Consider the following 72,089-nt stretch of genomic DNA (forward strand, 5'->3'; position numbering starts at 1 on the left):
TCTCAAAGTCTTCAAAAATCTCTTCTGATTGATAACAGTTAACAAATTATGAACAGCTACTCTGCCAAATATTAATAGACATTGAGCGCTATACCCTATTCACATTTCTATTACATAAGAAAAAATGAAATATTAAATATATATGTATGTATATATATGTCATGGGAAGGTTTGGCACCAAGACAAATAAAAATTAATCTAAAAAAATTATCACTTTAAAATGTTGCAGATTATTTTTAGAACAATACAAAGACAAACAATACAAAAAGCTGGACCAAATGAACTTTTTTTTCTCACAGGTTAAAAGGAGCAAGATTACTGTAATGAAATTAAAGTATGAACAAAGCAACACGAAACCACCAGCAGCAAAATATGGCAAAAAAGATGTGCTGCCCAAAAGGCAAAACTTACTAATGTATAAAATTATTATAATTAAACTGTAAAAAATTATGGTACAGTGGACATGTTATGGCAGCAACAGCTATGGCTATGATGTCAGCTTAATAGTTTAGTATAAAATATAGAGTTTTGATTGAATTTAAAAAAAAAACTCACAAATAAATCTGTTTTGAAAAAAAAGCATTAGAATCCCTCATACATGTTGTGACTTTAAAACATGGGGAGCCTAATTGGAAAGTTATGACAGTGAGGTGTTTGTGGCAATGTTGAGACAGGAAAGCTAAAAGCCTCTATTGCGTACAGTGTTCTCTTAACATATGGCACAGCAGGAGAAAAATAGAAGTGTTTAGAATATGACAGGTAACATCAATCAGGTAGAAGCCCATAAGGCAGCACTCATTGGGGGAACAGGCGGCTCCACACCAGGAAAGTTCCACCTCTCTGGCCTGTCAAAGCATTTCGTGTGAATACTGACAGGCTGCTAGTCAAATAGCAGCCATGAGGTGCATAATTACTGCATGCTATGTTTCCGAAGACAATATTTCATGCTGTTCAATTTAAAAGGTTTAGGAATAAATACTATATTATCCTTAACAGCTCACCGAAGTGAGCTAATTTTATTCTGGTTAGATTTTTCAAGCACAGATTTGTTAGAACCACTTTAATGGACAAAATAATAAAGCTTTAGAAGATCAAAAATTAAATTGGACTCGAAAACAAATATCCAGTAACTATGGAAAACCTTCCAATATTTTCATCCTGCACATCCTGACATCCTGTCTTTGCAACTGCACTTACAATGTGCTGAGATTCAGCTCAGGTTTAAATCCTTACAGTATATGCACAGTTAGTATAGTCCCAGGGACCAGGTGTTTGGAGCCCCCTGCTACGCATGTTCAAAAGCTAACATAACAAGACTATGTTCCTGGAGGTCCAATCAGCATGTGACATAAGTCAACACACAGTGCTGCTCTGCAGGGAGGACCATCACTTACTGTCAAATATAGTAGGCCTACCATTGAGCTCAGTTCAGACATAAATGAGTAATTGCCATTTAAAAAGAACCTCATTCAGCTCTTTGTGCATATATTTCCTAAGTAATATGACAGACTATAAAGGTCTTATTTTATCTGCAATCCTTAACCTTGTCTCCTAACCTATATAAAATTAAAATTTTATTTATGCATTTAGCAGACGCTTTTATCCAAAGCGACTTAAAGTGCATTCAAGCTATCAATTTTTACATATCATGTGTTCCCGGGAAATCAAACCCCCAACCTTGCGCTTGATGGCGCAGTGCTCTACCAATTGAGCTACAGGAACACAACACTAACATAACACTATATAAGAATCATATATTTGGCGCTGTAGATATAATCAATAAAGTTAAATGATACAAAAATATACAGTAATACTTTTGGCTTTTGACTTTACAAAAAGGTTCAAATGAATAGTGCTTAATGCAGTAGTATGTAACAATATTTGTATAATCTAGATTAATGTTCATTTCTAATTGCTTAACACTTTAAATTGCACAAATTAACATTAGTCCATAAATTAACAATTAATTAATAACGGCACTTGTAGGTTAATAAATGCTTTAAACATTTTGTTAATGAATCATTTTAAGCTCATTTACTCACCCTCAATAGCCGCGTTTCCACTGGCGAGCTTAAACCGGGCGTGCTAGTGCGTGCCAGGGCCAGTCGCGTTTCCACTGTCACTTCCGAGGCTTGATCGTGCCTCGCCGGGGCTTCCTCGGGGCCAACGGCCAGGGTTTTTTGGCCCGACGATAACCTTGGGCCAAAGCGGGCCAGCTGGGGCTAGAGGAGGGGTTATGAACAAAGGCGGAGTTTCTCCGCGTCTGGAGAGCGTCAGCGCAGATCATTTCAGAAAGATAACAGCTATATAACTTTAGCATTAAAGACTTTTTAAAATCAGTTGAGTTCAAAAATCACTCTTACTCAGCAGCGAGTGTTTGAAATAACTTGATCCGATGTAGATTATAATCACTAAACAAGGCAGAAATCTTTATAAGCGATGTAAAAGATTATGCACGCTAAACATTAATAACGTTACCATAGTAAATGCAACCAGGATAGATCAGACGTCAGCTTCTTATTCTCTATCACAATTGTGTATTTATTTAATATATTTTATCTTTCATAAGTCTCGTCTCGAGAGTTTAGCTCCACGTAGCATATATCATCAAAATATACCCTAATAATGATTTTTGTTCGGGAGCTTTTATAAAAATAGAGAGCGTCTGCACTGCGGATCATTTCAGAAAGTTAACAGCTATAACACCAGCATTAAACACTTTAAAATAAGTTGAGCTCAAAACTCACTTTCAGTCAGCAGCGAGTGTTTGAAATAACTTGATCCGATGTGGATTATAATCACCTAAACAAGGCAGAAATATTTTAAGCGATGTAAAAGACTATATAGCTAAATATGACCACTTGAAGAAATCAGACGTCAGCTTCTTATTCTCTATCACAATCGTGTTATTATTTAGTAACTTATATTATCTGTCACAAGCCTCGTCTCGAGAGTTTAGCTCATGTTGCCTATCATAAAAAATATAATAATGTTTTTGCTCGGGAGATTTTATAAAAATAGAGATATTATCATTCATTCTAAATGTGATGGCTACTGTGGCTACAAATAAACAGAAACAGGCTCGACTGAATAAGCAGGCTATTTTCATACGCGTTAAAAATAAATAAATAAATAAAATAGAAATAAGTGTATTTATGTGTGATTAATTTTGAGTCCTAATAAATTAAATCAATATGATCAATGTATCACTTATTCTATAGTTAAAACATCGATGCTTTTGAAATTGAATATTTAACAAAGCATGCAAACAAACGGCCCCTTTAAACATGTTCCTGTGTGATCGCGCATGTTCCAGCGATTTATTTCTTATTAGTTTTCTGATAACTTCTCTTTGTTGGTGAAATGATGGGGCTGCATGACGTTGTTCTGAGAGGCGTGTAAAGGGCGTGTTTTAGTGACGCACAGCAGAGCTTCAGGCCCTGACTGTGTAAACCCTGCGCTATTCTGGCCTCGGTGCTACTGGCCCGAGGCTATTAGCCCCGCCCGGCCCGCTTTAAGCCCTGGCTCGCACTGGCCCGACAGTGGAAATGCGGCTATTTTTATTGCAAAGCTTTATTACTTTCTTCTGCAGAACACGAAAAGAGGATATTTAACAGAATGTTGGTAAGCGATAGTTTTGGTGCCCATTGTATGGAGTCCAAATTATGACAGAATTTTCATTTCTGGGTGAACTATACCTTTAACCATTATTAACTGCATTAACTGTTAATACATTTGTAAAGAAATATCATTCCTTGTTTATATAACACTGTAGCTGATCTATGTTTATTTAACAATGATTTAACACAAGAACAAAAGAGTGAACATCCACATATTTTGTAGACGCTGTTGCGTTATTTTTCATTGCAGCTGACATTTCGCAAGCTACCTCAACCAAACTGCCAGGATCAGTCATCACACACTGGCCTCACTACAGATTAGATGACAATTAGTTGAAAATGTCATCTTGTCTTCTTGTGTTAGCTTGGTGCGTTTATCTTAAGATGTTCCACGAAGGGCTTAGTTTCAGTGGATTCAGAAAATGGCACTACCCCGTGTCCATATCAATGCTTCCTCATCCTCAGCCTGATCCATAAAGCCAGTCATATATAAACGAGAACACTGATAAGGCAGATCACTTGCATCCATGAAATCCCTGTTCTCTCAAAGATTTATATTATTTCCTACCATTATGGACTGTGAGACATATTAATGCTTAAATTTTTCTATCTCATAAAATGTGGCAATAAATAAAAAAATAAATATATAAAAAATGTGTAATAAATCTACAATAAATGCATCAATGTCGTATTTAAAAAAAAAAAAGACAAAGAAATGTACTCATTATTTATTGAAACATTGATTTTTACATAAAATAATCAAAATTTCCAAGATTCCAAGAGACACAGAACTCTAGTGGATATCATATCTGGGTCCTCTTTCCACATCATTTTCAGGTCCCAGAAAGATATCTTCAGTCTTCAACAAATCAACACTGACACATACTGTGCTACAAAACCAGCAGAGTCATATGGGAAATCATTTGTAGGCACAAGCGTAGCCCATACAGAAGAAGGGTTAGTGCCTTAACCTGAATTGGCTCTTGCATCCTTGTTTGCCTTTAGTTTTATGTTTCTACAGGGACACATGAAAGAGGTCCCTGTGTACTCAATTTTAGATGGTAGAATTCTAAAAACAGTTGTGCTGTATTTCACTATGAAACAATTGAGAATAGAATGTGTGTAGAAAGGATGAAAAACACAGACATGAAACAACAACCTTCATGGTTGACCCAGAAATTTGAATACCCACGACTCACAATCCAGGAAGTAGAATTCTAACGAAAACAATTCAGCAACAAAGGGGGAATATGTAATACCAACAGGAGTCCTCAATGTAAAAAAGTGATGTGCTAGTAAAACCTTCATTGCATTTACATACCATTTAGGCAATGTCTCCCTGCTCCCACACTGACCTTCAAGCATTTACTGAATCCAGTGGTGGGGCGGAGTAATGTATTCTCATATTTTCCGCTCTTTTGGTGAGGGTGAACACACATGAGTGGCTACCTGGCGAAAACACATGCATGCATAACTCTGCTCTTTTGTCAGATGTGATTTTTTTTTAGCAATGCAGTGACTGCTTCACCCTGTTTGCCTTACAGATTAGATGGGCAAACAGCACTGCTTTATGACAGAGAGTCTGTACGCAAGTGCTGAGTGAGGAGACGTGAAGGACTCTCCATCACTCACCCACCCGAAGGCCGTTCGAGTCTCAACATTGAAACCAGCTGGTTTAAATGTAAATACAAGGACGGCCATGTGCTACATGTAAATGTGAAATTCCCATCAGCATACATAGTCTCTGTTCAGCGTGTTTGCAAAAAAATCCCCCATGTGTCCTTTACAACAAATTGGTTATTTTTCTGACAAATTAAATGAGCTGAGTTTGTGAGATACTGTGAACCCACTCCACTTATCCTTGGAATATTGGTAAAAGCATTTTGAGGAAATGCAGAAAAGTGTTCCCTGGAGACAGATTATGGAGTGTTGTCTTCGCCCTCCTCACTATATATCAAGATTTCCACTTAATTTAGAAAAGTTGCATAGGGAATAACTCAATGATAGCACTTCACCTGCTTATTTATAGTGTTGGCAGCATTCTTTAGCATGTCTGTTTTAAACTGTAGTACTAAATATTAGACTCTTTTGCATTGAATTTCTCTGAAAGTTCCCTAATTGCTCTATCATCTTCAATATAATTAATGGCAGAGATTTAAGAATGAGTGACAACATACTGTCGGTTTTATGACAGATTCTATCAATGATGCTCAAAATGGTTTGATTAAATAGCACAGACTTTATTCCAATCTACGCAAGTGCAATGATTATTGCAGAAATTCTGATTCAGCCATCAGTTACAGTTAACATTTTTAATTTGTAGCTCTGCCTTACTCCATCTGATCCCCAGGGGCTTTGAAACAGCAGTCCTACTGATGTCTTCATCTAAATTGACATAGTCCACAATGACATGTTATTAAATTGGATAGAATAGAAAAAAACATTTTAAAAAGAACAAAACATGCTCTGTATAGTTGCTTATTGACAATAATAGTGGATGAATCTTGATACTTTGCATAGTACAAAGCTCATCCTAATGCAATGTTTTATCTAACATCAATTGTCACTTACAGGCAGTATTTCATTGAAAGTGAAAGTCCAATTTCAACTCAAGCACTGTTAAATGAGAGGGCATTATGCAGACATGACACTCTTTTTCAGACACTGAGGAGTGTCTTATTAACACTGTGGGAGGATTTGTCCAGAGAGCATTAATATTGTTTTTAAAAAATCATTTTGCATCATTTTTCTTCATTCCCCTGCTATCATTTTCACATCTGCACATCTGCCATGTATGAACACCCAAACAAACCTGACCATGTAAACACTGTGGAATGAAAGTGACAAAGTGATGTTTAGCAGAGTAAAATGCAGTTTTTCATTTCCAAAAGCATCTTCTAGGTTGCAACAAAAAGAGAAGATAAATTGTCCATCAACAGCTTTTGTGGGAAAGATCTGCAGATTTCTTCCCTTCCAAAGCAATTTATCTGAGTTCAGTCAAGCTTAAGCTGGACACAGGTTTTATTTCTACAGTCATGGAGAGAGGAAAGAAAAAAGAGCATGTCACTTCATGAATGAAGATGGCCATAAATGAGTTTTAGTAGCAGTTAATCTGAAATCCACAAGCTTTGTAGGCCAACTGTCCCTTCAAGAGTCATTGGCTGTAATCAGTCTACAAGACCCAATTAAATCTTCTTGGGAAATGGGTCACCTGCCAACCTACAACATGGAGACATTCAATCACATGTCTGCCAGTGACTCCATGTCTGCAATTAGTCATCATCTACCTTTAAAAACCCCTGATGTAAGAGACACAAAGGGATAAAACTGCCATCAAAGACTTATAATATATATACAACATAGAACAGAACCCCCAAAGTGTGTGGTGGGTTTAGTTTAGTTTAGTTTCCACAAAAAATATTAGGCAGAACAACTATTTTCAACATTGACAATAAGAAGGAATGTTTCTTTCCAAATCAGCATATTAGAATGATTTCTAAAGGATCATGTGACACTGAAGACTGGAGTAGTGGCTGCTGAAAATCCAGCTTATATTGAATTTTTTTTTATTATTTTTTATATTGTAATAATATTTTACAAAGTAACTTTTGATCAAATATATGTAGCCTTGATAGGCATTAAAGACTTCTTTCAAAAACATTTTTGAAAAATATCAAGCTTTAGCAAAACTCACATTTCCTATTTCAGGTTTTTAAGGAATTTACTAATTTTGTGGGAATGAATTATCTTGACAGAATTGATGTAGCCTGATGAAGAGAAATGTCCTCACGATGTGATTTACACATCTCCTCTGCACAGCTTATTCTCTTGTCTTTTCCACTTCCATAAAACCCTTGTAATGATGGAGAGCAGCAGGATGATCGTTGGGAATTTGGGGATGAAGTTGTACCAAGCAGTTTTCTAATTTACCCAAGGGAAGCATAGCAACATACATGCTATATGATATTACATCAGAGTCCAGTGAAGACAGAGGTGAGTACAACAAGTCCTGAGAGAGAATTCATTGTATTAAGTTTGCTGACCCTAGTTTTTATTGTCTGCAGAGGGCATGGAGTTCACAGCCAAAAACAACAGCATGTGAAAAGTCCTGCTGCAGGAAATATGGTCAATAGTAAGTAGATGTACATATGGGTTACAAACCATGTGTCTCGGGCTGCACCATCTGTTCTCAAAAACAGCAAGTCCACCTCCTTTTTTCTAGCAGTTCATACTCACACATCTGTCTGAGCATAACGTCAGTGAACTGGGGTTAGAAGCATCTAACAGCAGCTCTATTATGTGTAACCAAAATTAACTTAGAAACAAAAGCTTGCTAAATGATACAGCTTAAAAAGACTTGACAAATGAGTAAAGAAAGAGGATTTTTTTATATCTATATATACAGTATATAAAAGCTGGATCAAGGCATCTGTGATGTGACAAAGCGACAAAGATTCATGAAAATTAGCTCACAGTGATAATCCTAGGCAGTCTTCCAATCATGTTAGCTAATTAATATTCATAAGCCATACATACACATTGGCTTAATGCAAAATTAAGCCAGATTTATGTATGCAGATATTTTACATTATTTTTCATGAATAATAAATACATAATATGGAGACTGAGCCTGTAAAGCTCAATTGACAATTTAACATCAAAATTAATTACAAATAAAATGTACATTAGATGAGAGATGGCAAAACTGGATTTTCAGCAGTCATTACTCCAGTCTTCAGTCACATGATCATTCAGAACCATTGTAATATGCTAATATGCTGTAATATGCTCAAATAAAACATATACAGTACATATTATTATCAGTTTTGAAAACAGTTGCTGCTTAATGTTTTTTGTAGAAACAGTGAAACTTTTTTTCTGGATTATTTGATAATTAGAATTTTTTTTAAAGAACAGCATTTATTTGATATATAAATCTATTGTAATATTATAAATGTCTTTATAACTGTCACTTCTGATCAATTTAATTTCTCCTTGCTGAATATTAATTACTTTTCCCCCAAAAATAAAAATTAATAATACATTTTTTTTGAATGGTCAATATAAATTTAAATGCAACCTTTTTTTACATAAAAGTAAAAAGTACTGTGGTGTGCACAAATGTAACATAACAGAGGTGCGTTTCTTATACAAGCCAACAGAGGTAAGATACATATTTTAATATCAGCCAAAAGGGATAAAAGTCTCTCAATCCCTCCAATTGCAGCACCTCTGGCCAACTATACAAGACAATGTAACTTCAAAATAAAATAAAAGACAAAAACAGTGACACATATTATACTGAGTACATGACATGAAACCAAGCAAACATGGAGCTAAAGAGTAAATCAGACTTCAATATCACTATTTCCAATGGCTTATAGCAGACAAACTCATTCATTGTATTAGCTCATAATGACTGAAGGAAGGCAAATCCATATCTAGTCTTTTGCTCTTATACTACAGTATGTGCTTTGAATAATTACAATTTATGAGAAAGTCAATGTATACAAGGTTGCATGAGGAAACACTACCAAGTATATTTTGTAAATTTCTCTGCTCCCTTAGTAAAACTTGTATTTCTGTTTTTATAGCAGCCATTGGTGGAGATCAAAATTTTATTCCTTGAAAACCTTGCTCGTAATTTTGCTATGAATAAGACATCACATAAACCTTTTAAAACCTTAAGCAGTCCTTATTTACAATGTAAATTGTCAAGCTGGTGTGATCTGAATAAGTGCTGAGGATATGAAAACGTCAGTATGATTTCCCATAGCTCTCTAATGTTAGACACGTTCTTTTCAAAAACTAACCTTCATATCATTACCATATGATATCATATCTTCATATCATACCTTTTGAAATGCTTTTGGAATCTGAAATTTGTTTTGTGTTCCGTGAGTAGTTTTCTCTAGATCTACATATTGATTTATTTTAGTGGAGAGTGGGTTAATTAAATGTGAATTTTTAAGCCTGAAACTAAATATTGAACATGCTGGACAGAGGAGAGGAATCTGTCCTTTAGAAGTTAAAACAGCAATCAATACAGCACAACCTGTGAATATCTGTCAACACACTGCAAACAAACAATATTGAGAAAGATCTGGAGCAGGATTAAGTAGATGGCTTCAGACACTGAAGCTCATTCCGAGGCACTGCTGAGCATTTGTAATGAGGTATGTGTATCGTCTAAACATTCAGGGTGCAAATCAGATTCCCAATCAGGTGAATGTACAGAACATTTCAATAAAGCAGTAAAAATAGTAAAGGTAAAATGTAAATTTTCCTTTTAAAAATACAATTTACATTAAAATGCATTCTAGTAAACAAAAATGATGGTGGTAGTGGATAAAAAAGGGGTTATAATTCTAAAACTACAGAGTTAGATAAGGCTAATTAAAGCAAAGCAGAGAAATAAGTCATCTTACAAAGGTCACATAAAAATGGTGATATGAGTGGAAATAAGATATGTTTCCCTGGTAACTTGAACTGTAAGCTAAACAAAAAGTAATCACATAATACATGTTTTTTTCCAAAATAAATATACAGAAAAGCGCACACTGAAAAATACACTGTTTAAAGGACACTTATAATGGAATACGTCCCTTGGGCTATAAAATATGTTTATGTGTAATGACAAAACCAATACTGACACTTTTTCCATTCATACAGCATCTATCAACCATGAAGGACATTCTGGTGGAAAACATCTTGAATTCAGACTGTCACTTTGAAACTTGTGCACAATTGCATGCTTACAGAAATGTACAAACCGAACATTGAGCTATAGTGGCCTTCTGAGGATTGGAAAGCAGAATTAGAATAAGAATCAGCAGCGAAGCACTGAAAAACTACTGTGACATCAACCAGTCAAGATGTGTCTGAGGTAATGGAGAGATGCCGCCATGTCGCCCGAGGATAAACTGTGAATGTCATGTAGGAGCACAGAGCAAAGGAGCGAGGAGGAATAGGAGAATTTTACTAATTTGAATAATCATAAGGAACCAGGAAAAACACATGTAGCAAGGTTGATATTAACAATTCCAGACAAGGGACAACAGAACAGGCTCAAATAAGGCAGATAACAAGGGGCAGACAGGTGATGAGGATAACTAATAACAAGGAACAGGTGATGGGAAAAGAACTGGAAGGACCAAATAAGGACAAACAAGAACTAAACAGGTACATACACAAGACAGTGTATGAGACAGAATGCCCCAATTCTGGCAGCTGGACATCTTAAGATTCACAGAGATTTAGCAATGGATTTCTTTCTTCCAAATGATACAAGATCCTATAAGTCTTCCTCATTAGTTGCTGACATAGTCTTATTACTGTGGCAAAAAATATATTCTGTATGATTTACATGTGAAGATTCACTAGCAAATTCAACTGATCCTCATGCAGGTCTGATTTGTGCCTGATATAATTTCCTGCATTTCCTGCAAGAGTATGTGAAGCAACTCAGGGGTGTCCAGACTACATTAAGGCAGGAACATTTTGATTACAAAAGAATAAACCATTGAGACGGAAGGAATTACATTTTGATGGAAAGCATGGTACCTTTAGTTCCAGGGAATTGAATGGCGCATCATTTTTTAGACAAACATTGTATTTATTATGTTCAAACAAACCCCAGAGCCCTGGGCAGCTGTTGAATTTTAAAAGACAGAAAGATGAAGCTGTCCTGTTTGCTTTGTGGTTGATCAGGGAAGAAAATATGTGGAGTTGCTTTAAGAAATAAGTTATATAATTGTAAATTAAGCTCCTACCATAGTGTAAGTTTGCTACTAGATGGAAAAGGATAGTGTGAAAACCATGTGTGTGACCGTTTTCCATAGCACAACATAATTTAATGACAAAAGGAAACCATGAAGACATGGATGTGCACCTAGATATTAATTAAGGATGCACAAAAATAAAATGCTAAAACTTAAATGCATTGTTTAATGGTGAATTAATTTAGACATCGCAACAATTTAATGTATGTACAGTGTAAAATTAAGAGGGTTTTTTTTTATTTGGTAAAGAATATATTTCATATTTATCAAACTATTAATAATTTTACAAAGCATTGGATAATCTAAATGTAAAAACTCCAATATATTGTGCATACCTATAGTGTTCATAGGTGCATAATGTCTATTAAACAATGCTAAAAATGCACACTGTACATACAACATACGTCTTCTCTCTGAACTTCCAAGAAAACTTTTACAGAACTAATTTGAACATAAGGCCTTTATTATAACTACACGCTGTTAAATTATTTCTCAAGTGCAGCGAGTGGAGAAAAGCAGCAGAAGAACTGAAGGTCAAGGGTAAATGTGGCAGGTTCGTTTAAGTGCCCAGCTGTCTTTCAATGTTCCATAGATTGAGTTCAGTGGGGCATTCTTGGAAACAGCTGGACTCAAATAAAAGAACAGTAAGATGGCTGTGCAAAAGCCATCATAAGGATATAAGGATAAGGATATAAGGATACCCACAAGCATGTTAAAATCTGATATTTTGTTGCAATTTCTCTTTCCAATCATTCCCTCAAAAAATAAGGAAAGCAATTACCTGTACACTATCAATTTGGTGAAAAATTTATGTTCTGAAGGCATTGCTTATAAGTGTCAGTATCCCAGAATCTGGAGACATTCTTGTACACTCATTCGCAGAACTCCACTCCATGTGTGATATTTGAAAGCTTGCTGTACAACACAGTTCCCTTGCAGCAATTTAGTCTGGGGTTATTCTGTTGCAAAGTCCACCTGGGACTAAAATTTCAGAATTTATTTATGTTTTAAACAGACTCTCTAATGCTCTTGTACTATGCGGAATTTCTAGATGACTATATGATGGAAGTTACAATATAGCCCAGAGGTTCTTTGGTCAAAGGTGTTTGCTACTGTGGCCATTAGTTTTATCTTTGTCTTATCCATCCTGAACAACACTGACAACAGCAACTTTTCTGAGCACAATCAATAGCAACTTATCCAACAGCATCTCAACGTCTTACATTTTGTTAAAAGCTTCAAAAGGTGCTTTAGAACAAACACACAACTTAAATCTCTATGTTAAATCTCTATGATTTATACAACACACAAAAAAAAAATCTTTCACATTATTTTCTCTTCTTTCCTTACTGTTCTTCACTCTTTTATATCTGGAATATCAGAAACTATAAGATATTCAGGCACTATGCACTATCCTTTTCACAGTTCAAAATCATAGACACATCTCACAGAAAACCAAACACACTATGACATGAGTGACATTTACATCCGATTAATGTCTTCATCACAGTAGACTAAAAATCAACATGCAATTACAGTTAAAGGAGACCATAACACAATCAACTCTTACAAATGCTTGACATTAAGTTAATTAATAATTTTACAAATATTTCTCTCTTTTTTAAATCAATGCTCCTTTGAACTTGAAATGAACTTGAACTCCCTTGAAATGTAAGATGTTTTCCACAAAAATACTAAGCAGCACAACTGTTTTGAACACTGATAATAACAAAACATGTTTCTCGAGCACCAAATCAGCATACTAGAATGATTTCTGAAGGATCATGTGACACTGAAGACTGAGGTAATGGCTTCACAGGAATAAATTACATTTTGAATATATAGTAAAATACAAAACAGATATTTTAAACTGTAATAATATTTCATAATTTTAAACTATATTTTTAAAAACAAAAAATCTTCCCAACACCAAAACTTTTGATTGGTAGTGAATTAAAATGGTTTATTGATCATATCTTTAAATATATAATTATTAATATTTTACGATGCAATTGCACATTTTAAGACTGTAAGTCTGGAACTAAAATCTGTTAATTTTAATCAACCCCTGGGATATAAAAGTCCCAGAAGTTAAAGAAACACCCATTAATAAACATTCCACCCATCAATCCACATTCTGTCTATAAAAATTTGCAATTGCTTGCCTGGATGGTCTAGTTCAGCTGACCCACGCTTTGATTGAATACCATAAGCACTTTCACAGAAAAAAATCAAGGAAATATTCCAAGGCACAGTGAAAGACATATGATGACTGTAAGATGGCTGTATTAAACTATTAGAGTAGCCACGCCAAACCAAACACATTTTTGCTTATCAGTCTAATTAACCTATCCTGAGTGAGCCAACAACTCCAAATCACTTCCCATCTGTCAACGCTATGAAAGTGTCATCTTTGCTCCCCCACCTCTGTTTCCACAGTCATGTCAGCAATCAGTCTGATTCATGAATATGTGCAAGTGACTTTCGCATATTAGCACAGTGCTGAAACCAAATATAATCCCTGTGAGTGTGCACATCCATTAGCATGATAGACTTCCTGTTCTAGTTCTATTGTTGTCTTGTTTCATCACTCCAAGGAAGGTGAACCACAAAGTACTTTGTAAGGTCAGAATTGTTAAAAATGAATTATGAATGTGTTGGAAGCTGTTTCTAAGGGCAAAGATGTTCATCAGTTATAGGAGTCTTTGTGAGGAGTGTAAGGATGCCTATAATGGTGGATGATTTGTTTTAAACGGGAGTTGGGTGGGCATTTCTTTACCTAACAGGAGCCAGAGCCCAGCTGTCCACACATACCTATGCTGGCCAATTTTACATGCTTGAACACACTAACACTGCTATGAGAACAGCACTGGAGTGATATTATTTGACCTTATTTTATTTATTTTATTATTAATTTTAAATTATTTTATAAATAGTTACCATTATCATTATTATTATTTAATTTTTAATATAAAAAAGCAGAGATAGAAATCATACTGCAACAATTTAAAATAATTATTATATATAAATAAACTTCATTAAAGGCCAGAACAATAGAAGGCTTTTGCAGAAATGTCGTAGAATGGCCATTTTTGATTTCCCAAAGACAATTTCAGTGAACAGTTCTTAAAAAATAAAAAATAAAATAAAAAGAACCTTTAGTGCAATTGCACACTCTTAAAAATACATGTTCCAAAAGGTGGTTTTCGGGTGGGCAATGCCATAGAAGAACCATATTTTGTTCCTTCCATTCGCCAGATCCCATCCGAAGGATGAGATCTGGGAAACCCTCTCCTGAAGGGTTGGACTGGAAAAAAAAACAGTGTGTGACAACAGATGTATATCTTTCAAATCCATCACACACACACACACCAAAAAAAAGAAAAAGCAACATTCTGTCAAGCCAGATTTGTGTTCCCCTTGCAGATTTTACAACTTGTACCCTTAGTCTTGAGTCCTGCTTACATTCTCATCCATATTCATCAAGTACACAATGAAATGCAAAGCAATTAGACAGAGCTGCACTTCTTTACAGAGTATAAAAAATGCATTTTCGAGAGTTTTAAATCATCTCCTTAAAGGTCAATGTCATCATTCATTTCAAGGGTGATAAATAATAGTTGGTTAAATCACAGAGGAAGGCACTATTTGGGATTGAAGCTGATGGTTCTTTACAAAGACTGGCCTTTGTGGCTAATTCTCAGGTTCCATTGATATTGCACAGGGAAAGTGGGACATCCTTGTCCTTTCAACAGCATTTCAAGTGTTGTCAAGCTGTTTCAGCTTAAGATCACTGTTGCTGGGAAAAAGATGAGTCAATTAAACCATGACAATCAAACATGCAATAAAATATAATACTGTCAATGATCTCTCCAAACTTACCAAGTCCTATAAATGGAATCATCTTTATCCACTTCAAAAAGTCTGTCACTAACATGCTACTTTATCTGATCCCCCAATTTTTTATAACACAATTTTTCAAAACAATATCAGAAGGATCCTCATTTTTTTTCTGGGACATATTGAATCAGCACTCTTAGTAAACTACAAGACATAGCTTGTTTCTCATCATGTCTCTCTTGACAGCTGATGCAAAGTCCACAAAAGAGTTCTTCTTGTTTCCCACCACACTCCACGCCCACCTACGTTTATCTCAATACCCTTCTTTCCTACAATATCTTGAAGCAAGCATCATGTGAATACTTTAGGGAACCAGTACAGCAATAATGGCATTACATGTTTCATATTGATGCTTAAGACATATCAGAACAAGGTGATAAAGAACAAGATATCAACAGCAGAGCACTGGTTTATGCTATTAACATACTGTATCCCTGCATCCCAATGTTCATATTATCCAAATAGTATAGAATTAGTGTCTCCCAAAGTATAGTATGTTGAAAAGAGTATGCCAAAAGTCCCTGGATGGTCTACTATTTCAGGTTGATTTTTGAAGTGTGGATCCATGCACACTCTAATGGCTAAAATTACCCACATTCAGTTGAGGACTACAAACATGAATAAAAAGCCTTAAAAACGACATGGTGGGTGCGCGTGGTTAAGTAGAGAGGATAAAGGAGTCTGAGTTACTAATAATTTTCATCTGCAACAGCAATTTAAACTTTTATAAAAACATAAGTTCTCCACATGAAGACCCGCAGCTCAACATGCTACTTCTTTTCTCTCTGATATGGTAGGAAGTTAAATGAAATGAAATGTGGAGGATGTTAACTGTGAGAAGATGATTGATAGGCCAGTTTACAGTGACAGGAAGTATGTAAATATGCGACAGAGAGCTCCGTTAAAGACGCAATTGTATTACTTAATAGTATGTCCCAAAGCTTGCCTACTCTTCTACTACACTCTCAAAAGTGTGTACTTTTTCTTATCTCTATTACCGTTGTTCTCATCTGTAAAACAGCACAGATCACCACTGCCCCCTATTGGTGCAATGGCAACATAAAGCGACACACAGGAAGAGTGCTGTGATGATACTGTTGAGGGTCTGTACATTGCTCACAATCTCTAACATTGTGCAATAAGCAAAGCCAAATATGAACAGAGATTTTGATGCTTCATATGCATGTTTAATAATTATATTACAGGATATAGCAAACCACTACAAAATATAAATTATATCAATGAAGTGAAAAAATAGAATGATAACTCTGCAGTAAATAACAGCCTAAGCTTGTTGACTTGTCTTAGCTAGTTAAAGGGATCCATCCAAAACTGTAATTATGTTATAATTTATTCTCCTTCATGTCGTTTTAAACTTGCATGACTTTCTTCCTAAAGTGGAACACAAAAGAAAATATTTTGAAGACTGCTAGTAACTTTTAGTTAAAAAGACTTTTCAGTTACCATTGACTTCCATTGTGGACAAAAAAAATGCGTGTTTTGTGTTCAGCAGAATAAATTAATGCATGTAGGTTTGGACTGACATGAGGGAAAGTAAATTATGACAGAATATAGCGACCCTCTGGCAAGGTATTCTTCATTTTATATTTTGTTAATGTTACTGCTTTAAACCAGAGACAGTTTATAAGAGACATGCCACTTCCTCAATCCTCAATACAACTATGGCTGCATCCGAAAACTGAAAAATGCTGCCTTCGGAGGTCGCATTCCAAGGTAGGAAGGCATCAAGGCACGTCCGAAATCAATGTCAGCTTCATTTCCTGTCTCCTGAAATGCCTTCATCTGGCCGGTTTTTGAAGGCAGCATAGATGTATCCTTCGCTGCCTTTGATATCCCACAATCCAGTGTGTTCCATTCTGTGACAGTTAAGCCAAAAATTAAAGATGGCGTCTTAAAGTTGTGGTTGGTGGTCAGTTTGTGTGTAAATGTATGTTTCTGAACAACGTTTTCCACTTTTTATGTAATTTCTAGCGATAAATTAATATTGCAGTAATGAAATATCCACTTAGTTATCACCAAAGCTCTCTATATTTTGTTGTAGATCATTAAACCATTACTACGCCTCAGAAGACTGTCCGAAATCCGTTTCATGAGGTGCCTTCGGGCAAAAACGCTGCCTGCAAAGTCATTGCCTGATTAGACAGCAAGTCACCTGCCTAAGTTTTCGGATGCAGCCTATATAAGGAAAACCTGTAAAGGCAAAGATGGCGGTTGTGTGTACATATCCCGCCCCTCCCGCTGGAAAGCCAATCATCTGCTTTTAATAGTCAAGCCGGGAAACATTTGAGCCTATCGTCTGGTTCCACTGACGTATGCGCACAGTTGAGGAACCCTTGCGCATGCGGTATAACCTGTGGGGAAAAAGGCGTTTTAAACCTTATTTTGGGGCAAAGTCATCAAAGTTTTTCAGCGATTTTTATCATATTTCACTGCTGTTTCTATACATGCTGTTTTTATGTCCCGGTGACCAGTGAAAGTGCAGTTCTGACTCTCTGCCCATTCATTTAGATAGGAGCTGGTCTTGTTATTCTGAAATAGCTGCCCGGAGGCGTTGCCAAGATGGCGGCCGAGTGGCACGACTTGCCTGAAAGGACTTTGTTTAAACACATGTAGTTTTGGGACATTTTTGACTATCTGCAAGAGTTCTTTAACATGCCATACAGTATATACTAACTTATCTTGCTCATATCATCCTTGCACTTCAATGGTTCTAAGAAACTTACACCAAAGCCATGAAGATATCTGAACCAAAAAAACAAAAAAAAAATTCAGTTAGTTTGTGACTTCTAAATTAGAAAAAAGTTCTAGTTAGAAAATTGACCTAGGGCTATTTACAGTCTTTCTAACAGGCTTATGAATTATGAGTATTTCATCTAAAATACTGTGGATTTGTACAAAAAAAAGGTTGAAGAATGATAAAAAGATTGGCTAACAGATTTATGATTAAGTAACATATGAAGTTAGTACATCATTATTATTGACACTGAGAGCAACTCAGATATGACTCAAATGTACCTAAAATATTCAGTCTGATTGATTTATATTTAATAATATTCACATGTTAAAATCAGGTAGTTTAGAGGTCACCTAGGGAGAACACTTTAGGCTATGTGACAGTACATTACACAAAATACATCATGTACCTGTATCTCTCAGGTATTAATGGACAGGTTACTGGTGAGTTTTCTCTGGAGTCTGTCAGTATTTACACGTAAATTCTATTGAAGTATAAAACATCCACATCAAATCTGGAGTCAGCTCAATTCACACACACTGTCGGCAGAGCAACAAAGAGGCAAAGTGAAGTGCTGCTGTAAACACAAGATCAGAGGCAGGAGTTGGTTGCTGCTGTAGTACACATCTCTCTGCGCTCAGTTGTTTAGATGTCTGCAGAAGTTAAGACATGCCAAACTTTTTTTCAGGACACTGCCAAAGACTGTTCATAAACTTTCAAGTAGCACTGACACTGAAACAGATACAGCCATATCAAAATCATTTGCATGTATGCAGTGGTAGGCCTATTATACAATCCGTTTTCAAATTCTTTTAGAAAAGAAGACTACACAATTTATGTTTTTATGAATACATAATTGAAGGTCCATTCGCACTGTGATTTTGTAATATTATGCAGTGCAAGGGATTAATGTTCCCATAGCTCCTTACACATGAGAGGACTAAAGCAAATTTTGCTCAAGAACATGATTAGATTGCATTTATCATTACCACTTCACCGTGTTGATCTGCTATGAGTTATTGGACTAACAGGCACAGAGAGAGGTAAACTCTGAGCTCCTCCCTTAATTCCTCTCTTGAAGACCCTCAGAAGAGCTGCGTTCCAACATGTTGTCTGTTCATAAAGAGGTTTACGAACGACGAGACAACTTGAGCATCATTATAGGCCTATATGACATTTAAGCAATATGCAATTCGTGTTTCTAAACTTGATTTCACCGTGGATTTGAGCAAGGGCACATGATACATCTGTTGGTTTTGTCAAAGCTAAGTTTACTTAAAACTGAAATTTCATCAGTAGAACTACTTACATCGATTCGTGAGAGTATTGTTCATCATGTGGAAACTGCTGGCCTGTGTTCTCATGGCCTCTGCGTTGGAGGCGCGTGATCTACGGAAGAGACAGACTATATGTTCAAATGTGTGCGACCTGTCCCGCTGCTCATCTGCTCTAGAGTCTTGTTATTTCGGCGTGGTGAAGGACAGATGTGACTGTTGCACGGTGTGTGCAGCGGGAGAGGGGGAGTATTGCGGCAAGCGCGAACATGCAATTTGCGGTCAGGGGATGACCTGTGAATATCGCACCAGTGCGCGCGGTACGTGCGTGTGCGACTCCCACGAGCCAGTGTGCGGCAGCGATGGGAGAACTTATCCCAGCATCTGTCGACTGAAAGCTGAGAACAGACGGGCTGAGATGAGCAGCATACCTGCTGTCATTTTCATCCAGAGAGGCCCCTGCGACACCGGTAAGAAAAAAAGAAGAAGAAAAAAAAACAGTTTGCTTTGGTGTTCATAACACCTGGAAAACTTGGCCTAAGTTAATCACAATCTAAACGGGTTTTTTTTTCTTGCAACGGACGCAACAGTTTATATTAAAAGTAATGTGGCAAATATAATTTGACGAACTGACAGAAAGCGTCGAACAACACATAACGTATTGTCGAAACGTTTGAAGCAATGATACAGCTGCTGTAAAATATTTGTACAGTTTTAAAATATTTAAAATATTTTTATAATACTTTTTTTATAATACTTTTACTGTAAAATATAAGTAAAGTGAATAAGTGAACATAAGTGAAAACTACGAATCGTCTTAGAATATATGCATGGGGAGTGGTCTTTGTCGTTATTTGTTATTGATCACTGTATTAATCAAATGGACATAGTTATGTATTTCAGTGAATTCTGTTATTCAGTGTCGCCATCATCATGTTAATTTTCCTTTCCATAATCAATATATTTGAAACAAAACAAATTATCGTTTGCTCTCAGTTTCTAATTTACATTCTGATAAAATTCCTTTTATTTAACAAAAGCCAGTGCTTTTCCTCCTGATGAAATGCTTTTAAGATGTAATTTCCAAATCTTCACAACACAGGATTATATATAAAAAAATTTTAAAGTAAACCCATTTAAAAACAGATTTTTGCACATTAGCCTACTTTCGCTTATCTAATGTCTATCACAGATTCCACTGAAATACTACAGCTACTTCCGCAATACTGAGAAAGAGAAAATCAAAAAGTCATTCAAGGGGTATATCGTATCAGATATTCAATTCAATTCAATTAAAGTTTATTTGTAGACCGCTTTTTATACAAATCATTCTAAAGGAACTTTACAGAAAATTAAGTTTCTACAATATTTAGTTGTAGCTTATCAGTGGTGACTGTCAGTTTTATTTGCATATGGCAGAAACGTACGGGAAAAAAATTAAAGACGTAATCAAACTGACGATGAACACTAGCAACAGCAATTATTATACGATGCAATCAAACTTATAGCAAAATTTGGTAGTTCTGTATGTTGTTTCAGAGTTAGCATCATCTGAGGTCCTCTGAGGGGTTGACATCATCTCTTCTCAGGTGTTCTGGATCCAGCCTGAAGCTTGTGTAAATCCAAGTTACCACAGGATGTAAATCTCTTGCCAAAACAGAGAAACAAATAGAGACATAATTAGCGTAGCTGCTGTTCCCACCAAGTAAAATTAATTTGTTTAACCCAAGCTAAAGAATAATAATGTTTATTTGATCAGATATAACTGCAGTCCAAAATTATGAGATGCATTATTTGCTAATTTAAATATAATCAAATAATAATATAACACCCAGATTTTTGACATAGAGGAAGTAGCAGTGCATCAGTCTAGTTGCAAATTGTAATCTACGAGATTCTGTGTACTGTTTTTTGGTCCAATAAGTATTATCTCTGTCTTATCCAAATTTAATAGGAGAAAATAATTGGTCATCCAATGTTTTACACTTTTAACATCTCGTTGAGATATATAGTTGAGTATCATCAGCATAACAGTGGAAACGAATCCCGTATTTTCGAATAATATTACCAAGGGGCAGCATGTATATTGAAAATAGCAGAGGACCTAGGACAGATCCTTGTGGCACTCCATATTTTACTGTTGATAAGTGAGATGACTCCACATTTAAATAAACAAAATGGTAGCAATCGGACAGGTAGGATCTAAACCATCTTAGAGCCTGCCCTTGAATACCTGTATAGTTTTGTAATCGACCTATGAGTATGTCATGATATTGACACAGCACTAAGATCAACTAAAACTACCAATGAGATGCAGCCTTGATCTGACGCAAGAAGCAGGTCATTTGTAATTTTAACAAGTGCAGTATCTGTGCTATGGTGGGGCCTGAAACCTGACTGAAATTCTTCATACATATCATTTTATTTGCAGGAAGGAGCACAATTGAGCAGACACAACTTTTTCTCAAATTTAGACATACAGGGAAGATTTGAAATGGGTCTGTAAATTGCCAGTTCACTAGGATCTAGTTGTGGTTTCTTAGTAAGAGGCTTAATAACTGCCAGCTTGAATGGTTTTTGGACGTGACCTAAAGATAACGAAGAAATGCTTCTTCTACTACAGGTAAAAACTCTTTCAGTAATTTAGTGGGTATAGGATCTAATAAACATGTTGTTGGTTTAGATGCAGTGATAAGTTTATTTAGCCCTTCCTGTCCTATAGTTGTAAAGCACTGCATTTTATCCTTGGATGCGATGGATGAAACTGAATTATTAGACACTGTAGAATATACATTTGTTATTGTATTTCTGATGTTATCTATTTTATCAGTGAAGAAATTCAGAAAGTCATTACTATTTCTAGTCATACTGTGAGGGAATATTTAAATCGGGTGGCGTCTGGTTATTTGTTAATTTAGCCAATGTGCTAAATAAAAACCTTGGATTGTTTTGGTTATTTTCTATGAGTTTGTGGATATGCTCCGCCCTGGCAGTTTTTAGAGCCTGTCTATAGCTGTACTGTTTCTCCACACAATTCTAAAAACTTCCAAGTTAGTTTTTCTCCATTTGCGATCAAGACTACGAGTTTCTTTCTTGAGAGAGTATTACTGTTATACAATGGCACAGTACGTTATTTGCAAATCTGTCTTTGATGACTGGAACAATAGTTCTGCCCAGATGGTAACGCAGAGCCATATAGTTAATATCATTGATACGCAGCATGCACGATACAAGGAAATGGTCAGTAACATCATCACTTTGAGGTGTGATTATTGCATGAAATCGATCTTACTGATATAGATATCACACTGTGATATCTATATCAGTAAGATCGATTTCATGCAATATAATTAAATCTAGTGTATGATTAAAATGATGAGTGGGTTCAGTGACATTTTGCTTAACTCCAAAATAGTTTATTAGGTCAATAAATGTTAATGTTAAAATCTCCGACAATTAGCGCTTTATCAACAGTAACCAATAGGTCTGAGAGGAAATCTGCAAATTATTTTAGGAATTCTGTACACGGCCCTGGTGGTCTATACACAGTAGCCAGAGCAAGAGATATGATACTTTTAGATATGATAGATATGAGTAAGCAAAATTCAACCAAATCCCCCCATAAAAAAGTAAGAGGGGGCATTTATGTGATAATAGATTTGACTCAAGCCACAAACATCTGCAGTAAAAGAGATGCAGCATTTCAAATCTATTTCAATGTCAAGGGATCTTTGATAGCAGATTCAGCACATGTCAGTGCTGGCATTCAGCAGTTTTGCATATTGCAGAGGAAAAAGCAGAGGAGTTGTTCTTTGTCACTTGTTGTTACAAGCCAAATCGTGGCACACCTTTTGAACATCAGTATTGTCATAGCATGTTGGTTTTCTAAATTAACTGAAACCTTGGAATGATATTGCTATAGCTCCCAAAAGTGTTATCATATTAGTAAAGAGATAATTATTGACATTTTTAAATGCATTCTTTTTATCGTGCCATAATACTTGTGGGATGATTTCCACCACTTCTACATTTGTAGTACTAATGTACAGTAAGTCATCATATTGTGTTCTTTTCTCATTCTCATAGCTTGAGATATGATTTGACACACAAATGTTTGTAACAAATGGTCCCCTTACAGTGTTAGTACAAACAGTCTGGCACTGAGAAACTATTTTTATTGTTTTCTATAAATGAAGGTGGTGCTAGTGGCGATGATCAATGTGTGAGTTACACACAATCCCACAGTCCCCAGAATCACACACATACATTCAGGTGAAACCCGTTTTATGCATACAAATGTTCTCTGGCCTCTGGCCAAGAGGTTCAAATTTATTTTGTTTTGACAGTTATGCCTCGGGATATATGATCCATCTATGAAAACCATGTGGCATGTTCTGTCAGCTATGCCTTGCCAAATTCAGGGGTCCCCAAAGCACTGGGAAACACAATGCCATAAGCAATTCAGCTCTGAAAGTGGACCCAGTATGCAAAAATAGTTAAGAGAAAAATTATTTTGTCAAGTGGTAACTTGTTGGTCAAGTGGTAACGTGGATTACATAACCTTTATCTGTTGCTTTGTATCCACATTCAGTACATATTTGCATATACGTAGCATCAGCTGATTTTGTGTTGGTTTCTTTGGCAGAAAAGTACGAGAGGAGATGATTAATTGATGTCTCAATTTATTAGGACAGGTTTTTATGGTGCTGCATCTGTGGTTTGTTGTCATGATTTCTCATTTCTGCCTATTGAAATATTGTTGTGGTTCACCCCAGTGAAACCTGTACATGTTATTACAGTTGTGCTCCTTTGAGAGAAAGTCAGGGTCCTGATATTTCAGGACCCTGACTTTCTCTCAAAGGAGCACAACTGCTGTCAACTGCCACAGATTTGAAGATAAGCATGTAAAATCAATTTATGCAGTGACTGTGTGGCAAGTTCTCGCTCAGTGCCTTCAGGTAACAGGCTGTTTGCTTTGCTCATAGCTTGTGCCCACACGGTACTATTGTTGATGTTCAACATGTTCAACATGTTGAAGAGCAACTTTGTGGCATTTATAATGCATTTTAGATTTGTCATGTCCAGCTCTGTTTAATGCAGATGTTTTTGGCTTGGGCTGTATTTAAAAACAAGCAAGTATTACTTTCTAATGTAAACTGTGGTGCTTTCTTCTGACAGGTTCTCGAAATCCAAGCAGCATGCGCTACAAATTTAACTTCATAGCAGATGTGGTGGATAAGATTGCCCCTGCAGTGGTCCATCTAGAACTGTTTACTAGGTAAGTACAGATGGTGTTGATTGTTTAGATGCTGAGCACAGAGTGACATGATGGTTATAATATTTAGTATTCTTAGTTGACCTATAATGCACTCTCCATATGTGATTAAATTATGACAATATAATTGTTTTTGCTTGCTTGTTTAGACAGAGGTTCAGAAATGAGAGTAGAAGTTGTATATAAACAATGCTATTTGGATAACTGTTATTGCATTTTGCATAAATTAAACATTAGTATATAATTATGTGAGAAAATAAGCATAGTGTCAACAACACTAAACATTTACAATAAACAGTTGTTGTGTTTAAAAGGATGTTATAAACTGAAAGGTTTGGGGTCTGTAAGATTTTTTTTTTATTTTTGAAAGGTGTCTCTTACCAAGCTCACCAAAGCTGCATTTATTTGAACAAAAATACAGTAAAACAGTAATATTATAAAAATATAACTAAAACTGTTTTCAATTTGAGTTATTGTAATTTATTAATGTGATGGCAAATTTTCAACAGCCGCTAATCTAGTATTGTGTCACTTCTACAATTCTAATATGCTAATCTGGTGCTCAAGAAACATTTGTTATTATTATGTATGTGTTATTAAAATAGTTCTGCTGTTTAATGTTTTTGTGGAAACTGTGATACATTTTTTTTAGGATTCTTAGAAATCTTACTTACTCCAAACTTTTGAACAGCAATTTATTTAAAAAATATTTTGTGGTATTTTAATAAAGACAAGAAGTTGGAATTTGCTGCAAAACATTTCAAAACCTAGAAATTTCTCAACAATTTTCTCATACACTCATTCCCCCGTTGTTTCCTTCCAGGCTTCCATTTTCCAACCAAGACGTCCCTGTGTCCAGTGGTTCAGGGTTTATAGTGTCAGAGGATGGGTGGATCGTCACCAATGCACATGTACTGTCCAATAAACAACATATCAAAGTGGAGCTAAAAAATGGCATGTTCTACGATGCCACAATCAAAGATGTGGATCAAAAATTAGACATTGCTCTCATTAAGATCGACTCAGAGGTAAGTAGGCTAAGATGTCCAAAATCTGGTCAGGTGACATTGATAAAGCCTTCAGAGAGCCTTCAGATGTCTTAAGTTGTCAAAATACCTTTTTTGCTTTGTAAAAATGTTATCTTTGCATTTTAGGACCCAGGTCCACTAGTTTATCATCAACGACTAGCATCAAGACTGCTGGAAGTAAATTAATCATTGGGAGGCAGTCGAGCAGATGTTTCTGGAGTCAGCAAGGGCTTGTGCCACCAAAAATTATATTCTGCTTCTTGACATGATTAATTAATTTTCTGATTTTCTCAAGAGAAAATTTGTCTCGGTGTTACAAATTCCAACTTTTCACCTATTTACGATGTGAGCTTGTGACCATGCAAGATAACATATATTTGCCACTGAAACCTGCCTTTATAAACAGGACCAGCAGAGGACCCTGAAATATCTCCTGACAGAATACAAAATGGTCTAAACATTAAAAAACTTTCAGACTGATTTAGAACCACCTAACTCTTAAAACCGTCCGTAAAGACAAGCTTTGATCAGCAGCATAGAGCTTTCTCTACCAACACCAATAACTTCTTGCCATAATTCAGACCACAGCAACAGCATGTAGCACAAAGATTGGTAATCACTTTAATTCAGTCCCAGACTATGTATTGCTGCCTGTGGTTTTGGAAAGCAGCAGAAAGTGGGGGAAAAGTGCTGGGGAGGCAGATGACAATCTGTTAATTCGCAGTGCTCAGGCCCCCAGCAGAAGCCTGCAGAGTCAAGGTTGGGACAGAGTGTAAAGGTGTCCTGCTCAGGAGGCCCCGTAATCAGGCCTTGTGCATCAGCCTGAAGTCATAAAAATGCACCCCAGAGAGCACAGGCAGGCAGGGGCAGGCTCAGGCCCAGACTGGCTGCTGGCTTCAAACATTTCAAGAAAACTATTATACTGTTCTAAAAAGGTGTCAGCACATATAGTAAAGCTGTGGCCATATCATTTTAAGTCGGAGATTGCAGTAAGTTGTTTGTGGAAAAACATGTAAATAAAATCTTAAATAGGTCAATATTGTTAAATATATGGACTTTATATACTATTATAGTATATTAATATTTTCAATTAGTTTTTATTTATATATTTTTAAGATTTATTTTTGCCTTTTATTGATAGGATAGTAGCGAGTAAGCGAAGTGGGAGAGAGAGGGAGATGGGACTGGGAAAGATCTGTGAAACGGGACATGTCGACAAACTGCCGACTATTTTTTATTTTTATATTAGTCATTTTGTTTTGTGCTTTTGTCATTTTTAATAGTTTTTTTCTATTTAACTTATAATATTTTATTTCAATTACTAAAAAATTTTAATATTGTACAAACATTTTTATTGTTTTTAGTTAACAATAACTGGCTTCAATAAATCTGAAGAAAATTCTGACAAAAGTCAGCAGATTTTTTTGGAACTGTTTCCATTAAACATTAATTATACGAATAGCCTATTTTTTTCATTTGTCACAAAACTGTGAAAAGCAGGTCACATTTGTATACAAAAAATCAGCAAGCTGGCTAAATATGTTTTACAGGATCAAATGAAATACATTATGTCTCTCTCTTATACAGACTCCCCTGCCTGTGCTTTTACTTGGTCGTTCTTCAGACCTGAGGCCAGGAGAGTTTGTAGTAGCCGTGGGAAGCCCGTTTTCCCTTCAAAACACAGTGACCACGGGTATCGTCAGCACTACCCACCGAGGAGGTCATGAACTTGGCCTGCGGAACTCTGATATGGATTATATTCAAACAGATGCTAGTATAAATGTAATCATTCTACATATAGACCCGTATTATCAAAATCGACACTTTAGCTGTATCTGTCCATGTTCATGAATAGAATGTCAATGTTTTCTTTCACAGTACGGAAACTCAGGAGGACCTCTTGTAAACTTGGTAAGAACCATTTATTATCCTGTCTTTTATTACGTATTATGTATATGCAACTATTAACATTCAAGAGGCAACATGTCAGATTTCTTTTTTACAAAAATAAATAAATAAACAGAATCACTGAGTTGGAAAAAGTCAAGTCAAGTCAAGTTGAGCTTTATTGTCATTCTGTTGCATGTGTGGACATACAGTGTAACAAAATGTTGTGACTCACAGGACCAGGTACTACATAAATACAGACATATAATAATGAAGTAAAACAGTATAACTGTTTTACTTCATTATTATTATGATCATATTTTGATGCTTTGCAGCCTGAAATGAAGATGGGCAGAGTTTTTGTTTTATCCAGCTATATTTACTCATTGCAACCAATAACATCCAAGTGAAAGATATAACACCAACACGTCAAAAAAAAAAATGTTTTTTGAACTGTGTTTTGAAGGGAACACGGGCTTCCCACGGCTACTACAAACTCTCCTGGCCTCAGGTCTGAAGAACGACCAAGTAAAAGCACAGGCAGGGGAGTCTGTATAAGAGAGAGACATAATGTATTTCATTTGATCCTGTAAAACATATTTTGCCAGCTTGCTGATTTTTTGTATACAAATGTGACCTGCTTATATAACTGACAGATTTTGACTATAAATATAATATATATAAATGTTTACCTATACATAAACTAAAAAAATACAAACTATACAAATGCTTCACATAATACTGTACATGTGCAAAGTGAAACATCGTAAGTCAAACAGGTAGCTGAAGAACAGTGCAAGATGATTTGTAGTGCATCAGCATGTAAACACACATATTACAGAGTCTTTTTTGGGAATATGTACACAGCAGTGTGTGTGAAAAGATGGTCCATTGTTTCAGAGGAGGGTTAGGTGAGTTCAGGGCTCTCACAGCCTGGGGGAAAAAACTGTTGAGCAGTCTGGCGGAGCGGGCTCTGATGCTCTGGTACCATCTTCGTGAAGGTAGGAGCTGGAAGAGACTGTGGGAGGGATGGGTGGGGATCTTCACGATAATGTTGGCTTTGCTGAAGCATCATGTAAGGAAAATGCCCAGGATTGAGGGGAGAGGGACACCAATGATCTTTGCAGCTGTGTTCACTGTCTACTGGAGGGTCTTGCGGGCTGCTGAACTGCAATTCCCATACCAGACAGTGATGCAGCTGGTCAGCACACTCTCTATGGTGCCCCTGTAGAATGTGGTGAGGATGGGTGGAGGGAGACTTGCTCTTTTCAGCCGGCAGAGAAAGTGTAGGCGCTGATAAAGCAAAAGGTGGTTCAACAAAATACTGACACAAGGGGGTGGTCATTTTTCCAACTCAGTGATTCTGTTTTTTTTTTTTTTTTTTGACGTGTTGGTGTTATATCTTTCACTTGGATGTTATTGGTTGCAATGAGTAAATATAGCTGGATAAAACAAAAACTCTGCCCATCTTCATTTCAGGCTGCAAAGCATCAAAATATGATCATTTTAAAGGGGGGTACATTTCTATACCCACTGTAATTTTCACTCTCAGCTGCTACTGATTTGTTTATCTCTATTTGTTTCTGAAAAACTTCCCCCAAGGTTATAACTCTTGTTTTTATGTGTGCAGCATTCAGTTTTGGAATTCATGGTTCCTTACTGTGCAGTGTCTACTGTTTCTATGTCTGCTTCCATCTGGAAATTTAGTATAGCCTGGGCAAATTACCTGTAGTGATTTATATTATTCTATTGATCTTGTAAAGGAAAACACAACATGTGTCCTTGAAGGAGCCTCAGGCTCGAGCGTGCATCTGGCGTTGCAATAAAAAAAAGATTTCCATTTATAGTGCACAATGGAAGCTTGTAAATATGTATTAAAAAAAGCACAGATGCACCATAAAACTTCAATCAAGCGATGCAACTGGATAAGCAAATGAAGTTAAAAGTATTATTTTATAATACATGAAGTGATATATGTATACATGATATATACAGTACAGACCAAAAGTTTGGACACACCTTCTCATTCAAAGAGTTTTCTTTATTTTCATGACTATGTAAATTGTAGAGTCACACTGAAGGCATCAAGGGCTATTTGACCAAGAAGGAGAGTGATGGGGTGCTGCGCCAGATGACCTGGCCTCCACAGTCACCGGACCTGAACTCAATCGAGATGGTTTAGGGGTGAGCTGGACCGCAGACAGAAGGCAAAAGGGCCAACAAGTGCTAAGCATCTCTCGGGGAACTCCTTCAAGACTGTTGGAAGACCATTTCAGGTGACTACCTCTTGAAGCTCATCAAGAGAATGCCAAGAGTGTGCAAAGCAGTAATCAAAGCAAAAGGTGGCTACTTTGAAGAACCTAGAATATGACATATTTTCAGTTGTTTCACACTTTTTTCCATATATTCCATATATTCCATATATAAATTCCACATGTGTTAATTCATAGTTTTGATGCCTTAAGTGTGAATCTACAATTTTCATAGTCATGAAAATAAAGAAAACTCTTTGAATGAGAAGGTGTGTCCAAACTTGGTCTGTACTGTATATCATTTATTTTTTATATATAAACTATGTACATGCAAACATTTTACTTGTTTAAATAATGACCTCAGTATTCTCTATTACTATTTTTATGTCTTGTAATGTGTAACATGTTTTTGTTTTTTATTGTAAGATATCCTTTAAGTTGTTTAGTTAGGTAGATATGTCGGTGTGCAATGATTGAATTGTGATTGCTGTTTTAACAATGTCATTTCCTGTGAAGGATTAATAAAGTATTTAATAATCATTATAATTAAATTAGTAAACCCAGTGGCCACCGTCTCCTTGTGTGTCTCAAAGTAGCTGTTAATCCATTACAGTGCATATCAATATTATGCCCCCTGTTTGCTCTTTCAAGGATGGGGATGTTATTGGCATAAACACGCTTAAGGTTACGCCAGGAATATCATTTGCCATTCCCTCGGACCGCATACGCCAGTTCCTTGCAGACTCCTATGACAGACAAAGAAAAGGTTTGCAAATTTCTTATGAGCTGCTTAGCTGTTTTTATCTTGATTAAATTAACTTCTTTATTACATTTTCAGGAAGAATGCAGACTAAAAAAAGATATATAGGAGTGCGAATGCTTCAACTTTCAGCTGCGTACGTTTCTTTTTTTTCTTCAAAATATGCTTTTTTGAAGATATAAAGATCTATTTATATTGCTTTTTTGTTTTGTTTTTTAATGTTTGTGTCATTAGTTTGATTAGGGAGCTCAAGGAGAAGGAGAGCAACTTCCCAGATGTGAGATCTGGGGTGTATGTGTATGAGGTTATTCCAGGGACAGCTGCCTTCAGGTAAAGGTATTTGCCTACACCTCTTCTTACTCCTCCTGATTAACCCCAACCACCTTCTTCTTCACTCATCTAAGCCCAGGGGCCCCTTTCTTACTATCATAACCTTCAGTCAGATCAAGATATATATCCTCATCGTATACCACAAGGGCTTTTACATATTTGCCAAAGAACACATTTTTTCTGTAGCACTTCTGTCCTAGGATGCCATTCCTCCTAAGGTATTTTGTTTTTGTGTAAGTGTCTGGTATTAGAAATTTAAAGGGATAGTTCACCCAAAAATGATTATTTACTCACCCTCTTGTCGTTCCAAACCTATGTGGCTTACATTCTTCTTTGAAACAGAAGAATGTTGATAACTAAAACAGTTGGTAACCAAATTTGTTCCATTGACTTCCATTGTATGCACCAGAATTTTTTGGTCACCGACATTCTTTACGTAATGACAGAATTTTCATTTCTGGGTGAACTGTCGTTTTAAGTGGATAAGTTTGATTCGGCTGTTGTATTTAAGTGAACCTTCCACTTGAACAAACTACAGATAATTAAACCAAAACACCCTGGACTCTCTATTGTTTTCTTATTTTTTACAAATAAATGGGCCAGTTTAGATCCAAAGTCTGAACAGTTAGCTGCTGCAATTCACAGACAATACAAGCTGTACTCTGTAGAATAACAAAGAGTATCACAAAGATTTCACATTATGAACTTTGTTTTGCACTTTTGTAGCGCTGGCTTGCTCAACCAAGATGTGATAATCAGCATTAATGGACAATCAGTGCACTCTACAGAGAACGTGAGTCAGGCCGTGCAGTCAGACAAAGTTCTGTCTTTGGTGGTGCGACGTGCTAATGAAGAAATCACACTAACAGTGGTTCCTGATGAAGTGGACTGAATCTTGCTAGTTTTTATAATGTGCATTTAGTTTTTATAATGTGCATTATATGGGCATTATATTAATAGCATACAGTAAGGCCAAGTGATGCGTTTGGATATGAATTCAAAAGTCTTTTATTTTCTAAGATGTATTGTTCTTCTGTATATATTGTCCTGATTGAGTGTAATGTCAGTTTTAAATTGACAAATATCATTAGATACTCATATCCACTACGGTTTAAAATTTATATTTTAATAACTGTTTTGCCTGTAAATATTTCTGAGATGGCAAAACTGAATTTTCACCAGTCATTACTCTAGTCTTTAATATCACGTGATCCTTCAGAAATCATTCTAATTCTGATTTGCTGCTCAAAAAAATAATCATTGTGTTTTGAGTGAAAGAGACTTGTAGTGCATGTAAACATTGAAGCCGATTATCTGTCAGGGGTAATCCATCACATGGTCAACATAAACACTGTATGCACATTCTTCCTACTGCTTTCAATTGTTTTCAAATACAGAATCCTTTTCACTGCCATGCACTAGTCAAAACAAGTCTTTGTACCCATATGATTTCTAACTAGAGATGCATGTTTTCTTGTGTCTATTACTGTATGTATTTTTAATTGCAAGCTGTTTCATAACATCTGTCTGTTGACCGCTCTTTGTAGGTACTCAGTCTAAAACTAGATCTGTATCATCTCTGCAGCTGATTTGACTGCAATCCGGCCCTGAAAACCAAAATCTGATTTGATTTTAAACATTTTATAATTGGGAGCATGTTCAGAAAGGCCACACAAGGACGGAAAGGTGTAGTCCATTTAGAAAAAAAAAATTACTTGTTTAATATAGATTACACTCAGATCATCATAAAAATTGATATATAAATTAAGAGTTCTACTCTTTGAAGATGACATTTATTTACAACACTGCTTCACATAAACACTTTACAAAAGAGAACAGTATTTTAGACATAATAGCAAATAAGGCCCATTGTAAGCCCACATGAATACAGTATTAAATATAACTTGTGAGCATGAGAAAGATGAATTAGATACAGCTACTTTAAATCAGTAGAAAGTGCACCAGTTGCTGCTGTCACTGGGGGTCAGGCCTCCTATTATAAGGAGAATGAGGTCCACAAACCACCAGATGCCAAGACCTCCCAGTGTAAGCAGCTTTCCCACCGCAGTCCCAGTGTGTCCGAGACAGAACCGATCGACGCCAAAACATCCCAGGAAAAATGAGTACAGTAGGGTGGTGATGAAGTAGTGTCCTGTGTATCTTAATAAATCACAAAGAAAAACATTGCCAATGCCTTAATAGGCTGTATAGCTTAAAAAAGCTAAGATTATGCATAAGCTATGTAAGTACTGACACACGGTCCACAGTTAATAATCGGAAAAGTCTTGTCATGTAGACCAGTGATCCTTAAACCACAAAAGGTGCGTTTAATTAGGGTTGGAGCTAAACTGCAGGAAAGTGGATCTCATGAGCCAGATTTGAGGATCACTGATGGGATCCACAATATTTACTGCCCTCTTGTGGTAACGAAATTAAAAATGATGTAAACTCTCTTGTGAATAAGAGGTTAAACAGGAAACACTATGTAACTGGCTGCCATCTAAGTGATGTTTTTAAATTTTTATATATATATATATATATATATATATATAGAAACCTATTAGCAGGGTTCCAACGTTCTTGACAATTTAATTTTCCATGACCTTTCTAGTCAAAGGTGAATACTGAATAAGGATTTAAGACCAGTTTACTCTTGAATTGTTTAGATAATTTTGTAAGTCAAGTCAGTTTTGTGAACATTTCAATAGCTAGCTATCAAGTTTTACTACAGATAAGAGCAATAACAAGCTCTCAAGATCTCAAATGTCATACTAGTTAAGAGAGAAGTTGAAACAAAGCGGTTAATGTGTATTTAATAGGCACGTTGATCGCAGACCTGGAACTTCAAGGACACCTTTATTGATCAGCAAGTTCAATGTTGGTTATGGGTCAAAATTTAAATCAACTTCAAACCTACTGTTTTATAATGTACTACAACACACTGATCTGTAAATATTATCTGCCACTATTTGCACTAAAACATGACTAGCATCTAACGCTATGATTTATACTTGGAGCAAATAGCAGCTTTTTCACTTAGTGTACATAGTGTTTAATGCAATTTAATGTGCAAATAGTTTCTGCCTAAGTGTATATATTAAATTATTTATTATATATTTCAAATTCTGGGAACCATATATTATGTTGTGTTTCACTTACTTGATGCATGGCTCATTGCCTCTGAGAAACTCCCGTGGTCCAGCGCACTCTATGCCATCTAGTGCCGTGCAAAACACCTTGGTATGGTTCACATCTTTAAACACTTGACCGCCTAACTATGAGAAAATGTAAGTTACAAGTTTTTAAGTTTCGCTACACCTACATAAAGCCATCTGTTGGAAAGGCTCTGACACTCAAGTTATTAGTGCAACACAATCTTTCCAATTAAAATGTACTTGCCTTTACACATCCATAGCCCAGTTCCTGAAAGGCAGAGACATTTCCTCCGTGATCGACTGGATCTTGACAAAATATGAATTCCTCTGGTCTAAAAGAGAAAAGTGCACGAATTATTTATCATCATGATAGGACTGAACTGAAACTGTAGTTTGGTGTTGTTTACACAAAACAGCCCGCGTGCTTCATAAAGATGAGATGTTTACTTACAGATATAGACAGAGGACGACAGGTGATGGGGGGCTGTACTCATACTGCTCCGTGTGATTTGATATTTCAGCAGGTAACGTTGTAACATTCCTCGTCACATTTTCTTCTGGCTGATTGCTGAACACAACTGTTTTGCTGGTCGTTACTGTGTTCCCGAGGGCCTCGGTTGAGTTTTGCGAGTGAATCCCTTCAAGACACTGTAAAAGCAGCACTGTGAAGAGCAGCAAGAACTGTCCGCCTAATAAAATGTAGTTGACTGAGATCTGCGGCATGATTTCTGGACAGCAATTAAAGGTGAACGGCTAAACAATCTGTCAGCTAACGATCGCGACAGCAGCTAACTAGCAGTCATTTTCCCAGTTGCATCTGCTAATGCTAGTCGACATATTACTGGCAGTTTTATTTCATAATATGCAACTTATGTTCCGTGTTGCAGCCGAGAATTTACCATATTATTCTGCTACCAGTACACAAGCTAAAACTGATCTGTACCATGACAACATAAGCTGCGCGTTGTGATGACGCTTTGTGTGTTACGTCATTCCATTTTTATTTCCAGTGTTATTCAACTCAAGAAAAAAAAACATTTTCAACTCAAGAAATACATTGATATACTATAATTAGTATTTTCCCTTTACAATTATTAAATATTTATGGGATTAAAGTTCGCCATCAATTGTGTTGCAGATGTAGCCCATTAACGGGATAATTCATTTGATTTGAGCTCAGTTTTCCAGATTTTATACTAACATTACATTTTAGATAGTTTTGTGGATTTCAGTGTGTGTGTGTGTGTGTGTGTGTGTGTGTGTGTGTGTGTGTGTGTGTGTGTAAATTTTTAAATACTTTTAAAGCCCCCTTCCCGGGGTAAACTGTTTTAGCCGCAGATCTGGTTCCATGTTTCCTCATGTGACCTCTTGTGGTCAAATGATTATCATCTGCATCAATCAGGTGCAGATTTTGCCCGCATGAAAAAAGTTAGAAGTTCATAAAAATTCTTAAACGTCAAATACAAGTACTTAATGTAAAATATATATTATTTATTATAAACCTTAGGCTTAACTTTTAATTAATCGTCGGTAAAAATGGATCATGAGAAGTAGATTGAAACTGTATGGTAGGACTGTTAGATATTGCTTAAACATAGCCTAAAATACGATTAAATGAAATGTATATTAGTCATATGACTACTTTCGATGGTAAAAAAAAAAAAAAAAAACAGGGGGAAAACAAAGAAAAATGGTATGACATTTATTTAATGGTTGCTCTGCAACTTTATTTAGCTATTTTAAACATTCTTCACACTTTTACACAGCAGATTAAGACTAAAGAATAAATAGAATATATTAATTTTTAATCCAGATCTTCAGTTGATACATACCATAGACTTTAGATATAATGCACATCATTACAGCTGAATTTGTTGTTACTCCTGAACAGACATCTCTAGAGATCCCGGCGCGGTATGTTTTGATCCTCATTAGGATTTGATCTAAACTCAGTTGATACAGTAGTTGTAATACCAGCATGCTCATTTGTATCAATTTCACCATATGGTACAAATACTGTGGTTTGTGGCATTTTTTGGCCATGCACCCACATTGGCACAGAGTAAGGTCTGCATCTGGCCCGGTAGCCAATGTTGAAAATAAGGGGGCCTTGAACCTGATATGATACAGCAGAGGAGGTGGCAACAGATGTGGTCACGTAACTCTGTGGATATGATAATACATTTCCATGCGCTGAAACAAGCTCACCCTGAAAAAATCTGATAAAATCACTATTATTATTAGCATTTGATTTTATTATTTAGTTGTTTAAAAAAAAATACGTAAATTAAAGGCAATAAACCAACACATTTTGTTTTTATCACGTTTAATGTCTTTTTATATATATTTTTTAAAAACATTATTGCGTTTTCTTAATTCTTTTACAATAAATAATTGTATTTTTAGTAATATTCAACCAAATAGGTTTACATCATGAATTGTCAACCTACCTGAGAGGTTGTTCTGAACTGCTGAAAATCAGGCATGCCAATAAGTCTTTGTTGTAAGGATGAAGTGGTGTAACCTTGACCCTCCCCTTCATTTGACCTTATAGAAAACCAAGGATCAGTTGCTTCAGATGCCAAAAATGGAAGTGTCCCAACTAATTAAACTGGCATAAATTTTACAAGACATGTGAATTAATTAGGCCTGGAGTGGGGATGTAATAGTGCCGAGTGGGCGAACCCTTCTGAGAAACATCATCTGCAAACTTGTGTTGTTCAGCATGTTTTTTTGTCCAAGTGTTTTGTTAAATGTTCAGAACCCTCTTCACCATGCTTTTCTTTTGTGATGACCCTTATGTTCCTTTCTCCTTGTATCTCCTCTTTTGAATCATCCTTGGACTCTTGCACTGTTGTTGAGATTTCTGTGGAATTTTGCTCATCTTTAGAAACTGAATGCTTTCTATCTTCATTGCTTCCCTTCTCCTCTCCATATCCATCAATGTCTCTCTCATTTTTATCTGTAGAATAAATATCTCATAAATGTGTGTTTGGAATAGAAATAATAATATGAATTATAAATGAGATCACCAAATCATATCAATAAAAAATAATAATATCATAAGTATAAAAAATATATACATATTTCTTGAATTAAAGGATTTGATGAACTTTGATGAAAAGACGAGTCTTCTGTGAACACATTGGCTTTTTTCGGTGCCACATCACACCTCTGATGTAACATCTGTTTCCTAATTGTCGAAAAATACAAATGTCAGTGGATATTAATCTGATTCTTTTCAGACACACACTACTGTTCAAAAGACTACATTGAAAATCTGAGATCTAATTTAAAATCTAATTTAAACCTGGAAATAAAGTTTTTTTTTACACAAAATAGCATGATACAGTATAAATAAATATTTTAATTAAATTAGAAGACGTTTGCACTAATCAAATAATAAGTCAATTTGTGATATGATCATGTAAACTATTTTTTTCCAGAGGTCAGATTTGCTAAGTGCAATGGGCTCTTTTATACATTCTCAAATCATGCTGGAGAAAATGATAATCAGGTTTTACACAAATTTGTGTCCATGCAGTTTGTGCTGTTATTAAAGCAAAAGGGGCATAGTCAGAAATTAATATTGTTTAGTTCAACTTTTCACTTAAAAGTCTATGCAGATCATATAATTTGTTCTGAGAAAAAAAGATCGTTGCATTTTAGATGTGGGCTTTTAAACAGGACTGTAAAGGCATAAACCTGAAAAACAGAAATACCTTTTCTCTCGTCTCCCATTTCCGGTATCTCGGAATCCTTTGGCAAATGGGTTATTATCGATTTTCAGCTGAGTTATCTGTAAAGGTGTGGTAAACATGTTAATGATGATACCACATTTCAAGAGTGTTGTGAAAATTGTTCACAGATTTATTAACCTTTAAAGCATTTGTATCTGTCACCTTTTCGTTTTGGTATGCCGTCACAAGCTATAAATTCTGTCTCGGGAAACACGTAGGTTTTGAACGGTTTTGGTGACAGTAACCTAAGACAATTATTTTGAGGAGAAATTTACAATAAACCTCATTCATAAAAGATGAATCACATTAAATACTCACAAATCCATGTTTGTCAGATATATTGTTCGTCAATTTGAGCTTATGAAAGGTCACAGATTTGGACATCCATTGCTCCCCGGTAGCAGGACCTTCTGGGTGGATGTACATTCGTTTGGGCATTTCTGGATCGGCCTTTCGAGCCACCATCCAGCGAGAGTTGTGAAACTTATATCTGTAGTCATCGGCTGCAACTTTATCCATCAGCAGGATGTAGCCTACCTCGAATTCCTGTACAAGCCGCTGCAGCACACTTTGAATGCTGGAAACATGCGCCTCAAAGAAGCAAAACGCTTTCACTTGTTTACAAGTGTTCAAGTAAAAATACTTGGAGAAATAAATAGAATGAAGCTAATGCAGTCCAGTGCCCATTTTCAAAAGACGTGTCAAATCACCTTCTTACCTTCCAGACTTTGTTATGACCATCTCCGTGCCGCTTCTGTGAAACTGCCCCCACAGTTCCTTGCCTTCCAGGTGAACCACGGGTCATCCTCAGGTTCCAGTCCGGGGTCTCTCGTCTCCACAGAGAGGTGAGCGGGAGACGCGGCTTCTTTGAGTGCCAGACAAATCGAGTTATGGAGTACGTTCGCAAACTGCTGTTTCCCGTATCCAACCGGAAAAAACTGGGACTGCTGTCCAAGCATCGAGCTTACAGTGAGGTCCGTTGGACTGGCCGGTATTAAGTGGTGATACGCCATTCTCTCCACTTGTGCTGCTTGTGGGATTGTTTTATAACGTCATCATCAGTAATCACTTCATCCTCACAATGTATAACAACTCTCTGAGGTCTTCAGCATTCACTCCTAATGTGGAATCAAGCTAGTTTCAGTCAGAAGTTGTGGATGGTTTGTCAAAATGCTTCTCGCGTTTTTGAGTGAATCATCCATTCTCAGGCTTTCATGACTTTGTTCTTTTGAGTGAAGAACCCAACTGTAAAGACTGTAAAGTTGTTTTACAGGGGTCTCGTGCGCACAGATGATGAACCCCGGGGACCTTATCTCAAGACAGCATGATGGTTGTTGACGGGAAGGTTCAGTCAGGGCTTTCTTATTGGCTCCGTGGACCCATCCAAACCAATTGTGCTTCGCAAGGGCGTGGAAAATTCAGGCTTTATTCAAAAATGTACATGTATACAATTTATTAATTACAATTTGTAAGTGTAATTAATCTAATCTCTTTTTAGGACTGTCACATTAAATTACCCCTCCCAGTTATCGGGCGCCATTTTTAAGGCTGCTCATGCTGAAAATAGCAGCAACATTTTGTCACATTTAGCTTCAAACAATGTAAAAAAACTGGTATGAATTTTTTGACGGTCACTTTTTAGCACATTTACAACAATATTTGTCAACTTAGAGATATTTTAAATAGTTAAATATAAATATTAAATGTTAAACCTAAATGTTAAATCTAAATGCTAAATCTAAATCTAAATGTTAAATCTAAATCTAAATATAAAATCTAAATGTAAATATAAAATCTAAATGTTAAATATAAATCTAAATATAAATGTTAAATCTAAATGTTAAATATAAATGTTAAATCTAAATGTTAAATCTAAATGTTAAATATAAATCTAAATGTTAAATATAAATCTAAATGTTAAATATAAATGTTAAATATAAATCTAAATATAAATGTTAAATCTAAATGTTAAATATAAATGTTAAATCTAAATGTTAAATCTAAATGTTAAATATAAATCTAAATGTTAAATCTAAATGTTAAATATAAATCTAAATATAAATGTTAAATCTAAATGTTAAATATAAATCTAAATGTTAAATATAAATCTAAATGTTAAATATAAATCTAAATGTTAAATATAAATGTTAAATATAAATCTAAATATAAATGTTAAATCTAAATGTTAAATATAAATGTTAAATCTAAATGTTAAATCTAAATGTTAAATATAAATCTAAATGTTAAATCTAAATGTTAAATCTAAATCTAAATGTTGAATCTAAATGTTAAATCTAAATGTTAAATCTAAATCTAAATGTTGAATCTAAATGTTAAATCTAAATCTAAATGTTGAATCTAAATGTTTCTGTTGAAACTAAATATTTAGCTAATATGCAAATATAAAATGCCGGAAGTGCCAAAATAAAAGCTCGATGAGATCCGTGTGTGTTAATAGCATCGTGTTAAATAAGGAATGAATAAAAATCATCTCATCCGAGGAAATTGACTCTTGGACATGGATTATCGTGATAATGACTACCGTATTTTCCGGACTATAAATCGCACTTTTTTCATAGTTTGGCTGGTCCTGCGACTTATCAAAATTAATTTGAAATGAACCAAGAGAAAACATGACCGTCTACAGCCACGAGAGGGCGCTCTATGCTGCTCAATGCTCCTGTAGTTTTTATATTTTTAACTCCACTAATGTTTTTTTTTATATATAGAATTAGAAAACCCCAAATCGTTATCTCTATAATATTTTTTTCAATTATTTTATGTGATTTTTTTTTTTCTTGTATAGGATCTCATATGATGAACACGTTACATTTTTATTTACGGTTTTATGGCGTTATGGTTGTTATTGTTAAATACAACCGTCTTACCCTGATCTTTTATGTTATAAGTTTGGCAATAATAATAAAAAGAGGTACAGGTGCACTACCACTTCACAGCATCACTAACTCCACAGTCCAGTACAGTTTCTCTCAGCGACTCTGCAATGTCTGCACACGTCTAACAGCTGCTCGAAGATCTCACCTTTGGAGAAGACTGATGATTTTATACTCTAAAAATGTAAGTATTACTACTCAACAATGAAGATTACCCCATAATGAACTGCATCCTTTGCCCACACCAACACTTACATGCAATAATAATGATAAATGCCAATCAATAATTATATAAATTTTTTTCCTTAAAATTACATTTTAGTAAAAGAAGCAAAATGTATTTTCTGTCGTGACATAGCTATACATGAATATACACTAATGCAGTTGATGTGAATGCATCAGTTTTCAGTCAAGCAATTAATACACAAATAGATAAAATATTTATATTTTATTTACTGACAACAAGAAACATGTTTAAATGATTAAAAGAATGTATAAATGTTAGCATCACAATAAATGCATACATGTACAAGTAATCAACACATGAAACAAAAGCTTCATTCAAACTTACTATTCTAACAATCATGTATTTACAGATGGTGAACCCCACATCTTACTATCATCTCAACACAGCTGTTCTGATTCTGCTGCTGCGCTGTGCTTCACAGTCTCACTCTTCTCAACGGGGATGTCGTTGAGCAACAGGATGAGGAAGACCATGATGTCGGCTCTCTGAACCACACAACCTTGAAGCGAGAGCAAAAGAACACGTGCAGGACAATCTGACTGCTGCTGTGTCTGCTCCAAACAATCGTGTGCCTGCTCTCCACAAGCACCACTACCTTTAAAACATTTACACATAGTTTACAAGTACATTAATTAATTTATTACTTTTGTAGTGGGCTAAACCACTGAACTGGTTCAAAACCACCAGTATGTCTGTGAGCACGCCTCTTTTCTCCAGGTTGATCAGAGGATTGTAGCCCCTGTAATAAGAGCACTGTCAATGACTTCAGATAAAAGCTCCATCACATTTTTTGATGATGCTTTTTGAAGCTTCTGAAAGTCAGCCTTCATTGTATAAACAGAAACCAGCAGAACAAACTTTACCAAAATCAAATCCTCGGTGTCTTTCTGTCTTTCTCTAGATGCTCTAGCTGCTCTGGGGCCACCGATGAGGAAAAGACCACAGCAGCATCTGGTCCTGATGAGAGCTGGTGAGAGCTGGAGTGATGGAGCATCTCATCCATATCTCTGGACCATTTCCGGATGCTGCAGTGGACTTCTCCATCCTCAGTGCACACACCAGTCTGCAGACATTTTCATAACCTACACAAATACACACACACACAATACAAAAAGTAATTACTTTATGCTTTTGTTTCAGGTATTTCCTTTTTTCCCCTTTCCTTGCAGGTCCTGCTCCACCACAAAAGATCTGCAGCAAATGCACAGAAATCAACAATAAGAAAAGTGCTGTTATAACTCTTTGAAATTACACTAATTAAAATATTTCATTTATTTTTGTAGTGTACTTACACAAATCCTTTGATGGCAGCATTCCTTCATCAGTCTCTCTTCACCAGATAAACACACATGTGTCTCATCTGTCCCTGTAACATCCAGACAAGAGTCAGTCTCCTCTGTGATTTATCTGTGATATACTGCATCTGCATGTTGAGTTAGTAAATGATGTAACTCGCTTTTTATCCAACACAAATGTTCCTAAAATTATCAATATTGCAAATGGACAAATAAAATAGATAACCTGTGTTTAGTTACTGTATGTAGATTTGTTTGATTACATGACATATGTGACGGATGTTAATATTCATGAGTGAATATCCACTGAGAATACATGTATTTCACCAATAATCCTTCCTGTCAATTTTAGTTTATTTACTTTATATTACTGTGTCCAAGAAAAGGCTATAATTTGGTTTTTGACATCATTAGTATTCATTTGGTTAAAGAGTTTTGCGATCTTTTTTTGTTGACGTCGTGACGTCATTGCCGCTCACCTCGTGCTGCGTCCTCAGTCTGCTTTGAGCGCGCTGAGGAGAGGTAAGCAATTAGAGGTGCTCTTCTTATATAAAAGTATAAAAGTTATCCTAAATGTGATTAAGTTTATAATATGCTGTAATATTATTGTTAAGACTGTTATAAGTGTTGTAGGAAGTGTTTTATGAATGGATGGATAGGATTTGATAGTTTTATTACTGAGAACAGCAATTTGAGTATGTGTGTGCGTCAATAGAACACGGTGAATTTTACTGATTCATTTACTGGTATTTGATTTGAGTGAACACATTGTTGCTGTATTTTGTTTAATCCATCCAGGTATGTTTTATTTCTGTTAAATTTCCTAATGTATTCATTTTGTATCAGTTTGTTTCTTTACTAGTTTGTGATCGACTTAAAAAATAGCTGCAGGAGAATGTAATGTATGTTTGGTGTAAATGCTTGTGACAATTAATGTTGCCATTGTATGTAACATGTTTCACACACAGTATTTTTGATGTCATTATCATTGTGATGTGTGCTGAGTCTGCTTTGAGCGCGCTGAGGAGAGGTGATTGAATCACAGAGTGAACACATTGTTGCTGTATTTTGTTTAATCCATCCAGACTCCTTTGAGCATGCTGAGGAGAGTACCATCTACTTCCTCGATGAAAATAAATTCTCCATGAGCAGCAGTTCCAGTGTCCGGTGTCTTCTCTGAATAAACCAACACAACGCAGATCATAACAGTGGGCAGATTTAGGCCGGTTACACATACACTCATCTAAAGCAGTGTTGACAACAATGAGTGAACTCAGATGCCGGTTTCATGTCTGTTAAATGTGCTCACCTGCAATTCTTATCAAAGACTATCCTGTCAGATGATAGACATTTAGTAATAGTCTTCAAGATGTATATATGGTTTATGTAAATCCACTTTTGAGTCGTGTAATTAATGGAGCTCCCCTGTTAGTTATTCATTATAAAACGTGTTTTTACAGCACAATCACAAATATGCTGTATTATGTAAGTAACAAACAGGGTTTAGATTAAGCCAGGATCAGGCCATGGCTCGTTTAGTCTTGCCTGTTAAACCGGAGAATAGCGTCTTTACACCTTTTGCATATATGTTGCTGACTTTACACCTTAGATTTAATAGATTATTAACTCCAAAATCAATACCACTGTATGAAAATAACTTGTACTCTTAAATTTAAATAATTATTTCGTGAAAAAAATATATTCTCACTATTGTAACTCACAGCAAGCCGTCATATTCATAGACATGTATAGAAAGGCTAGATGGCTCAAGGCGGAGTCAGCTGTGTCGTCACTTGGCGGCCATCTTAGGTCAGGAGACTGCGCTGCTGCTAACTGCTGCTGTGGACGGAAGGTGAGTGACATACGCCAACTAAAATGCTCGTAACTTGCTGAATTCTTGACGGATTTACAAACGGTTTGGTTTATTACAAACCTTATTAACGTGGCTATGATTTGTGCTGATGCCGATGTTTAAATTGTAGCTTCACGTTTTGAGAAACGCTTAACATTGCAGCGTAGCTGTGTGTTTCATGGCTGCCCTCTACTCTAAAGTGATGCCACAGTCGACATTTTCAATTATTAACAGGTTTCCTGAGACCAACAACGTTTCTTGACAACCTAATCTTTTGTCTAAATGTCATTTTGTGGATGTGGTTGTATTTATTTGCTGGCTAGCAGTGAAGAGGTCGTAAGTTAGTCACCAAGCAATTGTAAATTGGTGGGAGAGGCAGGGTTAGTCTTTCGTTTCAACATAGCTTTGAGTTACACATGATTTCCAAGTGGTTTGGTTTCTTAAAAACATCTTTACATTTGGATTACTTTGTTGTTGTTTTTTTACAGAACTTCTGATTACGCTTGTGGAAAATGAGAGGAGGAGAGGGAGGGAGCTGTATTGATTATATTGTATTGATGGAAAGAGTTTTGTGTCTTTTTGTTTTTGTTTGTATATTTTGTATATTTTTTTTGTAAGTTTTTTCTAATTGTGTGCCTTTGGACCTAAGTAAAAAAACAAAGACCCATCTCTTTTCTCTTTATTTTACAGAATGGCAACTTGAGACAGATTTATATTATACATAAATTTACACATGTATTTAATAATGTAAATATTAGTAATAAACTAAATTGCACTATTTCATGTTTCATGTACCTTATAAATATTGACATCATTACTGTGTGTGTGTATGGGTATAGCTAGTACTTTACCTGTCTAGTCTACTTAATATACTATTTTCTTAATAATATTTCACAAGTATGCAGTTAAATAGCCACATCCCTGAAGTTTATGACACACCAAGCCGTTTGAAAATTGGTTGAAAATTGAGCAAAATATAGTTATTTCAGCACTACATGCACAATAGACTTTAATGTTATAACTGGACGAGCGGTCCTGTCCTAAGATGGCCGCCGTTCGACGTCGTCGGGTCCCATTGGCTCTCAGCGCCGGTAAGCTATCTAGCCTTTCTATACATGTCTATGGTTATATTCGTCTTCTTCCCAGTTTAACGGCGGTTGGCATCCAGCTTATTGGCGCAATACCGCCCTCTGTTCTGGAGTGTGGATCAGATAATAAAACTAAACGTACACATCACTCACATTGTTCCCTAATATGTACATACATTAGCGTACTCTTCAAATACAGTTTCTCCAAACGTGTTTATTACTTTAGGTAGTCATTATCAAGATAATCCATGTCCAAGAGTCAATTTCTTCGAATGAGATTAACACAATGCTATAAACACACAATGACCTCATTGAGCTTTTATTTTGGCACTTCCGGGATTTTGAATTTGCATATTAGCTAAATATTTAGTTTCAACCATAGACTGGTTTCAACCCAAACATTTAGATTCAACATTTAGATTTAGATTTTACATTTAGATTTAGATTTAACATTTAGATTGAACATTTAGATTTAGCATTTAGCATTTTTTGTATTAGTGTATAGTGTCGTGTACAATGCCTGCTAGCACATTCTTTCAGTATCAGTGCTGGGTTACATGTTGATTTTTATTATCAATGTTGTGAACAGTTGTGGTGCTTAACATATTTTGTGAAAACCATTGCATATTTATTTCAATATTTTCTTGAAAAATATAAAGATTTTTTTTACATTAATATATTTTCTGCATGTCACGTTTGATCAATTGAATTTAAAAAACTTAAACAGGGATTAAACACTTTAAACACTATTAATACAAGGGTGGTGAAAACTCCTTCACAGGGATACAGCTTTATTTCGAACATTGCCTATATTCTGAGGCATTTAAATTATTTCACGCCCGGCTTCTGTAATGGATCAATCTGTGAATTTACAATGACGCTGTCCTATGACAGCTTTATGTCCTGTGTTCAGCTGTGCTGCCATGGTGGCTGAGAGTACAAAGAGAGAGCTATGCCATCTGCGGCCATCCACTACTGATGGACCCTGGCTGTCAGTTATCCCTACTTCAAAGAGTGCGCGGGCAGAGAGCTGTGGGAGGGAGGGAGCACTGATACCAGTCTAATATTTGTGTGAGAACACTAACAGGTATTGTGTGTAACTTAAAACCAAGGGTAAAAAGTTGGTTTAAATTGCTCCACCAGCTGGTACTGACCCTTGAGGTGTGGCTGGTTGGGAAGAGGTGAGGTTTTAATGCTAAATTTTGACACAGGATGTTTTGTTTGTATAATATTGTAATAGTTGCATTTATAGTACGTCTACATTTGTACCATTTGTGAAAGTTGTGGCCTAATGGTTAGAGAGTTTGACTCCTAACCCTAAGGTTGCGGGTTTGAGTCTCGGGCCGACAATACCAACTGAGGTGCCCTTGAGCAAGGCACCAAACCCCAACTGCTCCCCGGTCACCGCAGCATAAATGGCTGGTCACTGCTCCGGGTGTGTGTTCACGGTTTGTGTGTGTTCACTGCTGTGTGTGGACACTTTGGATGGGTTAAATGCAGAGCACGAATTCTGAGTATGGGTCACCATACTTGGCTGTATGTCTCTTCACTTATAAGCTTTGTGCTATATTTTAAAATAAAAAAATGTGTGACGGCATAAGCATGAGCATTACATTTATGCATTTTGTGTGTGTGTTTGAGGATAACATTCAGCTCACAAATCTGTTGCTGAATAGACAGCCTTGAAAAGAAGGATTTCAATAAAGTATTACAACATAAAGGAAAAGCACAATAACAAAGTAATTGGGGTTACTTTCCTCCAGTAAATGTGCAATGAGTGGCCTCAATGTGGCAATCTCTCAAACACATCAGCTGTTTATTTAGTTGGGCTGTGATGAATAGTCGGCCACTAACAGACTGGTGTGACTGGACATGTTTGGACTGTGGAGGTGGGAGGAAGGCAGTTAAACACTGGCACTGAGAAGGTGTGAGGAGAGAGAGAAGCTGAAACAGAGCAGAGGTTCAGAGAACGTGGTGCTGTCAAATATGCCGCGTTTCCACCGAAATTACCTGGAACATTTGTACCAGGAACTTTTTTTCCCAGGAACTTTTTTCCCCCCAGACCTGTTGCTTTCTGCGTTTCCACCGCGGTGTAAAGTACCGGGAAGATTAGGCAAATAGACTGGTGACGTAGGTCTGCGCGCGTTTCTCAATACAAAGTACGCTGATTTTGGACGTGCATTCTCGGTAGTGCGGACTTTGTGCATTCGACTCAGGAGTGTGATGTCCGCGACGACGCAAATCCAGTAAATCTGCAAACAGCAGCATATACTTGATAACTTCAGTCAGCTGACCATGGCTACTATTTTCCTCTCTGTAAATGTACTTAGTTCAGGGATATGTGTACAGCCATAACAATGAAACGAAATATTATACAGATTTGCCTTTTTTATTTTTATTTTAACATATAGATAAATTGAATACAGACCAAAGATAACCTTAGAGATTTACCCAAAACGAATTATATTTTATGTTTAACGACTAAAGAGACATCAGAGCCAGCGGCACACATCAGAAGGTCTAGCCGAGAAGAGGCTGCTTCTCGGCGGATAGATGATCACTGAACTCCCGCTGGTCGCGTGGAGCTGACCGTCTCTGAGATCGGCGAAACACATTTTTAAATAGGCGCTGTGAGTTTTAAACAACTACATTCTCCCCTGAAATACTTTTAAAATTACATTTCATGACACAATAAAACAGTAATATTTTGAACATGGGGGAAGTCGTGGCCTAATGGTTAGAGAGTCGGACTCCCAATCGAAAGGTTGTGAGTTTGAGTCCCGGGCCGGCAGGAATTGTGGGTGGGGGGAGTGCATGTACAGTTCTCTCTACACCCTTAATACCATGACTTAGGTGCCCTTGAGCAAGGCATCGAACCCCCAACTGCTCCCCGGGCGCCGCAGCATAAATGGCTGCCCACTGCTCCGGGTGTGTGCTCACAGTGTGTGTGTGTGTGTTCACTGCTCTGTGTGTGTGCATTTCGGATGGGTTAAATGCAGAGCACAAATTCTGAGTATGGGTCACCATACTTGGCTGAATGTCACTTCACTTCACTAACATGATCCGAATAAATGGTGGTTGAACTCAATCAATGCTGCGTGAACTCAACTCGCTTTGGCTACTGCAATTTTCCTCTCAGTATATTTACAATAAAACGAAATAGGATATCAAATACCACTGCCTCCTTTCGTTTTCATTTAAACATAAGAACAGCTGCAGAAATGTACTTAGTTCAGGGATATACAGCCATTACAATGAAATGAAATATTATATAGATTTGCCTTTATTATTTTCATTTTAACATATAGATAACATATAGATAAATTGAATACAGACCAAAGAAAACCTTTTAGATTTACCCCGCAGCTGAATTATATTTTATGTTTAACCACTAAAGAGACATCAGAGCCAGCGGCACATATCAGAAGGTCTAGCCGAGGAGAGGCTGCTTCTCGGCGGATAGATGATCACTGAGCTCCCGCTGATCGTGTGGAGCTGACCGTCTCTGAGATCGGCGAAACACATTTTTAAATAGGCGCTGTCTTTATAAATAAACCACAGATTTGATTTTTAAACATCTACATTCTCGCCTGAAATACTTTTAAAATTACATTTCATGACACAATAACAGTAATATTTTGAAAATGTTGATCCGAATAAATGGTGGTTGAACTCAACCAATGCTGCGTGAACTCAACCAATCAGGATGTTTAGCGCCCAAGTCCCGCCCCTGAAAGTTCAGGAACTTTGAAAAAGTACCACCTTGCCAGCAGGGACTTTCTGAGGGGCATTTTTTTTTACCCGAAACTTTATTTAGTTCCTGGCTCCTGCGGTGGAAACACAGAGTACCAGGCCAAAGTCCCTAGTTCCTGGGTAAAGTTCCTGCGGTGGAAACGGGGCAATAGATGGTACTTCTACTCAGAAACAAAAACAGGACAGGCAGGATTTTTTAATGATCCACATTCAAGATTGAGTAAACAGCTGAAATCAGCACATCTCTTCAGACAGGCTTTCTGGTAGCAGACCCAACAGAAGATAAATGAGCACTGATGGAAATGAAAGCAAATGACTGATCATCCAGCGAGTCTGCAGTTATTAGTGTGATTCAGTTTACATCCTAATGAAGAACACTTAATGAAATATTGTTTCTTAATAGATATGTTAAAAACTATTCTAAAATAAATGATGTTTTTATTCATATCTTTTTATTCATTAAAGATTCCTGGGGGAAATATATATATGATTTCCATGAAAATATTAAACAGCACAATTGTTTTCAACAATGAACAGAAAACAATAATAAAAAATATTTATCAGTATATCAGCATATTAGAATGATTTCTAGAGGATCATGTTACTTTGAAGTCCAGAGGAATGGCTGCTGAAAACCGTATAATGTTTTGGTTTTGTTCCCCACTTCAGCCTAGGAGGGGCTCCCGTTCCCGAGTCAAGCCCAGGATGGGCTTCAGATCCCCAGTTAAGCCCGGAGAGGGCTCCTGTCTCCCCATTAAGCCCAGGGAGGGCTCCTGTTTCCCTGTTAAGCCCGGGGAGGGCTCCAGATCTCCAGCCAGCCCCAGAGCTTGCTCCAGTGTCGTCTCCAGCCCCAGAGCTCACTTCTGTGTCGGCTCCAGCCCCAGACTGGTTTTGAATCTGCTCTTTGGGTTCTGTTCTGTGAGGATCAGGATATCCGGCTCATTGAAACACAACTAATCCCATGAACACCCACGCCAAAAATACAGTATTGATGTTTTTGAGCAGTGAAAACCTACTCTGGTAGATTAGGAAAGGTCTGCCTGGCTCAGTAAACCTGTGATTGAAAGCTGTAGTAGTCCTTAGAGTATTAAACATGAATCTGGTTAATGAACACAGAGGGAAGCGGTAAATAAAGGAAGCTTTCTGGTAAATTAAATTAGATGTGAACATTTGTTTACTCTGAGGATCATTCGAAATCTGATATTCAGGAATTTGAATGTTTGTTTCTAGATAACAAAAAGAATATCAAGACTTTTGTTTTTAATCAAATTTAGATTTTTGTTTTTCAATCTCAAAATTTTTTCGGAAATCATGAAACTAAAAAATTACGTATTGTGTACAGTAAACATATAGCAGGGTTTTTTTTACAGTAGTTTTTACAGTAATTTAGCAAAGGTTTTTAATTTGTGATTTTACTAGTTCTCAGATGAACAAAGTGCTAGTACAGCATCTCAATTAAATGAGCAGCTAAAAACGCATATTCACATTTATAGCACATTCTTAAATGACTTTATTAGTGTAGATTTCTTTAACTTAAATCTCTTGGTAAAGGCTCTTTTGTCAGGTATGTTAGATATAAATCAGTATTACTGATTCTAAGACTGTTGACTGACTATTAAGACTGGCTGCATATAGATGCTTTTAAGACATGTTTTAGGATTGTGGATATAGCACTCATTCCATGTAACCATGTAATTCCATTTTAAACTACGGAAAGACCTTGAGGCTTTCTATCGTCCATTTCTTAACCACATCAACTCTGGGGACCCACCGGTGGGTCCAATATTGCATATGCCTAATTCTCAAAAAATCAAAATAACAGCTGAAGTGGTTAATAAGATATTAGTTCTAATGTGTGAAAATTGATTCCTTTCCCTTGCCCTTTGTTTTTTTTTGTTTTTGTTTTTTTCTATTTGCCTGGATTGATTTTGCAATGCAATAAAGCCAATAAAAGTCTGTTTATTTAAGCTTTGCCAGGGCTTTGGTGTGTTTATATGCCAAAGTGTATGGGTCGGGATAAAGTACACTGTGAATGGGGAATCAAAAGGCAGTAAGGGTAAACTATCAGATGGATTTCAATACAATATATTTGTTTTATTAAAAACATTACATGTTCTAATGTTTTACGTGCTGAATAGTGTGTGTGTGTGTGTGTGTGTGTGTGTGTGTGTGTGTGTATATATATATATATATATATATATATATATATGTGTGTGTGTGTGTTTAAAATAAAAAATAAAATATATTTTTAATATAAAAAACTCATCTTTGGCTTGTGCCGGAGACATCTGTGAGCATGATCATTGTTTGTGTTTGTGTATCTTCTGTATTGTGGCATTCAAAACCACATGCACTAAAGTTTTCATGTCTAACTCAGACCACAGTGATCTAAGAGCTTGAGAAATGTTGGAATTTATCATGTCTGCCTGTGAATCTGTCATCAAACTTACAATTGTCTCAACATCCCGTTTATTCTAGTTTCAGTCCCTTTGCAGCAGTGGCTTTTCTTAGACCCAATATTGTTGACTCAGAGTGAAAATGTCTTCTCTTTGAAATGACTCTCCATAAAAATTTGTGGAAACTATTTGCAAGGCTCTAAAATTAACATACATGTGATGTATAATTTTTATAAACACTAAAATATTTTTTTATTAAAAAACAATTGCATTCTTGAATTGAGTCAAATATGAATCAAAAGTGAAAGCAAAGACAAATTAAGATGAGACATTTCTATTTCAAATAAATTCAGCAATTTTAATATTTCTATTCATCAAAGAATCCAAAAAAAGTGTTAAAAAAATATTAATCATCACAACTGTGTTCAACACTGATAATAATATTTTTTATTGAGCACCAAATCAGCATATTAGAATGATTTCTAAATGATCGTCTGAAACTGAAGACTGGAATAATGACTGTTGAAAACTTTGCCACCACTGGAACAAATTACATTTGAAAAAATATTAAAATACAATACTGTTATTTTAAAATATTATAATATTTCACAGACATGATCCAATTAAATGCAGCTTTGGTGAGCATAAGAGACTTAATCCATCAAAACCATTAAGAAATCTAATTTTAAACAAGTTTCTTCTCTGAAAAAAGCCAAAGAGCCAAAGGACAGTCAGCACAACATTCACTGGTATGATGGAATAAATAAATAAATGAATAAAATGAGCAGACAACAGGCTTGCTTTAAAGTAAATGAGGCATATTGATCAAAGTCAACAGTAAAAATCTTCAGACAGATAATGGGCGAATGGAGGCTTGCTCTGAGAATACTTCAAATCTGCAGTGAATAAAGGCCTGATGATTCAGGAAATAAGTGAAGAGATACTAATATTCCATAGCTGAACAGTAGGTTATCAAATTAACCAAATAGAGTTCCATAATTGTATAGAAATATTCATTAAAATAAAACATAATTTTTATAATTATTTATATAGAAAAAAAGAACTATAATAATGAATTATTTGTACTGTACTGTTAAAATTCCACAATTAAATAAATAAATAAAAAAACACACTTTCACAGTCTATCAGACACTTAAGTATTCACCATTGGTGTGAATTATTGATTGAGAGAAGCATTCTGATGAGGATAGGTTTGGAGCGATGCTATTTAATTAAGGAAATGTACTCTTTATCTTCCGTTTTCTTTTGTCAGCACAAACACCTCAATGGAAGAAGAGGTGCACTGAGGACACTTCAGCACAAAGAGGCCCATCATTCCTCAAGCAGATTCCTTTTCTGACTGTAATTACGGCTTCTGATTCAAACAGCATCAAAATGTATGTCTGAAGGTGTTCTTAATGTCTGCCATCTGCGCTGAGATTTACAAACTGCATATTCCTGAGATGCCCACTAGGAAGATAATTAAGGATTATTTATGATCAAATTATTCACAGGTGGACCATATCTCAGAGTAGCCTACTTTAGAAAAATATAGAAAAATATATCCAAAAACGTACCATTTATACAACGCCGATATCCTTTTAAGCTTCAAAATCTGTGTTCAAGGGTTAGGAGTCAAACTCTCTAACCCACGACTTCCCCACGACACATTCATGAGATGTTCTCCTAGAAGAGAAGCAATACAATTGTTTATAATGGAGATATGGGTCAAGTTAAGTAAAGGTTACTTACTTTTGCTAGTAAATAAATGTTCACATGATGATGTCTGATTAAACCAGATCTAAGAGTCTTCCCATAATTTAACTTGCATAACTGGGTTGTACTCATTACTCATTACTCATTGGTAATCAAGGCTTCTTAAACCTGACAGAGGAAAACTGAGGGTGTGGGAAAAGCATGAAGTAAGTTGAGCTGGTATAAATGATTTCTTTGTCTTGCCTGATTAGGTATGACAGCTTAGGCGTGAACATGTTTCCCTCTGATTATAGTCTAAAGAGCCCATCAAACTCAAAACCACACTTTAGTCCAGTATGTGGTCTACTAGTGCACTGTGATGTTGAAATCAACAAGGAAACCTAATAACCTCATGAACACCCACTGGGCCAGACACCATATTCTGAAACAGCTGAGGGTCACAGGAACTGCTGGACTAAAATACAGTTCTATTCATTTTTGTTGTACCTCCTCACATGCTGCCACTAGTATTTTGAACCCTACGCATTGCTGTTTTAAATCTGTGTTTAAATCACTTATGAAACCAAAAGGATTTGCATTTAAGAAATCCACCTCTAAGTACTGAAGGGTTGTATTTCAGAGTGCATAACTAAAACACTGAACTAAACTAAATACAATTCTGTAACTCAAAATTCAAGAGCTGAGAACAATTCCAGTCCTCCAGTGACCTCTAGTGAAGAGTCAATTAAACTGCAGACAGTATGAAATGTCAAACACCTCTCTTCAAGATAGATGGTTTACTTCATAATAATAAAATATTATTATAACATTATGATAACTCATTATTTGTGTCTGACTGTAGCAGTGAGTGTGCTAGTAGTTTTCTCCCGTAACAAGAAGAGCACTTTTAATCACTTGTCTATTTCATACACTTAAAGTTATAAATAAAAAGACATAGCCTGTACACAATGAAATTCCTCCACAAGAACACACACACACACACACACACATATATACATACTGTATATCAATACTAATGCTTTATCAGTACTAACCACAGAAAGCAGTGAAAACACTCTTTTTGTTGTTGCTACTCACTGGACAAATGTTATGTAAAGAAATTAAATTACGGGTCCATGTCTAAAATGCTGATTATTTTGATTTGTCTTTGTGTATGCTGATTTTTAAAACTTGGTCAAAACCCCTCTTCATTTATCATAATATTATCATAATATAATATAATATAGCTAATATAATAATATGCGCCAGTGTGGAGCACTTTTTAAAGTAAAAAGTGTGAGCCTAAAAATTTCAGCTTATTTGAATGACAAATATTTGCTTATCTGCTAAACAAACAATTTGACCGATAATGACAGAGCCTAGGGGTATGACGATTTGCATAACAGGTTAGATAGGTAAATTAAATCTAATCGTTTGGATTTAAGTTTAGATTTAGAACTGCTAGGTTTAAAATAAAAATTGAATACCCTTATTTTATCTTCTTTTTTTCTTCTCAGGATGCACTTGTTTTATTGGCACAGATACTCACCAAACGTAACGTACGGAAAACAGCGATTGGTCGAAATAATGATTGGCAAGATTGTAAACCACTTATTGCAGTGTACGAATGAAAATAGACGAATAGTGACGAGGGGCGGGCATTTTGAAGTGAGCCAGGGAAAATGGCGACCGTCGTGATTAAGTTGAACGGGACTCTTTACATAACAGTAAAGAGTTTAGCGTACAGTCCGGCAAACAAAAGCAAAGTATCTGCGCTATTAGTTTTAATACTCACTTTTTTGAGTAGTAGTTCTGGAGAAAACACATATGACGATATCACTTATGAATTTCTCAAGCGAGAGTATTCGCTGAGTAAGCCATACCAAGGTAAGCGTCCATTCCTGCTCGCTCAGTGACGCCCTGCCAAAATCACACCTGTTTCAGGAAAGTCAACTAGCTGAAGAGAAAATACTTAAGTGAGACCACAGGTTTATTGTTAGGACGATCACTGTGTCCTTTATTTCTTTTGTAATTGTTGGTTGCCCTTTTCTTTATCTCGTGAGAGTGGCATGGTTATTTCGCAACTGCGGTGATTAGTCTCAAGTCCACATGGTGGAAGTAACGTACAGGACAGTTACACAACCGTGGACTAAAGTTTTGAAAATGACACATTAATTTTCACTAAGTCTGCTGCTGCAGTGTTTTTAGATCTTTTTGTCAGCTGTGACTATGGTTTGCTTAAGTATAATTACAAGAATTACATAAGTGTTAAAGTCTTTTATGGACATTTACGATACATCTATGCATAGACTCAGTATTTGCGGTGTTGACTCTTCTTTTTCAAGACCTCTGTGTTTAGCCCTGGCTTGCTGTCAGTCAACTTCTGGGCCACATCCTCACTGATGGCAGCCCATTCTTGCATATTCAATGCTTGGAGTTTGTCAGAATTAGTTGGTTTTTGTTTTTCCACCTGCCTCTTGAGCATTGACCACAAATTCTCAATGGGATTATGGTCCGGGGAGTTTCCTGGCCATGAACCCAAAATTTTGATGTTTTGTTCCCTGAGTTACTTAGTTATCCCTTTTGCCCTATGGCAAGGTGCTCCAGCATGTTGGAAAACTGGACTGATGGAAGCGCTTACATTTTCTTCTCCAAACAAGCTTTATTCGGGATGCCCCAAACAATCAGAAAGGGGATCCATCAGAGAAAATGACTTCACCCCAGTCCTCAGTAATCCAATCCCTGTACCTTTTGGAGAATATCAGTCTGCCCCTGTTTTTTTTCCTGGAGAGAAGTGGGTTCTTTGCTGCCCTTCTTGACATCAGGCCATCCTCCAAGGACTTGGTCTCACTGTGTGTGCAGATGCGCTCACACCTGTCTGCTGGCATTCCTGAGCAAGCTCTGCACTGGTGGTGCCCCGATCCCACAGCTGAATTAACTTTAGACAAACTGTCCTGAACTTTCTTGGGTGCCCTGAAGCCTTCTTTAAAACAAATTAACCTCTCCCATTGAAGTTCTGGATGATCTGATAAATTATTGATTTAGGTGCAATCTAATTAGCTGCATTATCCTTGCCTATGAATCCCTTTTTATGCAAAGCAATGATAACTGCATGTTTCCTTGCAGGTAACAATAGTTAACAGAGAAAGAACAATGATTTCAAGCACCAACCTCCTTTTAAAGTTTCCAGTCTGTTATTCTAACTCAAGCAGCATGACAGACTGATCTCTAGCCTTGTCCTCCTCAACACTCTCACCCGTGTTAATGAGGGAATCACTGAACATAAGTTCATTTTCATGACAAATAGGGATTTTACAATTAATTTCAATTCATCTGATTGCGCTGTATACCTTCTGGATTATATGTAAGTTGCCATAATGAAAACTGAGGCAGCAGACTTTGTGAAAATTAATGTTTGTGTCATTCTCAAAACATTTGGCCATGGCTGTAGATTTTCCGTAGACATTATAAATATATATATGGTCTTGGTTATCTAGAAGCAAAAAGAAAATATGCAACATAAATTAATGGACAAATGTTAAGCCTTTGTGTGTATACATCCATACAAATACAAACATGCATACACATATATACGTGTGTGTGTGTGTGTGTGTGTGTGTGAGTGAAATTGACTGTGTTGATGTGTGTACACAGGACTGGGCTCCTCCAGCTCCTCACACTGGGAGCTCATGGGCAACGCCATGATCATGCCTGAACACATACGGCTGACACCAGACCTGCAGACAAGACAAGGAGCTGTATGGAGTCGTAATGTGAGTTTAAATGATGAGAAATCCTGAAACACATCTATTAGACAAAGCAATTAAATAGCAACCTGTTAGAAAAAGAGGATCTTGAGATAATGTGTAATAGACAGGCTTGTACATATATGTGTGTGTGTGTGTGTGTGTGTGTGTGTGTGTGTAGCCCTGTTACATCAGGGACTGGGAGCTGCAAGTACAATTTAAGATCCATGGTGAGGGCAAGAAGAACCTGAATGGAGACGGCCTTGCAATATGGCTCACCAAAGAGCGAATGCAAAATGGTATGAGATCATCAATATTACAAATCTTCAAAATACTGATTTTCTGTGATATGACTATGATGGGGTTTTTTTTGGTCTTTGTGTTTTCCTCAAGGTCAAGTGTTTGGAAACACAAACTTTTTTACAGGTCTGGGTGTTTTTGTAGACACTTATCCCAATGATGACAAGCAGCATGAGGTATATTGTCACTAAATATTAGATAAACAAGATTTCAATAAATGTCATGTCCTCATCATCATATGTCATGTCAGCTTTAACAACTTCAACCTGTGAAAAAATAATGATAATCGAATCGGTTTAATTTCTGTCTCTCTTTCAGAGAACGTTTCCTTTCATCTCTGCAATGGTGGGAAATGGAAGTCTTGCATATGATCACGACCATGACGGACGGTTTACTGATCTCGGTGGCTGCACTGCTCACGTTCGCAATGTTGAATATGACACATTCCTCTTGATCAGATATACGCAGAACAGACTCACAGTAAGAAACATCTTTACATTCTGTTTTGTTTGGGGGGTTTTTAGCCAAAGACATGACCTGCTGCACCAATTTAGTATTTCAAACTGCGATGCAGATAGTCAAGACGAGGGAGAGGTTAAATTTAGTATTGTTAGACCGATGTTGGAGAGCAGCCTTCAGTTCTGTATGCACCTTCGTTTGCTGATCTTTCTTTCAGGTGATGATGGATATCGAGGGGAAGCAAGAGTGGAAGGACTGTCTGGATATACCTGGAGTGAGGCTGCCACAAGGTTACTATTTCGGCGTCTCGTCGGCTACTGGAGATTTATCAGGTTTGGACCAGTGAAGCTTTTCATTCAATCAAATTTAAATCAGGCAGATATTCAGATCCTATGAAAACTGCATTGTATTTTATAGTCAATTTTGAGAGCAATATAATGTCTGCATTCACAAAAAAAAATGTCTGGAGAGGGTATTTGCTCTTAGGTGTTTTAAAATTGAAATAAAAGACAATGCTAAATAATACATTTTTGTATTATTTTTATTTATTTATTGCATGTTTTGTTTTTAGATAACCATGACCTGATCTCCTTCAAGCTGTATGAGCTTACAGTGGAACGCAGTCCTGAAGAGGACCAGCAGGAGATCACGTTGCCTAGTGTAGACTACCGAGTGGACTCTAACGGTAACACTAACGATAAGATTATACATTCATTACATTTCAGTATAAGCTGTTTTACAGAGAAGTACAAATGTTTGTATCTTCCAAATGTGTTCTTTACACAGTTCATGTGGAGGATGAAGGAAGGAGCATCATCACCACCTTATTTCTCTTCATTGTTTCCGTCGTTGTGCTGGTTGTAGTGGTTGTGGTTATTATCTTTCTATATAGTCACTATAAAGAGAACCGCCGCAAACGCTTCTACTGAGCAAACTAAAAAACACGTGACAGGAAGGAAATGGGACGAGAGGTCCAACGTGAGTGTGACTGGCATTTTTTGCATGGGGCTGCTTCTGGACCTCACCAACAGAAAGGACCTGAAGGCCAACACTGAACTAAAAGCCATACCTGACCTCAATCGTGATTATGATCTCAAGCTGTTTAAGAATATTTGAAAGAGTGCGCATGTGTTTTTGAAGGTCTCTAGAGACTGTTGTGTGGGCGTGTGCTGTATTTTTGTACCAGTTACAATGACCTTCGCCTTTCACCCAGAAGTGGCACAGAGAACTGTGTAACAGCATTCACAGAGGCACAATAGTTTCTCAAACTGTTGTATTCTCAGGTTGTCTACTGTAATGCCACTGCAGAAATCCCCAAAACCCTTGTGTTCTGCATTCAGTTAGACAGAAATGAATCAAAATAAAATATATCACCTAGACTTTGACCTCCATCTGTCACCATCATCTCATCAGCTGTCAGCAGTCATCTTTTAATTAATGTAAAATTGATTCGATTAGATTTTCATCCATATGGAACTAATGCTGAGTAACAACCAAGAGACAGTTCCGGCCTTTCCTATCACGTCTAGTCACGGCTCTCCACAGTTGTGCAACATTTGTCTATTGTTTTATACTGGGAGAGATTGTTATTGCTGTTGTCATCAGCTCAGTGGTTGAGCAAGCTGCTGTGTCAAACTGTTTTCATGGTTGTCATGAAAATTCTGAATTAAACATTCAAAGTTTGTCTTATAATTGGATGTTATGTGCTGACAACTCAAGTTTGTAATATGATTGTTATGAAATGTTAGGAATAGTAAATTGTTTTACAATAAGTTTTTTTCATAGCTTCTACCAACCCATAATAATTTGTATACACTCTAAAATCGTTTTGTAACTTAGAACTTAACAAACTTGAATTTTAAGTTGATCACTCAAAAAAAGTTTTTATTATATGAAATATTTGTATTATTCTTTTTGTTTAAAGAAAATCCAGATGTTTCAAACTATATGCATTTCATTTACAATAATCAAAATAATGTTTGCTTCTTAAAAGGTTTAATTCAATCAATAAATTACAATTTATTTAAGTTGTAACAGTTTCCCTGTATTTTTTTTTTAGGTCATACATTCTAAAGGACCTCATGAAATGGCTGGAGTTAGTTTTCTTTCCTGTGTTGTTATGAGTGATGAGTTCATGGCTCATTTCAGTCTCAGGAACCAAAACTGGGGACAAGTACCACTGTGCTAATGTATGCTAGATTATTAGCTGAGACTCATTTCCAGATGTGTTTTTCTCCTGTAGTATCTCTGTCCATCACACATTTATTTATTTTACCTATTTATTGAGGCCTTTATAAGGCACCAGTAAAATATAATGTTAAAGTTTATCACCATTTTGGGTGATGTTTATGAAAGTCTAAAAACAAAATGAGTAAGACATAACCTTTCTCCAGCATACTTGGTTAAGTACGGTATATAGTCATCTATATTGGAACCTTATAATTTGATAATGGTGTGTTATATGGTGATAATCTGTGCAATTTCACTATTTCTCCATTTTAACACCCTGAGTTTTGACTATGGGGGCCAAAAATATTTTTATTTTTCTCATCAGGCTTGAATGTGTTTCATTTCCCTTTCACAAGTTTCTATGCATTTGCTGTATCTGTCCCTTCACATTGGTTACCAGTAAAAGAGGAAAATAGTACTGAGCATGCAAATTACTCTGACACGTTGATACAGACAATATGTGTAATCACGCAGTAATTTCCCCTTGGAATATATTAAGCATCATTTGTTTTTGTCAGTGTTTTTAATAAGAACTCTGTTTACCAAGAAATGTGGGCGACTGGTGAAACATTTTTAACTAAATAATGTAACGGAACATGGGAGCAGGGCTCCAGACGGAAACCAAATGGTCGCATTTTGAGACATTTCTTTCTGTCGGTGAACACCGGTGCGTCTTATTTTTGTGAGCAGTCGCACTTTCGCCACCACCGTGTTGCCCAACTCATAAGCTCTGCTATTTGCGTTGCATTTGAGAAGCATCAAACTGCAAACGAAACTAAAGCGAATCTAAACCTCGCTGGTTTTCCGCTGCGCAGATGCGACGATAGTGCTGCGAGATCCAGTGAGAAGCGTTTGAATTCGCACTGCAATAATGTTACTGCGAGATCTCATGCGGATCATCCAAATTCTGCACAGAAATCTGTTATAAACAGATCTGACATACATCAGGAAACCAGAAGCGGTAACGCTAACTGTAACCATAGTCTAATGCATTATATCATTCATTTCAGGGTTTTCCAACCTTTTGAGAGAGAAATTCAAGCACTTTTCAACGACTTTAAAGCATTTCACACTAGTTCCAGCAATTTAAAGCTCTAAGATGATCCAGTTTAAAAGTTATTTTTAATGGGATGAACGAAATATACTTTGCAATACATCAAATCACATAACAGACAGCAGCAGAGGAGCACTTATTGCCTTATTAGTCATTCATTTATACTTTTTCTCTATATTTTGAAATTATAAAATCACTATTCTAAAATATAAAATCATCAAGAACTACTTTTTTTGTATGAAGTAAGAAAAGTCAACTTTTCTTCAGTTTGCTACTAAATCACACATAATCACTGAAGTTGGTCAGTTCCATATGCTAGAAAAATAATGGTACATTTAATAAGAGTGGAATACATTTTTTGTATAAAAAGTAGATTTTGCACCTGTAACTGTTGTTAATAAAAGTAAATTTGGTATGCATCTTAACTCAAGCTTACTCAAAACACTTAACTCAAAGTGTTTTACTGTCAAATCTGTATAAACAAAACAAAAAAAAAAATAATGAAATGTTATTAGTAACTGCACTTATTAATGCAAAACAATAGTAATTGTATGATTAAATTATATTTATTATGAATATACCCCCACACACCACCCCCAGCACTACCAAATCTGCTCCTGGCACCACCATCTGTAGAACTTAGTGGCGCTGGTGCCACTGCTCTCAAATGTTAGGCTGATGATATACACGGGGTAACTTTTTGAGCAATGTTGCCGGGCAACTTTGGTAAATGTTGCCGTCAACAGGCAACCAGGTGATACACAGGGCCCACGTCCAATCTAAAGTATACAGATCGACATTTGTTAACCATTTTCAATTAGAAAGTGCACAAGCAACATTACTCAAAAAAAAAGTTGCCCAGCAAAATTGCTCCAAAAGTTGCCCAGTGTATCATCAGCCTTAGTCTGATTTTAATGTTACAGAGACTCAAAACATTACAAGTTCACAAGAAGTGCTAACACAAACACACATGAGCTTGTCCTTTAATTAATTTACAATTGCACCTTTACTAATTGTACAACAGTAGAGTCTGGTTTCCCCCAAGGTTTTTTCTCAATTTCTGTCACCAATGGAGTTTTGGTTCCTTACCACTGTCACCTTTGGTTTGCTTAGTTGGGGACACTTGAATGGTTGCACAGACACTATTGGAAGAGAGCTGAATTTGATGGTGACATCACTGAATCATGCATGAACTGGCTTTAGCTGGAAAAATGACTGTTATTGTCAAACTATTTTCCTGTTTGTCACTGTAAAGCTGCTTTGACACAATCAGTATTGTATAAAGCACTTTACAAATAAAGGTGACTTGACAACTACAAAATATAAATGCATTTCATTAACAAGCATCAAATACACATGTACTTCTAAACTTCATCAAATGCACATGTACTTCAGGTACATCTAAATGAAATTATCTCCTTTTTTTACTTTTTTTCCCCCTACTTTGTCCAGCCTTATCACTAACAACAGTCAAGTAAATTTGTTACATCAAGGAAACCTGGAAAGGCAATGTGTATAAGGCTATCTGGCAAAATCCTAAAAAGGACAAGCAGAAACACTGTAATTTCAAAATATAAACACAAAAGATGGATGGATGGATGGATTTGTTGGATGGATGGATGGAAAAATTTTAAATACAACCATTATTATTTTTATTTCTTTATGCCAGATATTGAGGAAAGGAATAGATACTTTTAACAGGAGATCACAAATTTGAGCAGGTCCTGGGTTAAACAACATTTAAGCAGTAAAAATATAACACTTTGCTACACAGCACATTTACTAAGTAAAGAGAAACAGTCCACTTCATATTCATCAAACAGTCAAATCTATTCTGAATGCCAGTGAAAAGGTCATATCTTAAACACTTACTTAATGTCAGCTAATAGACTGTGCAGAAACCAATAATACAAACCCAAAGCCTAGTTTCTCAAATAAAAGATAGAGACTTACTTCAGTAGAACACTAAAGAATGTTTTTAGCTAAACCCATGGCCCTTGGTGATTCATGCAAGTCAACTGGTACCTGGTGATGTCTTAAGGTCTTCTAAAACAAAACGATTGGTCTTTGTAAGGAACTGATTATTTACATCATTACCTGTATTTCAGAGCCCCAGGCAAACAGTCCTGGAGCTCAAACATTCTGTCACATAATGACGAAGGCCTACTTGTCAATTTTTGGAAACATTATTATTATTAAATGTTTAAAATTAAGGTTTTTTTTTTAATTGAAGTGCTCAAAAATACAGTACAAAACTAATACTGTCAAAAAGTATTACAATTTAAAATAACTGTTTGTAAAAGACATTTTAAAATGTAATTTATTCCTATGATGCAAAGCTGAATTTTTAGTATCTATACAGAAAATCTGAATATTAGAATGATTTCTGAAGGATCATATGACACTGAAGACTGGATTAATGATGCTGATAATTCAGCTTTTCATCCCAGAAATAAATTACATTTTACAATATATTTAAATAGAAAATAGTTTATCCAAATTGTAATACTATTTCAAAATACGAATGTTTTACTACATAATAAATGCAGCCTTGGTAAACAGAAGATGCTACATTAAGACATTTTTAAATCATAATGTAAATTCAGGAAGTACTGTATGAAAATCATGTGTGAACCATTGATACCTTGTTGAGGAAAGGAAGGTTGCACGTGCAGAAGGCAGTTTAACCAGAAAGTAAATGAAACTGAATACAAATCATACTGGTGCCCACCACCTTAGAGTCAAGAAAAGAAAATATCATAGAAATACTGGTCTGCAGTATCAAGCAGCAAAAAAGACTGTTTATTTACTGTCAATTTACAAATGACTGTGTTACTTTCCGTGTCACCCGTGCTGCTGTGAATGGAGCAAATGGCACAGAGGCTGTTCTGACCCCGACAGATTATTACCCCCCTATATTGCTTGGTTAAGGAGTATGTGTGGGGGAGGAGTTAGGATTAGGCAATCAGGTAGTGACTTCAACGAGGGGGATAATAATTTAGCAGGGGGTCAAATTTTGGTACAACACCTGTAAACCTGAGACAAGCGTTTAGGATTCACACTCGCTGAACCAAAATAAAATACACACCTTTTAACATGAAGTGAGAATATAAAACACATTTTTCTCCCAGAAATTAACTTGAAAGTAAAACACACGCGTGCATTCAAAGCTGATTTTAATACCCTAAATTCTGAGAGCGACTTCCTGATGCATGCAAATTAGGCTACATAACATAGCTAGGCTGTTGTTTGTATGTAGGCCATAATAGGTTGTGGAGTTTTCTATAGCTCAAAATAGTTCTATAGCTATAGAACAAAAAACTGGTCTCTACTTGCACCTGAAACCATACAGGAGAGAAGCCAGTCAGTTGAACATTTTACAGTGCTTTAGTGTTGTTGTGTTTTTTTTTTTTGCACATGCTAATTCATACTCAGAAAGTATGACATTTATTACAAGATTTGTAGCTTTTATAAGAATTTATATAGTGTAAATTGTTCCCTTCCATCACAACCACATGTATGCAACCAATAAATACTTCTTATTACTACTATATTACTACTAAGAAAGAGCACATATCTCTTCATCGATCTAGTCACTTGATTCTGCTCTCAAAATGCACCAGATTTATGCATTTAAACTTAAAATTAACAAAATGTCCGGCAGAACCCCCTAGACTAGAAACCAATCTGCACCCATCATAGTCTCACAAAATGCTGTGGGGACCCTGGGAAATAGAGGAAACATTGCAGGATTGGCTGTCTCAGTGTGTGTGTGTGTGTGTGTGTGTGTGTGTGTGTGTGTGTGTGTGTGCCAGTTCACCTTACTATTTACTATATACTTTACTATTCATCAACAAGCAGTTCAAATTAATCAAAACAAATAAGTTTTAATTCAAAAACTAAGAAAGTCACAGGAATTAAAAATATTTAAGTAGAACTTTTTTGTTGTTGTTTTTACATTAAGTTTACTTAATTGCTTTGAAACTTTGGGTTTATATTGTATGGTGCACATGTTTTGTGCCATTTTATTAGTAAATGTATGGCTTTAGCATGAGGCATTGCAACAACAGCAATACTCCTCTTTAAGAGTGGTATTATAGGCACATTCATATAAACCATGTGGTATAGTGACAGTGAATCCCACTTTTTTCATAGCACATCTTTCTTTCTTCGTGTCTGTCTTTTAAACACCCCAGCACTGTCAGTTAGACACTGCGTCACTCACAGAGGAAGTAAGACTCGATGCACTCCCACTGCCACTGACACAGACTTTAAGAACAACACGGTCACAAAGCGCGAGTCCAGCTGCCTCAATTGAGGATTATTCTTTGGAGCATCTTTACCGAGTAAATTAAAGGTAAGAATATGAAAGCTGTGAAATTGTCTTGATTTTTATGTTCATTCTAATTTATGTAATTTTTTATTTAAAAAAATAGTTCCTTATTACAAATAGTGTCTTTTATAATAATGTCTTTTATAAAAAAAATCATGAAATGTCCAGCTTTTGTTTGATGTCATTTTATGTATACATATGCCCACTGGGTAGTCTATTTAATTTTTTATGCTTGTTTACCTGAAAAAAAAAAAAAAAAAGGAAGCAGCAGCATAATTTTTATTTTATTTTTTTATTTTATTTTTTTAAATCTGTGGTTGTTTTCATCAAGTAGTGCTGAAAATGTGTAAACTTCAGTTTGTTCTGGTAAAGGAAGTTACACAGGAAATGCATGACAGACCATAAAGATTCCACACAGTGACAGGGCTCCATTTAGCAGTTTCTTGTGTTATATTACATTCAACTCTTGTCAGCTCCACCTTCAGTTTTGGGGGGAAAACAGAAAAGATTTTTTTCTGACTTTACTGAGTCAGGGATCTTTATGTTGTATATGCTTGCAGTTTGGGAAAGAACACAAAGGTCTTAATGTGAGATAACAGTTTGACCTCAGCTTCTGTGTGTTTGATATCTTCACAGAACGCAGTGGAAGATGTCGTGTCTGAAGTGCCTGAAGTACACCATGTGTGTGGTGAACTTCATCTTTTTTGTACGTATCCATTTTCAGACTAATATACTGTATGATGGCTTTTCATACTAATAATTGTTCAGAGTTACCAAATTCCAGCGTCTGGCCTATATTTTTACATGTTTAAAATGTTCACACTTAACCGTTGGAATTAATTCTTCGTGTTCAGGTTTCACATGTTTACCATTCTAATTGGTGTATTTGCACTTGTTGGTTGGGGTTGACCTTCATTAAACCTCTAACCTCAAAAAAAATGTAGACACCAGTAGCAACTTTGTCTATTAAAAGTGAGTGTGAGTGAGAAGAAGAATAACATAAAATAAAAAACACATAACTTTTTGTTATTATTATATCTGAGGGATACTGCAAACATATGAAACACAAGTATTGATGCTCTTTTGTTTGGCTGAAATTACCTCGACAGATCTGTGGGGCTACTGTCTTCGGATTGGGCATTTATTTGATGACATTCTCCAGGTACTCTTCCTTACTCCCCAGTCTTCAGGCTATGAACATCGCAAACACTCTTTTCATCACTGGGATCATTATCACCTGCGTCTCCTTTTTGGGCTTTCTCGGAGCCCTGAAGGAAAATCGATGCCTGCTTATATCTGTGAGTCTCATGCAGAACATGTTAGCGTCCATCACTTACACTTGCATGTTCTCTGTTGTCCACTAAGTTTAACTTTTTGGGTTCTTTTAATAAAACTTATCTCTGTTTGTTTGCATTAGTTCTTCATATTGTTGTTCATTCTAATGCTGGCTGAGCTGGCTGCTGCCTGCCTTTTGCTGATGTACGAGACACAGGTAAGAAACAGGCAAAACAAGATTTGTATATGGAAGCAGTTCATATGTGAGGAAGAGTACTTCATACTGCTTGTTTACTCACAGATTGACACCTTCATTAATGAAGATCTTAAGAAAGGTTTGGAAAGTTCCATAAGGAACAGAAAAGCACACAATACCACAATTGATGATGATTGGGACAAAGTGCAAACAACAGTAAGTGCCCATTTAGAATATGTTTCTCTTTTATTAGTGGTGCTTAAGTAACCATTACTATTGCTTACTATTTTCTTCATAATAAATACATTTAAACAAATCAATGACAGTTTTTATTATAAACCAACAGTTTAAATGTTGTGGAATTACTAACCATACACAATGGGGGACATCTGTACCGAATTCATGCAACACTGGAAAAGATACGTCATACTGGACAGATGTAATTCTGCACTTACATTCATCTCTTCATAAGCTATATAGCAAAACAATATTATTGAAACACAAACCAGATGTAGATTGTAATTTAATTGTGTTTTAATCTTATATCATGTTTTCTCTTGATTTGTTTTATTTAGGGTTGTTTCACAAAGCTGAAGAACACGTTTGAGAAAAACCTCTTGAACACAGGGGTTGGCGTCATTGTTATCTGCATTATTGAGGTTTGGGTTTCCATAAGAGGCTTTATGTCTTGTCATAATTACCTCAGCTAATCAAAATGAATTGCACTAGACCCCCACAGTTTTTAAAATTATTATATGAATATCATTTATAGGACACAAGTTTGTTTAGCACCTATGGTTTCACAGCTGAGGCAGATAAACTAGTATAATGATAATTGCAAGTATTTTTTGTATCTTGACTAAACATCATCTCTCCTTTTGTAGGTCTTGGGTATGTGCTTCACCATGACCCTGTTCTGCCACATAAGTCGAAGTGGTTTAGGATATAAATGAACAAAAACATTTCCCTAGAAGAAATAGCTCCATCTTTCACCGTTTGGGTTTCAAATAACTTGTCTCACAATACCCAAACACAGCCAGTAAAAGACAAGATGGCTCGCAGTTCTTACACAGATGCTTTCTTCTATGTGTATGGTATTTGTCCTCCACTAAGAAACGGTGATACAAACCCATAATTATTGTAACTGCATTAATATTAGTATTATCATCAGATTTTGCATGTATGAATAAGTTATTAAAGCAAAAAAAAAAAAGCCTTTGGCCATCACAGCTTAATATGAAAATTTCTATGGGGGTTAAACACTGAAATCAGCCACTTTCATATGATTGTCAAGTTATAAAGAGTGTAAGAGATCTCCCATGATTAATCATCTTTACACAAAGACATAAGGCCACATTACACTGTATATAAGTACTGATTACCTTTCAATATGATATAATTAATGTTGAGTTTGACCTCATGTTCCTGTAACTGACTTGTTACATAGACTATTTTTGACTTGTTACATAGACTACAGTTAAACAATGAACAGCATTTATTTCTGATCACTTCCTTTTCGGACTAGCTGAAGCGGTGACTAAACCATGTGATTATATGCACAGAGTGGAAACCACACGCTTACTTAAATGACATCATTTGTAATGCATAATACTGTTAATATATTCTTATTTTCTCTGCAAAGTAATGGAAATTAAACTAAAAAAGAAATAAAGTGTTCTCTCTCCTTTTTGAAACGTTAAGGTAAAAAACAAGTACTTTGCCTATTGTTGACAAGACAGAGGAAGTGCCACCAAATAGCAAATCAACACTTCCTCCACCAACAAGTGTTACAGTCACGAGGAGTGGCTTGAAAATATGCTTTCGGTTCTGAAATTGCATTTAAAGATCATGAAAGATGAAATATGTTGTCAACAACACTGGAAGAACTCATGAAACGAAACATCAGAATTCAACTTTTATTTTTTAGAACAAAATCCTGTCTCCACAATATTTAAGACCCACCCCATCCCCCCCCCCACCCAAAAAAAAAAACTAACTAAAAATACTAAGATTTCCTTTACATGTTTTAAAATAATTTTGTTCTTTCTGAGCCATCACACAAAAAACTGAAACAAATACAATTTAAAAGTGATCTTTTCTTAAAAAAAAAAAGGAAACTGTACACGGCAGAATACACCATTTTTCGCAAACACCCCTATCATCATCTATACAGACATTATTGCAGTTCACCTAAAATATGCAAAACTAATCCTTTTAAACAAAACTGATCTTTCATTATATTTTCTGCTCTGAAAAAATGGTTGGTCGTATATTTCACCCTTTTGCTTTCGTGCCCTTGTCCCAAAGCAGAAACTGAATCTCATACACTGATTATCATATTTTGGGCTTAATGGAAACTATAAAAGTGTGCTTTGAACAAATGAGGTGCTTTCAAAGATAGAAGGGAAAAAGTATTTGCCACACATGTATCAAGAGGGACGTTAAAGCCATTAAGACAATGCTGAAACTATCCAAAGTTGGCAGAAGTAGTTACTGTGCTAATGATCTAGGACCAGTTATGGTTTCTCATACAACAAATAAGGCTGGAATTTAGTGGGAAAAAAAGTTCCTAAACCAGAGTCTAATTCTATAAAGGTTTCTTGGCTGTTGTTTTAAAGCCACATAATATCATCATAATTCTTAATAGAACTAGCGGTGCATCCAAATCTATACAAAAATAAACCGACAGTCTTGCTTTCTCAACCGTTATGAACAGAGAAAAGCATATAGTGCCATCTACAAATGCTTGATATCTCAATTACCTCATTTTGTACTGAACAATATTATTACCACTGGTTTGTTAGGACAATTCTACACTTGCAGTACCACATAATCATTCTACAAGAGTCCAGAAGCACTTCAGCTCTGCTAATAACAGAGGAAGTGTGGAATTAAACAGAAGTATATAAAGATAGCAAGGTTTGTCCGGAACTCCAACACATTCATTTCTAATAAGTCACTGATGGGATGTGAAACGATCTTTTATGAACAAAAGACACAGAATCGCATATTTGGAATGAGTACAGCTCAACGGGGGACCCAGCCCCATTCAAATATTGCTAAATAAGAACCAAAGCTCTGCCTTTAGTACGAGTGTCAGTTCTGAATCAATAAGTTAGATATATTAAGACTCCATTAAAAGGACAGATGGAAGATCTAGATCACATAAGGCCCCATTATTGTAGGTTTCAGTCAGTCCTATTGAAACCAGCTGAATGGGAGGAAAGGAACTTTAATATTGCTGTTAAACAGCACAACTGTTTTGCAAAGACATGCTTTTGAGTTTATGGAATAAAACGAAGCACCTGAAAGAAGAATACGGCATCCAAAAGCACTCTCTCACCCCGCGCTGCCACTAATTTGATCTGAAAGAAATGCTGCAAAGTTTCTGTCCTCCCTGCCCTTATCAGAGCCCTAAGAGAATTGCAGAAGCAAAAGAGCATCTCAAGTTTGATCATCTCACTTAAGACTACAACTAGTCGATTAACCAGGGTCCAGTAGTGGATCTAAAGTTAGCAGCCTGTATTTTAAAGCTGTTGTGAATGTGAAATTTAAGAACATTTATAGACATTGTTTTCAGACACTTAAAAATGACACAAGTTTTGAGATGCAAAACAAAATCAACACCCTCCAGAACTATTGCTCAACACTGAATTATAGAGCGGTGAACAAAATCTCACCAGTATCTCTGAATGTGAGCTACTGTACAAACGTCCCAACACCAAGGGAAAGGCGACCGGTTAACAGCACCACATGCAAACACAATACATTCGTTCAGAAGTCAGACTGGGATGAAGTGCAAGTACTAAATTACCAGTCTTGCTTATGGTCAATCATGTTCCATTTTAGTTTAGTTTGTGAATTTTTACTCCGTTTTAAGATGCAACATTTTAAAAATGATAAAAAATCATTTATAAATTGAGAAAGCAATTGTACTCATTTCAAAGAAACAAAATAAAAACGTAAATCCTTCCTTCCCCATCAATTCAGGAACTGCGCAACTGCTTTGAGAATACCAACATGATTTGTGCCATTTTCTTCTATACACAATTTAAAGCTGACCAACTTACAGAGGAAGCCCAAAGATAGAGCCAAATCAGAGGCGTTTTTGAAATGCACAACACAATTAAGGGCACAACAAGTCACATGTACATCCAACCAAATCCAGACAATAGTTAAGAGTTTAAGCAAATATTTTCTACTGGAAAAATAACGGAATTAAAAATACACCCAAACAACTGCAATGGGGCGTATGATCATGGACTAAAAACAACCTCACTGCAAACCAATCTGTGAGCAGAGTCTCTGTGACTAATGTAGATAAATAGAAGTCATCGCATTGTGCTATTGTTGGCCGATGAAGTTCACGCAAAGAGTACAGGGAGAGGAAACAAAAGAAAATCTCCATGCTAGTTTGCTTGTTCTAAAGTAAAATGCTACTTTCATCTTAAAATTAAAAAAGGTAACATGTAAGCAACCATAACACATTTTAAAATATACCTCAAAAAAGGAGGTTCTTAAGATTGTGCTGATACATTGCTGATATGATGCTTGGATTTCAAAATCCAATGAGTGTACTAAGAGAGCGCAGCTTATTTCCTGCTTCTGTTTTACAAAGCAGCTGGTCCAGACAGAATCTGACATTCTCTACAGGCAGCTTTACAGAGAAGCAGCTGGAACAGGAAAGAGGGCGGGAACGTGAACGAGTAGATAAATGTGATGATGTGTGGGTTTGACTACATGTGGGATCAATGAAGTAATTAGGGCGCTCTCAGGAATGTGTGGAATAATGAGAGGAACTCTGGATTCCATGCTGGGAATGATGCTGCATGGCATTTTGGGAGATGAGCGGATCGTCTCCGGCAGTCTCACAGAGGCATGAAGCGTGTGGTGTGAAGAAGCAGCGGGTTTAGGTCCTCTGCATTTACAGCACGGTGTAGAGAGGGCTCAGAGGCACTCCGCTCAATTTTTGGCAACAGATCCTGGACCTGCTCAATGCCCACCAAGATCTGAAGAACAGCAGGGATGAAACATGAGAGGCTGTTGCTTAATCTGACACAACTGTGCTGGAAACCAGAGAAGGGATCTAGTTTATTCTCACCTGTGGGAAGAGTGGCCGTTCATCACGTTTGAATTTCAGACAGTCGACAATGAGCCTCTTCATTGATTTAGGGCAGTTACTGCATAATTTACTGAGGTCTGGAGACAAGTACCCACGACCCACCATGAAGATAATCTACAGGAAGAGAACACCCACAAATCAAAACCTGCATTTCATAGTTCATGTTCACTCAAACTTCTCCTTCTGTCTTCCAAGGAAGAAAGTCATAGAGTCATCATGAGGTTGAGTAAATGATGACAATTGTTATTTTGGGTTGAACAAAGTTCATTCAAAAATATTTACAGCTTGAACAGAAGGTTTCTGGGCAGAAAAGGACAAACTGTGAAAGTACAAACCAATCCCTGATTCATAACCGTAAGATGGCAAAGTGATGGTGGTGTATGTCTGACCTGATCACG

At 36.2% G+C, this 72,089-nt stretch overlaps 5 protein-coding genes and 1 pseudogene across 6 annotated transcripts in view; 3 read left to right on the forward strand and 3 right to left on the reverse strand.

Annotated features, from left to right (window-relative positions):
- Window positions 1–19,191: 19,191 nt before the first annotated feature.
- LOC132139749 (serine protease HTRA1-like) lies at window positions 19,192–31,766 on the forward strand. The gene is made up of 9 exons (XM_059548346.1): window positions 19,192–19,800; window positions 24,509–24,608; window positions 25,429–25,633; window positions 27,221–27,415; window positions 27,512–27,544; window positions 30,424–30,538; window positions 30,611–30,668; window positions 30,767–30,862; window positions 31,589–31,766. The coding sequence occupies exons 1-9, from the start codon at window positions 19,392–19,394 to the stop codon at window positions 31,752–31,754; spliced, it is 1,377 nt and encodes a 458-aa protein (XP_059404329.1). The 5' UTR covers window positions 19,192–19,391; the 3' UTR covers window positions 31,755–31,766.
- An 875-nt stretch (window positions 31,767–32,641) lies between these two features.
- LOC132130999 (TM2 domain-containing protein 2-like) lies at window positions 32,642–34,993 on the reverse strand. Its single transcript, XM_059542944.1, has 4 exons — window positions 34,469–34,993; window positions 34,258–34,349; window positions 34,022–34,133; window positions 32,642–33,022 (listed from the first exon to the last, which is right to left on the reverse strand). The coding sequence occupies exons 1-4, from the start codon at window positions 34,738–34,740 to the stop codon at window positions 32,809–32,811; spliced, it is 690 nt and encodes a 229-aa protein (XP_059398927.1). The 5' UTR covers window positions 34,741–34,993; the 3' UTR covers window positions 32,642–32,808.
- A 715-nt stretch (window positions 34,994–35,708) lies between these two features.
- LOC132131004 (T-box transcription factor TBX3-like) lies at window positions 35,709–39,123 on the reverse strand (annotated as a pseudogene).
- A 15,507-nt stretch (window positions 39,124–54,630) lies between these two features.
- Window positions 54,631–58,861, forward strand: LOC132139750 (VIP36-like protein). The gene is made up of 8 exons (XM_059548347.1): window positions 54,631–54,864; window positions 56,632–56,750; window positions 56,905–57,022; window positions 57,117–57,199; window positions 57,342–57,503; window positions 57,700–57,814; window positions 58,054–58,167; window positions 58,269–58,861. Exons 1-8 carry the CDS (start codon window positions 54,660–54,662, stop codon window positions 58,409–58,411), a joined length of 1,059 nt encoding a protein of 352 aa, XP_059404330.1. The 5' UTR covers window positions 54,631–54,659; the 3' UTR covers window positions 58,412–58,861.
- A 6,100-nt stretch (window positions 58,862–64,961) lies between these two features.
- On the forward strand, window positions 64,962–67,776 carry LOC132139751 (leukocyte surface antigen CD53-like). Its single transcript, XM_059548348.1, has 8 exons — window positions 64,962–65,122; window positions 65,735–65,804; window positions 66,208–66,396; window positions 66,516–66,590; window positions 66,675–66,785; window positions 66,916–67,008; window positions 67,145–67,228; window positions 67,454–67,776. The coding sequence occupies exons 2-8, from the start codon at window positions 65,748–65,750 to the stop codon at window positions 67,520–67,522; spliced, it is 678 nt and encodes a 225-aa protein (XP_059404331.1). The 5' UTR covers window positions 64,962–65,122; window positions 65,735–65,747; the 3' UTR covers window positions 67,523–67,776.
- Window positions 67,777–70,831: 3,055 nt separating this feature from the next.
- LOC132139763 (serine/threonine-protein kinase A-Raf-like) overlaps window positions 70,832–72,089 on the reverse strand; it is a 10,313-nt gene continuing 9,055 nt past the window's right edge. For both annotated transcript variants that reach the window (XM_059548365.1, XM_059548366.1), the window contains exons 14-16: window positions 72,081–72,089; window positions 71,671–71,805; window positions 70,832–71,578 (exon numbers count right to left, since the gene is read on the reverse strand). The exon at window positions 72,081–72,089 is cut by the window's right edge and continues 123 nt beyond it. In XM_059548365.1, the coding sequence (XP_059404348.1) occupies window positions 71,438–71,578; window positions 71,671–71,805; window positions 72,081–72,089 (285 nt within the window). In that variant the 3' untranslated portion in view covers window positions 70,832–71,437. The remainder of the gene's footprint in view (window positions 71,579–71,670; window positions 71,806–72,080) is intronic.

Source organism: Carassius carassius, chromosome 4 (assembly GCF_963082965.1).
Source record: "Carassius carassius chromosome 4, fCarCar2.1, whole genome shotgun sequence".
Taxonomy (NCBI): Eukaryota; Metazoa; Chordata; class Actinopteri; order Cypriniformes; family Cyprinidae; genus Carassius; species Carassius carassius.

Bases quoted from the DNA above. Each gene is read 5' to 3' on its own strand.
- LOC132139749 (XM_059548346.1), top strand. From the start codon at position 19,392: ATGTGGAAACTGCTGGCCTGTGTTCTCATGGCCTCTGCGTTGGAGGCG. The intron at 25,634-27,220 runs GTAAGTAGGCTA...TCTCTTATACAG, and splicing joins TCATTAAGATCGACTCAGAG to ACTCCCCTGCCTGTGCTTTT. The intron at 30,863-31,588 runs GTAAAGGTATTT...GCACTTTTGTAG, and splicing joins CCAGGGACAGCTGCCTTCAG to CGCTGGCTTGCTCAACCAAG.
- LOC132139751 (XM_059548348.1), top strand. From the start codon at position 65,748: ATGTCGTGTCTGAAGTGCCTGAAGTACACCATGTGTGTGGTGAACTTC. The intron at 65,805-66,207 runs GTACGTATCCAT...TTACCTCGACAG, and splicing joins TGGTGAACTTCATCTTTTTT to ATCTGTGGGGCTACTGTCTT. The intron at 67,009-67,144 runs GTAATTCTGCAC...TGTTTTATTTAG, and splicing joins ATACGTCATACTGGACAGAT to GGTTGTTTCACAAAGCTGAA.
- LOC132139750 (XM_059548347.1), top strand. From the start codon at position 54,660: ATGGCGACCGTCGTGATTAAGTTGAACGGGACTCTTTACATAACAGTA. The intron at 56,751-56,904 runs GTGAGTTTAAAT...GTGTGTGTGTAG, and splicing joins GAGCTGTATGGAGTCGTAAT to CCCTGTTACATCAGGGACTG. The intron at 57,023-57,116 runs GTATGAGATCAT...GTTTTCCTCAAG, and splicing joins CAAAGAGCGAATGCAAAATG to GTCAAGTGTTTGGAAACACA.
- LOC132130999 (XM_059542944.1), bottom strand. From the start codon at position 34,740: ATGCCGCAGATCTCAGTCAACTACATTTTATTAGGCGGACAGTTCTTG. The intron at 34,350-34,468 runs GTAAGTAAACAT...TTTCTCTTTTAG, and splicing joins GTCGTCCTCTGTCTATATCT to ACCAGAGGAATTCATATTTT. The intron at 34,134-34,257 runs GTACATTTTAAT...TCTCATAGTTAG, and splicing joins CTATGGATGTGTAAAGGCAA to GCGGTCAAGTGTTTAAAGAT.